The sequence below is a fragment of the Zea mays genome, chromosome 3 (assembly GCF_902167145.1).
Source record: "Zea mays cultivar B73 chromosome 3, Zm-B73-REFERENCE-NAM-5.0, whole genome shotgun sequence".
In the NCBI taxonomy this organism is placed as follows: domain Eukaryota; kingdom Viridiplantae; phylum Streptophyta; class Magnoliopsida; order Poales; family Poaceae; genus Zea; species Zea mays.
In genome coordinates this window covers 44,985,598-45,056,812 of record NC_050098.1, presented here as the reverse complement: position 1 = coordinate 45,056,812, position 71,215 = coordinate 44,985,598, and the positions used below count along the sequence as shown (strand labels likewise).

At 46.8% G+C, this 71,215-nt stretch overlaps 4 protein-coding genes across 4 annotated transcripts; 2 read left to right on the top strand and 2 right to left on the bottom strand.

The window, feature by feature from the left end:
• Positions 1 to 18,904: 18,904 nt before the first annotated feature.
• Positions 18,905 to 36,647, top strand: LOC100283498 (COP9 signalosome complex subunit 2). The gene is made up of 12 exons (NM_001156398.2): positions 18,905 to 19,026; positions 19,130 to 19,222; positions 20,919 to 20,997; positions 33,725 to 33,965; positions 34,043 to 34,117; positions 34,194 to 34,328; positions 35,004 to 35,191; positions 35,291 to 35,359; positions 35,436 to 35,526; positions 35,631 to 35,765; positions 36,131 to 36,243; positions 36,328 to 36,647. Exons 1-12 carry the CDS (start codon positions 19,017 to 19,019, stop codon positions 36,413 to 36,415), a joined length of 1,317 nt encoding a protein of 438 aa, NP_001149870.2. The 5' UTR covers positions 18,905 to 19,016; the 3' UTR covers positions 36,416 to 36,647.
• Positions 36,648 to 39,606: 2,959 nt separating this feature from the next.
• Positions 39,607 to 40,743, top strand: LOC100280416 (uncharacterized). Its single transcript, NM_001153339.2, has one exon. The coding sequence runs from the start codon at positions 39,727 to 39,729 to the stop codon at positions 40,474 to 40,476; it is 750 nt and encodes a 249-aa protein (NP_001146811.2). The 5' UTR covers positions 39,607 to 39,726; the 3' UTR covers positions 40,477 to 40,743.
• Positions 40,744 to 43,822: 3,079 nt separating this feature from the next.
• Positions 43,823 to 49,452, bottom strand: LOC100282119 (uncharacterized). Its single transcript, NM_001367058.1, has 3 exons — positions 48,895 to 49,452; positions 48,400 to 48,469; positions 43,823 to 44,197 (listed from the first exon to the last, which is right to left on the bottom strand). Exons 1-3 carry the CDS (start codon positions 49,326 to 49,328, stop codon positions 44,138 to 44,140), a joined length of 564 nt encoding a protein of 187 aa, NP_001353987.1. The 5' UTR covers positions 49,329 to 49,452; the 3' UTR covers positions 43,823 to 44,137.
• A 332-nt stretch (positions 49,453 to 49,784) lies between these two features.
• LOC100272826 (uncharacterized) lies at positions 49,785 to 52,538 on the bottom strand. Its single transcript, NM_001147279.1, has 2 exons — positions 50,858 to 52,538; positions 49,785 to 50,087 (listed from the first exon to the last, which is right to left on the bottom strand). Exons 1-2 carry the CDS (start codon positions 51,220 to 51,222, stop codon positions 49,898 to 49,900), a joined length of 555 nt encoding a protein of 184 aa, NP_001140751.1. The 5' UTR covers positions 51,223 to 52,538; the 3' UTR covers positions 49,785 to 49,897.
• Between the last annotated feature and the right edge of the window lie 18,677 nt (positions 52,539 to 71,215).

Sequence of the window (71,215 nt, the reverse complement as noted above, 5' to 3'; positions counted from 1 at the left end):
ATCCAGCACCAGAGCCTGCCCCAGAGGATCTACCTGCCTCAGCTTTGGAAGGCAAGCCCCAGTTTTATGCATAACCTATTTATTATACTATTTTACTACATCTAATGATTGTAGGATTGAATGTGCACTTAAGTGTAGGAGTTGTTTGAAACCCTAGTTGCATGATCTCAGGAATCCTTTTGAAATGGATACTAGTATGCTAGGTCGAGTAGCTGCTTACTAATTAGGGATCTCGGTAGAAGTCGAGTGATTTTTCCAGCACTCGCGCGAGGTCAGGAATTGGTTGTATCCCCGTTCATAGCCTAATGATGTTGACCTGTGGACAACAATCCATGGGGATTGATTGTCTACGAGGTGGAAATTGGAATAAGGATTAAGGTGTGGTACCGTGAGTCAAGTGTTTGAACGTACTAAACATATGTCGAGAAATATGGTAAATCGGTAAGCCTAGTACCTGAGTGAACCTGGCAGTCAACATATCCCCTCATGCGACCTAAGACGTAGTCTCCCATTCCGGTTATGGTGGGTACAAGTGCGGTCACTGCACGACGGCAGTCGGGGTCAGTGAGGCATTGTACGCCAAAGCGGTGAGCCCTGATCTGCTGACAGGGAATCGATGGGGACGGTTGATGTGTGTGGGGACGGAGTGCCTCGCCACGTCGTGTGTTTAGGTTTACCTTGCAAGGTTGAAACTCGATTCGAATCATCTGCTTCTCGCAGCTAATGAGACTGCTTGATCCATGCTGCTACATTGAGTAACAAGTGGAATTGTGATGACTTGGCAAAGGTTGTTGATTGCTAAATGTTTGATACCATGTATGACTAGATAGGTATACATTTAGTCTTAAGAGAGTCACACTAAAACTTGAAAAAGCTAAAACTTGATTTTTAGACTCAGCTAGTGCTTTTGGCAAACCAATCCCCTCAGCCAAACAGTTGCATGTCTAGAGGTAGAGGAGTAGACTCCTCACACCGGGTAAGTCTAGCTGAGTATTAGTATACTCAGCCTTGCTTGTGGCATAATTTTACAAGTTCCCTAGAGGACATGGTTGCTGGAGTGACTTGGCCGTCCATCTTGCCACCGGGTTGGACAGTCGAGTGGGACCCTACCTCAGCTGAGGAGGAGCACGAGGAGTGATGGGACAGGCTTCCCCATCTCTCTGTTTATTTATCGTTAGTTTTATTCCGCTGCATTCCGAATAATGATGACTACTTTTGCTAAAACTTCGATGATGATGTAATAAGTTTAATACTCCTTAATGTATGGTTTTATGTTTTATTGTATTTGCTCTGTGCCTCACCATCGAGTGAGTACGTGGTACTTGATCCTGTCAGTGGCCTCGTTGGACTAGATCCGAGGGATTGACGTGTTATTCCCATTTAAGTGTGGTCTAGCCTCTAAGGCGGGACTTAGGCACTTAAGTTGGAATAATTCGGGCAGTTCCGCCACAGCGGGTTCAATTAAAAAACATTCGAGGGCCACTTTGTAATTTGTACCCGATGAAGAGGTATGGTCGATTTGGGCCTGTTTGATAGAAATCGGACGGCCCATATCAGTCCCAATCCTTAAGTGAGCTGTTACGAGATCCCAGTCATCAGATCGCACTTCGATGATTCGGATTTAAAGCGCCGGGATTAAATCCCCACCACACATAGGAGGATTCACGGTTCTGATCACACGCGCAAAGGGGCACGTTAAAACCTAATCCCTACCGTCCATCAGGGATCGGATGGCCAAAACTCTATCTCCAAGCTCTGGCCGGACCCCGACGGCGGTGCAGGGCACCGCGGTGGCGCCACACACCGGTGCAACCCGACCAAACTACGCCCGAGCTCCAAACCCCGAACTAACTAGTGTAACTCGGTGCTACGAATGCAGCAGACACGCTTGAAGACTCACCTGCGATGGACACGACGCCCAGAGGGTTGCCCACGGCAAAGGGCGGTCTCGCTGCGAGTAGGGTCCTTCGGTGAGCAATTGGGTCAGAGACGGTGGTCGCCTCTGACCCACGACGCCGCAATGAGCATCAGATAGCACAAGCGACAGTCTCTGGTCGATTCTGATCGCCCCACGACAAGTATGGTGGTTTCCCTCTGCCCTTAATCCCGTGGTGCTGCACAGCTTGTGGGGATGGGCAATGGTGATGCGGTTTGGGTTACATAGCCCACCATGGGCAAGGTCCGAGCGAAAGAAGCGACGCAGGGTAGTTGGAAATCCATCCGCGCGATTTTGTTGCGAAACACAGCGGAGCGAGATGGTGAACGTGCGGGATCCACGGCGGAGGTATGCGACGGCTTCGGCCCGCGGTTGAAGCTGACGACGTGGGCCCATCCTGTCACTAGCACAGGGCACACAGACCGTGCGGCGGGGACCTGTCCCGTGGGGCCCACCAGGCAGCCACAGAGGGAGAGAAGCGCGAGAGTTATGTGGGCCGCGCGGTGGTGGAAGGGGGCAAGAGGTAGATGGGCCGCGAGGAAGGAAATCGGCCAAAGCGCATAATGGAGTCTTCCTCTTTTTATTTATTTATGTTTTCATTCTATTCCCTAAATTTCAAACTTCATTAAATTTTGGTTTTGAATTTGCGCTCAAATTTTAACAAACAAAAGAACTCAGTATGAATGCAAATCCATAATTTTATTTATTTTACCATATCTATGCAAAAGTATTGTAAATACACCAATTATGCACACACATTGTATATTAAGAAACTAATCTTTAATATTTATTATTTTGTTAATATATACCTTAGCTTAAATATTTTAGAGGATATTTATAAATGTTTTATTCAATAAATTAACTCATATAAGGATTATATATATTCTCCTATTTGAAAACATATTTATTCAAGTTATAGAATAAACATTCTTAGATCACCCAAAACACTACATAATTATATTTTTATATGTCATTTTATTATTATTATTATTACTATTATCCGGATGCAAATTTTTGGGCTTTACAATATTGCTTATAGAGTGTGGCCTCTCTCTAGTGGGTGGGAGATGCCGAAGGAAACTACTGCTGGGTCCAGCGAAGGTGGTTTGGTAGGTGGTTTGGTCTTGTTGGTCCTTACACTCGGATGTTATACATCAAGAACAAAGCAACACAATTGTTAATGATTAAAGACCTTCATCCTTCGACGCATTATCTCCTTTCGGATATAATGATCTTCAGACGAAGGTCGTGAAGGACATACCTTCATCATCTCAGTAAACAAATATAAACGAAAGTACATGAAATACAAAAGATATAAATAATGATGATATATCAGTAGATTATTTATATTCTCATTTCATAAACATGAATAAATATCCACAATATTTATATTACACTGATAACTTCGGCTTGCTAGAAGGTGAAAATGCGAGAGTGACGCAAGAGTGATTACAATCCAGCGTGAACAGTACGATGTTATTGTTCATCTATTTATAGGTACGAGACGCAGCCCGGACAGAATTACATGTCCCTGACATTTACTGTTAATCATGAGGCGAGCTATCAAGGACTAAGTAGTCTTTTCCCCTTTAGGTCGGTTTCATCTTCCACCTTCATCATTATACTAAGCTGAAGCTCCTTCAGCCACAGCTTCGGCGTCCGTCCATCCTGCCTTCGGGTTATATCTTCATATCACGCATATCTTCATCTCAAAGCCAAAGCCTACTGTAGCAGTCTATGTTACACTAAAAAACATATTAGTCACGTTTTTTAGGATCTTCGGAAGAGAAAGGCCCCCAACAGTAGCCCCTCACAGTATTAATTTGTTTATTTGTTAACAAATTCAGACTGCGACGTAAACGAAGACCTTTAGCCGAAGGTCCGAAAAACTCCTTCCCTTCGCTAGAATAGCGAAAGACACTCACATGTATATCCCACCAAGTTGTGATGCGCTGGGCATATAAATAAGGACTCGCATTGATAGCATTTGATGTGCCATTTCAACTGCTTGCGCTATTTTTGTCATTCTGAATTTTCTTACTCTGCCAAGTTTTGATTAACTTGTAAGCTTCGGCATTTGTACAACCGTTGACTAAATGGTTGAAGAGAAGAAGTTTGTCGACCCTGCATTGGCTGGGTTTTATGAAACTATGGAGAAGACAAACACAAAGAAAATCCCTAATGAAATGCTAGCTGGGTTATCTGAGGATTTTGGCGATAGTGAAAGTTTTGATTTAGAAAGTGGAAACGAAGATGCCGAAGATCGGCCCTGGCGGCCGAGTCATACCATCTTCGGAAAATCAACCATCAAGCAAAGTCAGATTGATGCTATGAAAGAAAGATACTTTCGTGATATTTCTATTGTGAGGGCTAGAGGAGATAACACTACCCCTGCGCCCGAAGTAGACGAAGTTGTTGTCTACAGGAGCTTCATGAATGCAGGGCTTTGGTTTCCCTTGAGTAAATTTTTAGTCGAAGTTTTGAAGACTTTTGAGATTTATCTTCATCAGATTACCCCTGAAGCTATCATCAGAATGGGGATTTTCATTTGGGCCATGAGGAGCCAGGGACTAGAGCCGAGTGCAAAATGCTTCTGTAACATGCATGAGTTGTCCTATGAGACGAAGGCTACTGGCAAAGAGCAATATCATAATAATTTTGGTTGTTACGGCTTTGTGCCTCGCTCTGATGTGAGCTATCCAGTCCCGACGTTTCGGAAGAGGTGGCTAGAAGCTTGGATGGAAGAGTGGTTTTATGTAAAGAACAACTTAGTTGAAAGAGAAGATATAAAGGGGATCATTCAACGCCCTATTTGGTCTCGCCTCGGCATCAGAAGGCTAGCGTCTGCTCTTGGAAATGAAATTGAAGCATGCCAGAAGGCTTTTAACAGTGTATGCACTTTTATTGGCACAAGAGACTTAGTCCAAGAGCACATTGCTTATAGAGTGTGGCCTCTTGTGAGTGACTGGGAGATGTCGAAGTTGCTGTCGGGTCCAGTCAAGGCGGCTTGGTTTATCTGAAATACACCTTCAGATATAGAGAACAACTTGATGAGCCGAACGATGACTGGCTGAATTGTGTTGAGGCAACTAGTGACGAATTGCTTGGGGACTACACAAGGGTCGAAGATGATGCCATGACATTAGCCTTCGGAGGATGAGGCAAGAGAAGATTGAACAGAGTTTTTGATGTAATTGGTTTTGTATACCCAGACTATTGCTATCCCTCGCGAAAGCAGAGAAAGAAAAGAAAAGTTGTTGCTTCGGCCATCTCTGCTACGCCGAAGGGTAAAAAGATTAAAGTTTTGACACACCGACCCAAGTACATTGAAACGGCCAAGGTGCCGAAGCTTGCTGAGGGGCCTTCTTCCGTTGTTGAACCAGAGTTTGCCGCTCCTGCTGAAGCCACAGCGGGATCAGCCGAAGAACTAATTTTGAAGACAACAGCGGAGCAGACAGTGGCCGAAACAGCCGATGTGCCGAAGTGTCCTGCCGAAGCTAAGGCAAAAACGGCCGAAGAGCCAAAATTGAGAAAATCGGCAGAGGTATCAAAAATTCCTGCAGTAACTCCAAAGAGGAGGAGAATGGCCAGCGTACTAGATGTTGTCATGGAGTCGACAAGGGTACCAGCTCCTGCCTCTACAAAAATGCCCAGCACGAGTGAGAAAAATATAAAGGAGACCGTCGAAGCTGTTACAACTCGTGGTTAAGCTGAAGTTGGGCCCTCAGTTCCCGCAGAAACAGGGCCTGTTGAAACTGTTGGAAAGGATACTGAACAAGGACCTTTGGATGTCGCTCTGATCTTGGAAAAAGAAGGCGCACCCAAGAAGGTTAAATCTCCTACCCCGAAGCGTCTACTGAAGAGCTTGATTTTATCATACGACATGCTTCGGGTAAACAGTTATCAGAAGAGCATATTACCGAAGCTAAGCACTATGCCAGGGATTTAAAGTACCCAAAAGGATCCTTGGTGTATAATGGCACTGATGAAGACGACTTTTTGTACTGCCTTCCGGACAACAAGGAGATATCTGTTTGCCGGGAGATGACAAGGAATATAGGGTTTCCAAAGCTCGAGCTTGGCCTATCTGCGATGTCGAAGGATGACCTTGCAGACAGCCTCGCTTATAACAGTCTGAAGGTAAAGATGTTTTGACTTATAAACAGATTATTTTTTGTATCTTTTATTATTATGCTGATCCCGCCCCTTTTTTGTAGGGCTTAATCTTGAGCAATGCTTTAAGGGCACAAAAGAATGTTGAAGACGAAAGCTGCCAAATAGCCCTTGGGAACCTTCGGTCAGAGGTTATCAAACTGAGGAATGAAGCCCTAGAAAAGGATAAAATTCTGCTTTCCTTGGTAGACAGAGTAAAAGTCAGCGAAGCCAAACTTACTGCACAGTGCGTAGCTCATACAGCCGAAGTCGAAGATCTTCGGAAAAAGCTTGCCGAAGCTAATGAAAACTTTGAACTTGCAAAGGCAAAGCAAGAGATAAGTGAATGGACAAGTGCGAGGTTGGAAAAGAATGTGAAAGAGCTTCATGGTTCCAAAGAAAGATGTTATGAGAAATCCTTGGATTGCGCCAAGAAACTAAAAGATAGCTTTGCCAAGGTGGGTGCTTACTCATCAGAGCAAAAGTTTATTCGAGGCGATCCTGAAGGAGTCATTGACTGGATCGGCGAAGAGGGTGAAGCTTTCGAAGAAATTATTAGCGACCGTGGGGATTTTTGCGCTTTGCCGGTGCCCGAGGGGTTGCAGCAATTTCAGAGAAAACTGGTTGTGAACATGTTAAAGCTGTAGCCCAGACGGAAACCGTCTTCTCTATAGACAACACGAAGGAGCCTTCGGCTGAAGCTACTTTAATGGGCGGGAAATTCTATTCCAATGTTTGGATGAAGGGCGGCCACGAGATAGCCGACGAAGCTATAAATAAAAATGAAAAAGAATCCCATGATGCCCGAGAAGAAGCCAAGCGAGCCGAAGAGGCTGCTGAGCGCGCAAGGCGTAAAGGTATTATTACTGAATCTTAGCTTTAGTATTTGTTTTTGGCTTCAGATATAACTTGCTATTTTACTAGAGCTGATCTTTCACCGCCACCTGAGCCATATGATCCCTAGGCCGATCTGGCCATGAAAGCAGCATTAGAAACAATAAGGATTGTCGAAGAAGCCGTCGATGAAGCTGTCGACAAACTCCTGAATGAAGCTGCCGAGAAGATACTAAAAGAAGACTGAATTCTTGTGTACTTAAGAAATGTAGTATTTGGGAAATGTAATATTTGTATATGAGTTAAACATTGAATATATGTGTGTATATTAATGTAATATATTTCTTTGCGATGCATGAAATTTGTGTACATACCATTTTTGAGCCTTCGGCGAAAAAAACACCTTCCCTTCTTTTCATGCTTCGTAAAGAAAGAGCCCTTCCATAGTACAACTGTTGTATAATATTGTTATCGATGAAGATTTTCTTGGCATGTAAAATATAATTGCCAAAGGTACACTTTGTGCTCCAGCACATTGTTCCATTCATTGCATATTTTGAAAGAAGCAATTTTCCTTCTCCACAATTTTGTTGCTGATGCGATATGATGTATGATGTAATGTTATGCGAAATGATGTGATGATATGATGCAGCATGATGTTTATGTCGAAGTCACATACCCACACGAAAACACACCCAGACTCTGCATACCCTTAGGAACGTCTTTTGAGTCTCTTCACCTTCTATTTCGGTGGCATTTAAGCTCTGCATCCCCTTAGGAACGACTTTTGAGCTTCTTCACCTTCTATTTCGGTGGCATTTAAGCTCTGCATTCCCTTAGGAACGACTTTTGAGCTTCTTCACCTTTTATTTCGGTGGCATATTGGCTCTGCATTCCCATAGGAATGGCTTTTGAGCTTTGGAACTTACTCTCGTTCCCCTAGGAACGACTTCTGTAGCTTCAGAACTTAATCTGCGCTCCCTCAGGAATGACTTTATAGCTTCGGAAGCATTGTTGAGGGGTTACATTCTACACTCGATGGTGTGGCCAGAATATTATTACATCGAATTGGAGGTTAAACCTTCGTGAACTATTTTCATGCAAGAAAATAAAATGATAGACAAATCGAAGATACACCAGGTTAGGATATTCTTTAGTAAATGTGCTTCGACTCGGGCACAGTGCTATTGACTGTGCGAGCTTTGGACTCCTCCCAAAAATCGCGCTGTTGCTGAGCGTGGTGATGCCCTTCTGGCTGCTAACTGCGAATCAGAGTAGGTGCTAGTGGTGGTGGTGGTGGCAACTAGGCCCAAGAAGCTTGAGAATGGCTTGCCGAAGCGACAGAGGTCGTAGGCTGTTGATTGCCTACATACTCTGGGATGTAGAGAGAGTAGCATGAAGCGGTATGTAGAACCTGCTTCAGCTGATTTTGTCGTGCTTCAGCTTCGGCAATCTCTTTCTGCTTTTGAATCGTAACCTGGCACGTTCTTGTGGTATGCCATTTATCTTCGCCGCAGAACAAACAAAACAATTTCCTGGGCTGATCTCCATATCTTCCTCCGAAGCTTCTGTCCCCTCTGCCTCTTGGAGCTGGTGGCCTGAAGGAACTTTGTTGTGCCCCTGATGATTGGGAGCTGTGCTGCTGCCTTTGGGTTTGGTTTCCCCTGTCGTCACTTGCGCTGGCATTATGGATTGTCCTGACATGCCTGGGGTGGAATATCCCTCTGAAGCCCCTGGCCATTTTAGAGTATTTGTAGGCTTCTTCCCTTCTTTGCCAAAAATCATTATCGGCTATGATGTACTCATCCATTTTCTGGGGAGCTTCTCCAAAGTTTGCGGTGGCTTCCTTGCAAAGTATTGCGCCGTAGGTCCTGGACGGAGCCCCTTGATCATGGCCTCAATGATGATCTCATTGGGCACTGTAGGTGCTTGAGCTCTCAGCCGCAAGAACCTTCGGACATACGCCTGCAAATATTCCTCCTTGTCTTGCGTGCACTGGAAGAGAGCCTAGGCAGTGACTAGCTTCGTTTGAAAACCCTGAAAGCTGGTCACTAACATATCCTTTAGCTTATGCCATGACGTAATTGTCCCTGGCCGAAAAGAGGAGTACCAAGTTTGAGCTACGCTTTTGACTGCCATGACGAAGGACTTCGCCATGACTGCAGTATTGCCTCCATATGAGGATATGGTTGCTTCGTAGCTCATCAGGAATTGCTTCGGGTCTGAGTGCCCGTCATACATGGGGAGATGAGGTGGCTTGTATGACGGTGGCCATGGGGTAGCCTGTAATTCTGCTGCCAAGGGAGAAGCATCGTCAAAAGCAAAATTGCCCTGATGAAAGCCACAGTACCATTCATCATCATCGAATAGGCCTTCTAGACGAAGCTCCCTGTGTTGGGGCCTTTGGTCTTGGTCATCCTGGGTGAGGTGACACATTTCTTCAGCGACTTCATCGATCTTCTTCTGAAGGTCGACGAGCCGAAGCATATTTTCCCTCTTCCTTTGCACCTGTTGGTGGATAGCCTCCAAATCCTTGATCTCTTGATCCAGCTCCTCCTCCTGAGGTGTTGGGCTAGTAGCCTTCCTCTTCTGGCTCCTAGCTTCTCGCAGCGTCTCCTGGTTAATGTCCAGTGGCTCCTCCTCCAGTGGCTGCAGAGCAGCCCCTGGCACCGTTGTCTTCTTCGGCGGCATTACAAAAGTCGATGCTTGTCGAAGGTGGTCGATTGAGTTCACCGGAGGTGGGCGCCAATGTTGGTCCTTGCTCTCGGATGCTATACATCAAGAACAAAGCAACACAATTGTTAACGATTAAAGACCTTCGTCCTTCGACGCATTATCTCCTTTCAGATATAATGATCTTCAGACGACGGTCATGAAGGACATACCTTCATCATCTCAGTAAACAAATATAAACGAAAGTACATGAAATACAAAAGAATATAAATAATGATGATATATTAGTAGATTATTTATATTCTCATTTCATAAACATGAATAAATATCCACAATATTTATATTACATTGATACCTTCGGCTTGCCAGAAGGTGAAAATGCGAGAGTGACGCAAGAGTGATTACAATCCAGCGTGAACAGTACGGTGTTACTGTTCATCTATTTATAGGTACGGGACACAGCACGTACATAATTACATTCATGTCCCTAACATTTACTGCTAATCATGAGGCGAGCTATCAAGGACTAAGTAGTCTTTTCCCCTTTAGGTCGGTTTCATCTTCCACCTTCATCATTATACTAGCCGAAGCTCCTTAAGCCACATCTTCGGCGTCCGTCCATCCTGCCTTTGGGTTGTATCTTCATATCACGCATATCTTCATCTCAAAGCCAAAGCCTCCTGTAGCAGTCTATGTTACACTAAAAACATATTAGTCATGGTTTTGAGGACCTTTGGAAGAGGAAGGCCCCCAACAGGTCTATCTGAAGTACACATTCAAGTACAGGAGCCAATTCGATGAACCGAATGATGACTGGCTGGATGCCATCGAAGCAACCAGGATGAGTTGCTTGGTGCCTACTCAAGGGCCGAAGATGATGCCATGACGGCTGCCTTCGGAGGGCGAGGCAAGAAAAGGTTAAACATGGTTTTTGATGTTATTGGTTTTGTTTACCCAGACTATTGCTATCCCTCGCGAAAGCAGGGAAAGAAGAGGAAGGTTGCTGCTTCAGCTATCTCTACTACGCCGATGTGAAAAAGGTTAAAGTTTTGACACATCGGCCCAGGTACATTGAAATGGCCAAAGTACCGAAGCTTGCTAAAGGGCCTTCTTCTGCCATTGAGCCAAGTCACCCCGCTGCTGTCGAAGCTAGGGTGGAATCGACCGAAGAACCAATCCTGAAGACAGTAACGGAGCAGCCAAAATCTGCCATGAGTTTATTGCAAGAAGCGGAACTGCTGAAGGTTCAAAAGAGTGCTTCAATAACTCCAAAGAGAAGGAGAATGGCCAGTGTACTAGATGTTGTTATGGAATCCACAAAGGTGTTGGCTCCTGCTTTTGCAAAAGCACCTAGCGTGGGAGACAAGAATACAAAGAAATCTGCCGAAATTGCCATGATGCAGGTTGAAACTGAAGCTGAGCCCTCAGCTCCCGCCGAAGCGAGACCTGCGGAGATTGTTGAGAAGAACACTAAACTGATACCTTCGGATGCCGCGAAAAGTATCGGTATCATTAGAAAAAGAGAAGGTTATCGAAGAACCTGAATTCTCTACTCCTGAAGCATCCACTGGGGAATTAGAATTTATAGTGTGTCACACTGCAGGGAAAAAACAAATAGATGAGCAAATTGTCGAAGCCATGCAATGTGCCAAGGATCTGAAGTATCCCGCAGGATCCTTGGTATACAGCGGTACTGACGAAGATGATTTTCTATATTGCCTACCGGACAACAAGGAGATATACGTTTGCCGAGAAATGGCAAAGAACATGGGATTCCCGAAGTTAGAGCTTGGTTTATCTGCGATGTCGAAGGATGAACTTGCAGACAACCTTGCTTATAATAGCTTGAAGGTACATACACTTTTACTCATAAAATAAGTTATGCTTGTTGATTTTCTTATAGTTTTTATGTTCTTACACATATATTTTTTGTTATTAGGGCTTAATTCTTAGTAAAGCTTTAAGGGCGCAGAAAGAAGCTAATGACGAAAGTTGTCAAATTGCACTTGGGAACCTTCGACCAGAGGTCATCACACTGAGGAATGAAGCCCTTGAAAAAGATAGGATTCTGCTCTCCTTAATGGATAGAGTGAAAATCAGTGAAGCCAAGCTTATTGCCAAAGCCGAAACTCACAAAGCCGAAGTTGAAGATCTAAAGAAAAAACTTGCGGACATCAATGAAAATTTTGAAGTTGCAAAAGCAAAGCAAGAAATAATTGAGTGGACAAGTTCAAGGCTAGAAAAGAATGTTGAAGAGCTTCGTGATTCCAGGGAAAGGTGTTATGAAAAATCATTGGATTGCGCGAAGAAGCTAAAAGATAGCTTTTGCGAAGGTGGGAGCGTATTCCTCAGAACAGAAATTTATTCGCGGTGACCCCAAAGGAGTTATCCAAAGGATAGGTGAAGAAGTCGAAGCTTTCGTTGAGATCCTTAGCGATCGCAGAGATTTTTGTGCTTTTTCCGGTGCCCGAGGGGTTGCGGCAATCTTAGAAAAAGCTGAGTTTGAGCATGTCAAAGTCGTGGCCCAACCATAATCTATTCTCTTAGTTGAAAACACTAAGGACCCTTCAGTTGAAGCTTCTACACTGGGCGACAAATTCTACTCCGATGTGTGGATGAAGGGTGGTCGTGAGATGGCTGACAAAGCCATTAAAAAGAATGAGAAAGAATATCACGACGCCCGTGAGGAGGCTAAGCAAGCTGAAGAAGCTGCTGAACGTGCCATGATTATAGGTATTTTTACTTGAAACTTTTTTGCCTTGTTGCTCGTTTTTCCTTCAAAATTTACCATTATATGTTTATTACAGTCGACCTCTTCCCCCACCAGAGCCATACAACCCCGAAGCTGATCCGGTTATGAAAGAGGCTTTAGATGTTATGCAAATCGCTAATGAAGTTGTTGACGAAATCGTCGACAAACTTTTACATGAAGCTGCTGAAAGAATTCTGAAGGAAGACTAGATTCTTGTTTTGCTAGGAAATGTAATTTTTGTGTATGAAACAAACATCAAGTACTTATATGTATATTAATGTAATATGTTTCTTTGTGATGCATAAAATTTGTGTACGTACCATTTTTGAGCCTTCGGCGAAAAAACACATTCCCTTCTTTTCATGCTTCGCAAATAAAAAATCACCCTTTCTATGCCACAGCTGTTGTATAATATCATTGTCGACAAAAATTTCCTTGGTGTGTAAAATTATATCTGCCGAAGGTATAGTTTGTGCTTCAGCACATTGTTTCATAATCCATCAAATATTTTGGGAGGAGCATCTTTCCCTCTCCACAGTTTCGTTGTTGATGCGATATGATGTATGATGTAATGCTATGCAAAATGATGTGATGATATGATGCAATATGATGTTTATGTCAAAAATAATCCCCCACATGAAAACACACCCAGACTCTGCATTCCCTTAGGAACGATTTTGGAGTCTCTTCACCTTTTACTTAGGTGGAATTTTAGCTCTACATTCCCTTAGGAACGACTTTGGAGCCAAGCTATGCATCCCCTTAGGAACGACTTTGGAGCTTCTTCACCTCTCATTTAGGTGGTATTTAAGCTCTGCATCCCCTTATAAACGACTTTGGAGCTTCTTCACCTTTAATTTAGGTGGCATTTTTGCTCTGCATCCCCTCGGGAATGACTTTTGAGCTTTGGAACTTACACTGCGCTCACTTAGGAACGACTTTGTAGCTTCGGAACTTACTCTGCGCTCCCTTAGGAATGGTTTTGTAGCTTCAAAACTTAATTCTGTCACACTCGATGGTGTAACGACAATTATATTAAGTTGAAAAATTCATCCCTGTTGTATTGTTTTTCTTTCAAGAAAAATATAAAAGGCAGAAAATATGAAGATACATCAGATTGTCATTCTCCTTGGCCAAGCCACTGTAGCTCTTTCAGTAAAATATGTTTTGACTCAGGCACAATGTTGTTGACTGTGCGGGCTTCGGATTCCTCGCGAAGGTCGCGCTGTTGCTGGGTATGATTGCGCCCTTCTGGCTGTTGGCTGTGGATCAGTGGTGGTGGTGGTGGCAACTAGGGCCATGAAGCTCGGGAATGGCTTGCCAAAGCAACAGAAGCCGTAGGTTGTTGATTGCCTACGTATTCTGGGATGTATGGAGAGTAACACGAAGCAGTGTGGAGAACTTGCTTCGGTTGACTCTATCGCGCCTCAGCTTCGGCGATTTCCTTCTGCTTCTGAATTGTGACTTGGCATGTCCTTGTTGTGTGGCCCTTGTCCTCGCCACAAAAAAGACAGTATAATTTCCTGGTTTAGTTGCCAAACCTTCCTCCACTGAAACTTCTTCCTCCTCTACCCCGTGGAGCCGGTGGTCTGAAAGAAGTCATGCTTGAGGACTGAGAATTGTGATGACTATGTTGAACATTGCTGGCCCTTTCATCATTAGCATTGGAGTTATGGATTGACCGGACATGCCTAGGATGAAGCCTCCCTCCGAAGCCCCTGGTCATCTCGAAAAACCTGTAGGCTTCCTCCCTTCTTTGGCGAAAATCATTGTCAGCTCGGATGTACTCATCCATCTTCTAAAGCAACTTCTCCAAGGTTTGTGTAGGCTTCCTAGCAAAATACTGAGTTGTAGGTCATGGCCTAAGTCCCTTGAGCATGGCCTCAATGACAATTTCATTGGGCACTGTGGGTGCTTGTGCCCTTAGTCGCAGGAACCTTCGAACATACGCCTGAAGGTATTTGTCCTGGTCTTGTGTGCATTGGAACAATGCCTGAGCAGTAACCGTCTTCGTATGGAAACCTTGAAAGCTAGTGACCAGCATGTCTTTAAGCTTCTGCCATGATGTAATTGTTCTTGGCCGAAGAGAGGAGTACCATGTCTGGGCCACACTTCGGACTGCCATGACGAAGGACTTTGCCATGACAGCGGCGTTGCCTCCATATGAGGATAATGTTGCCTCATAGCTCATCAAGAATTGCTTTGGGTCCGAGTGCCCATCGTACATGGGCAACTGGGGTGGCTTGTAGGATTGTGGCCATGGGATAGCCTGCAGTTCTGCTGCCAGGGGAGAAGCATCATCAAAAGTAAAGTTACCATGACAAAAGTCATCGTACCATTTGTCGGGGACCATAATTAGGGGTACCCTCAAGGCTCTTAATTCTCAGCTGGTAACCCCCATCAGCACAAAGCTGCAAAGGCCTGATGGGTGCGATTAAGTCAGGGATCGGTCCATTCGAGGGACTCGATCACGCCTCGCCCGAGCCTAGCCTCGGGCAAGGGCAGCCGACCACGGAGGATCTCCGTCTCGCCCGAGGCCCCCCTCCAGCGACGAACATACTTCCGGCTTGCCCGAGGCCCTATCTTCGCCAAGAAGCAACCCTGACCAAATCGCCGCGCCGACCGATTAAATCGCAGGAGCATTTAATGCAAAGGTGGCCTGACACCTTTATCCTGACGCGCGCCCTTCCGTCGATAGAGCCGAAGTGACCGCAGTCACTTCGCCGCTCCACTGACCGACCTGACAGAAGGACAGCGTCGCCTGCGCCGCACTGACTGCAGTGCCACTTGACAGAGTGAGGCTGACAGGCAGTCAGGCCCGACCTCAGGCGCCATAGGAAGCTCCGCTCCGACCGACCCAGGGCTCAGACTTGGGCTCAGCCCCTGAAGACGGCGAACTCCGCTCCGCCCGACCCAGGGCTCGGACTCGGGCTAAGCCCCGGAAGACGGCGAACTCCGCTCCGCCCGACCCAGGGCTCGGACTCGGGCTAAGCCCCGGAAGACGGCGAACTCCGCTCCGCCCGACCCAGGGCTCGGACTAGGGCTAAGCCCCGGAAGACGGCGAACTTCGCTCCGCCCGACCCAGGGCTCGGACTCGGGCTAAGCCCCGGAAGACGGCGAACTCCGCTCCGCCCGACCCAGGGCTCGGACTCGGGCTCAGCCCCAGAAGACGATGAACTCCGCTTCGCCCGACCCCAGGGCTCGGACTCAGCCCTGGCCTCAGCCGACGGTCTCCGCCTCGCCCGACCCAGGGGCTCGGACTCGACCACGGCCACGGAAGACAGACTCGACCTCGACCTCGGAGGAGCCTCCACATCGCCCAACCTAGGGCGCGGGCCGGCCACGTCAATAGGAGGCGCCATCATTACCCTACCCCAAGCTGACTCAGGCTACGGGGAATAAGACCGGCGTCCCATCTGGCTCGCTCCGCCAGATAGACAATGATGGCGCCCCGCACACTCCCTGACGACGGCAACTCTCCGCCCCCTTACGGAAGCAAGAGGACGTCAACAAGGACTCGACAGCCCCGACAGCTGTCCTTCCGCCAGGCTCCGGCGCTCCTCCGGCGGCCACGACATCACACGAACCAGGTGCCAAAACCTCTCCGGCTGCCACGACGGCATGTACTTAGGGCGCTAGCTCCCCTCCGCTAGACACGTAGCACTCTGCTACACCCCCCATTGTACACCTGGATCCTCTCCTTACGCCTATAAAAGGAAGGACCAGGGCCCTCTTATAGAGGGTTGGCCGCGCGGGGACGAGGAAGAGACAGGCGCTCGCGTGAGGCCGCTCGCTCCCTCTCCCGCGTGGACGCTTGTAACCCCCTACTGCAAGCGCACCCGACCTGGGCGCGGGACGAACACGAAGGCCGCGGGATTTCCACCTCTCTCACGCCCGTCTCCGGCCACCTTTCTCCCCCCTTCGCGCTCGGCCTCGCGCCGACCCATCTGCGCTGGGGCACGCAGCGACATTCACTCGTCGGCCCAGGGACCCCCCGGTCTCGAAACGCCGACACCATTCATCGTCGTTGAATGAGCTCTCTTGATGAAGCTCCCTGTGCTGGGGCCTTCAGTCCTGGTCATCTTGAGTAAGATGACACATTTCTTCAGCGGCTTCGTCAATCTTCTTCTGAAGATCGGCCAGCCCGGCCATCTTCTCCTTCTTCCTTTGTACTTGCTGATGGATGACCTCTAAGTCCCTGATTTCCTGATCTATTTTCTTCTCCTGTAGAGTTGGGCGGGTGGCCTTCCTCTTCTGGTTCCTAGCCTCTCGCAGAGAGAGGGCATCTTGATTTGTGTCCAGTGGTTCTAGAGCAGCCCCTGGCACTGTTGTCTTCTTCGGCGGCATGCCGAAGATAGATGATCTTCCGAAGGTTGTGGAAGTGAGTTCACCGGAGGTGGCCGCCAAATGTTGGTCACTTGTTCTCAGATGCTATAAATCAAGAACAATGCAACACATTTGTTAATGGTTAAAAGATCTTCGTCCTTCGAAGCATTATTTCCTTTTGGATATAATGATCTTCAGACGAAGGTCATGAATGGCATACCTTCATCATTTTAGCATAAGAATATGATTAATTAAGCAATAGAACATAAGGAAATAAAGATCATAATTATGAATCGATAATATATTCATATTTATTTATTTTGTGAATATGAATACATTGATACCTTCGGCTTGGCAGAAGGTAAGGATGCGAGAATCACGCGAGAGTGATTACAATCTGGCGTGAACAGTACGGTGCTACTGTTCATCTATTTATAGGCACGGGACACAACCTGGACAAAATTACATTTATGCCCTTTTTATTTACTCGTGATCATAGTACAAATTATCACGGACTAAGTGGTCTTTTCCCCCTTTTAAGTCGTTGTCGTCCTTGGTCTTTGTCACCATACCAAGCCGAAGCTTTCTGGTGATAGCTTCGGCGCTTACTCCTGTTACCTTCGGGTTGTTTCTTTACACCGCGTATTCTTTCGCCATTAGAGAAGGTCCTTCATCCGGGAGCCGAAGTCTCCTGTAATAATCTATATCGTACTGAAAACATATGATTAGTCACGTTTTTGAGGACCTTCGGAAGAGGAAGGCCCCCAACATGTGTCTACGCTCGACCCAACCCGCAAAATGATGGATTGGGGCTAGGTGTGACTTTTTACCCACGGGTGCCCAATGGGCTTCAAAAAGCTAACTTTAAATACTTGTTTCCACATAAATTTGGTCCAGCCCAATAAAACCCTATGTCATCTACTCATCTTGACTTTTTAAAAGGCGAATTGATATTGCTTTATGTATTGTGTGCTTCTAAATGATTATATGTGTTTCTCTTGCTATTTGTAGTACTTTTCTTCAATCATTTGTAATTATTGATAACCTAACGGGTGCATGTGCAGGTGTAAAATTCCACCCATTCGATATTATGGGTGTGGATGTGGCTGAATGCGCCTGTTGGTTACCTGCTTCGATTTCTAAAGTGGACCAAAACAGGGCAACACAACTAGAGATAACAGACTTTCATTCTCTCAATCTATCTAATAGATAAATTGAGGGAGGAAGATTATTATAATCAAATACCTTCGAATAATAAAATAAAAATGTCTTAGGGTAATCATTATATGCCTCTTTTATTATTATTTTCTGGTTACAAATAATTAGAAGTATACATTCGAGAGTCTGAATAGCGATATGAAGGTAAGAAAATCACAGCTCCGAACGGAGCAAACCGAATCCACCGAAAAAGGTGTTCGTCTATATGGCATTGTATCTCTATTTATAATGGCGATTAAGAGTACAACTTCATACAAAATTATAAACATGCCCTCGGTTCCTATGCATATAGACTACAAAATCCTTTGGGGCACCATCGTCTTTTCCTTCATATATGTGCTGATCAAGCCTTCAAGTTTTCTCCTCCTTCATCTTCGATAACTTGTTGTCGTGCGCCCAAACCACGGAGCCGAAGCTTCTTAGTTCTGCCTTTGCATGTGCGCCGTCCAAACAAAGGTTAACTTCATTATTGCTGTGAAAGACCCGAAATAGACTTAGAAACAATTGTCAACTTAATGTTATGAGAAGCTTCAGCAGAATAAGGCTCCCAACTACGCCACGTGTCAATATGAGTGGATGTTTGCTCCACCCGCACTACACCCACCTATTGTCATCCCTAAACTTGTTTAGCTTTTCTATCTAGATTTAGTTCTTCAATTCAAGTGACTAAGGGAATGTTTGATTTCAAGCAACTAAAGTTTAGTTCTTATCACATTAAATATTTAAATGACAATTATAAGTATTAACTGATTACACAGACAAGGACTAAAATACCAGACGAATTTATTAAACCTAATTAATTCTATATTTAATATATATAATTAATATTTAAACATTAGCTTTGACACGAACTATACTTACGAAACTAACTTGCTACGATTAGGTAAGTTGTGACATCTTGAGCAGAAAACCAAACACGTCTGAAATACTTTTTTTTTTCAATTTCAACCGTGAGGATGATAAATAGAGAGCCACCATTCGTTATAATGACAAAAAAGGTCCCCCTCTCCTCGCGTCTCGTTGTCCCATCTAGCCCATCTGCTATCAGCGAGGACGAAGGCACAAACCCCTCACCTCCCTCAAACCCTAGCCCTCGCTCTCCCGCTTGTTCCCGTCACCGCCATCATGGGCTCAGGTAATCGCGCCCCCTCCAATTCGTGCGCTTCGATTTTCCTATATTTCTGTTTACTTGTTCTATTGCAGATATTTTTCCTGATTGTGGATGTTATGGTGATTAGATGCGGACATGGAGGACTACGGGTTCGAGTACTCTGACGAAGAGCCGGAGGAGCAGGATGTCGACATTGAGAACCAGTATTACAACTCCAAAGGTTGGCTCTTCTTCTCTTTCGAGTTGCGAGTCCGGTGATTTCTGAAGAGGGAACGTATCTGGTGCTCAAAGGGGTACGGTGCTCATGTGCACATTTTAAATCTGGTGCATCCATTTCGCATCTAACAGCAGCACCAATTTTGTGAAGAACCCCTTCCACCTTCCTCCCCTGGTGAGAGGGGTTCTTCGTAAAATTGCTGGTGTCGTTGAATGCAAGATGGATGCACCAGATTTAAAATGTGCACATGAGCACCGTACCCCTTTGAGCACCAGATACGTTCCCTTCTGAAGAAACGAGCGCGACCGGACTATGCTAGCAACCTTTTTGCTGCGCGTCCGCTTTCTCCGATGGACGGATACCACTTTTTTTGCTCTTGCCAATTTCTTTGGTGAGGGGAGATTAAGATGAGTAGGTTGAAGACATGTTTATAGCCCTATAAGGCCACAATTGTCGTTGGTGATATAAATGCAAATTGATTAAGGGCAGATGCTGGGGGTATTGTATTCGCTTGTTTGTTGTTTGTTTGAGTTTTATTTGTATTGTGGCACAAAACTACGTCAAGGAGGCACCACCATTTTGTGCTAATAACTAGGCGAGCAAAATTTTACAATTACAACGGCGGCAGCTGCTCTCTCCTTATGTAGGTAACAATTAAACTTTGGTTCATGCAGAATTTTCTTTTATATATACAATTTTTAAAAAGCTACTGCACAGGAACACCAAATACATGACATCTGTTTTTGTTTATTACGAAAAGTCATTCTCTTCATGGGCATTTAGTTGGGTAGCTGGTCTAGCACCTGATTGGCCATAGGTGGGTCTAGGTGGCTGCCTATGTAGTAAAAACTGGCTATCCAGGCTTGGTGGTTGCCTAGGGGAACACTTCTAAATTCTAAGAGTCAGACCTTATTTTTAGACATTAGTAATAGCATGGCTTCATGCATATTTTGAAGCATGAAATGGATTAAGGAATTCATCAACATAAATTTTCAGTGCTTTAGATAGTTCAGTCCGAGTCATATTCTGTCACATGCGTCATGTCTTCATCTCATTGTTTTTGCATCTGATTTGAAACAGTGTGACCTACCATGTGTGCGGGGAAACTTCTCTTTTTACTGTTATAAGTTAATTCATCTATGATATTGAACATTCTAGAATAGAAATTATGAGTCTGATAGGTAAATAATTTATGCAATGATTCCTGGACCTTTGACCCTTTCTGCTTTAAGGATTAAAGTGTGACTGTGACACTGTGTCTAGCCTTCAATGTGAACGAAATGCCACTAATCTCACAAATTGCTTCTATGCAAGTTTTACTTCACAATTATATCTCTGTTGTTCCTTAGAGATATTTTTTCACGTAATATGTTACGTAGTTGTTCATGTGATATGTTTGTTAGCCATAACTTATATTATATGAAGATCATGGGAGTCAGCCCTAAATTCATATTTTCTGCAATTTGCAGTTTCTTGTAACTAATGAATTTGATCTACATCAGCATTTCCTCAAAACGTCTAACAGTCTTGTTTTCTTTATAGAAGTCAAATGTTAGTTGTTACAGCTAGTCCTTCCTCTTTTAGTTCATGGAATGGTAGCTATTCTTTGATATGTGATATTGTGATTAGACTGAAACATACATAAATTGCGAGGTTAAAGGAATACAAAATGGTGAATGCTATTACTATCTTTCTGCAGGTTTGGTCGAGACAGACCCAGAGGGTGCACTTGCTGGTTTTGATCAAGTGGTCAGTATGGAGCCTGAAAAGGCTGAATGGTAAGTATCCAAATTCAATCTATTCAACATATTATTCTGTCTCATTTGCTTTTGCTGTTCCTGGGACAGTATGAATGCTAAAGTGTATTGATCATCTTGGTGAACATTGAGTAAACCAAAACCCAATCTAATATACGAGGTAAACTATTCTTATCAATATAAGATTAAAAAACTCTAGAGTTCTCATACCAAGATGGTTTGGATACTTATGTCAATACCTAAGAACCTTGCCATACCAAGCACTTGGCCAAGTGAAAACACAAACTCACGTAACATAGAAGAACACGGTCTTGCTTGGTGCTGCAAAGCTTGAAAGCATTTTGAGAGTTCATTCCTTTGCTTAAATAGAAGGCTACGTAGAAAGTAAAGTGCAGTCCTATAATCAAACACATAAAGGCTAATTTACTGATATGAGTAACATACCAAACTAAGCAACAAACTCAACATCCGAGGTCAAACATGTAAAGGCTAATTTCTTAAAATGGGCAACATACCAAACTAAGCAACAAACTAAACTTAGCACCCAAGGTTTATTTTTAACACTCCTAAGCCTTTTTGTTCTGATGCTCAACCATGTCGTTTTGTTGATGGCTGTATGGTGCGATGAGTTGATGCTGCATCCCTATTGGAGCGCAGAGGGACCTCACCCTCGGTCACCCTCCGTTTGCTAATCAATTGTCGAAGTTTTTGATGCGGAGCAAGGAACTAGGAAAGAAGCGAAGGCTGTCGCGGGTGCTAAGCCCTCGCGTCGCCTCGAGAGGTTGAAGACTCTACTCCCCCTGCGGCGTTAGAGGATGAAGAGAGGTTGAAGACTCTACTCCCCCTGCGGCGTTAGAGGACGAAGACCGTTGCACAGCGAAGGGCTGGCCCACCCTCGCTCTGGATCGGGCAAGGGCTGCGAAGAGATCATCCAACGAAGGGTCCTCCAAGCGAAGACCCCACGGAGGTCTTCGTGCGGAGGACGCGTTGACCTCGCCCCCTTTTATTAGCAGGAGCGAGGACTCGGGAGCGACGTCTATGGACCGGACGAAATGGGCCCCACTCCCAGGCGTTCCGCAGTGGCCCTGTCTTTCAGCCTCCCGCAGGGTAGAAAATCTAGTGTAACTAGGGTAGAAGATGTGCAACCCTATAATTACTCCGTTGTACAGCATATTCAGGGAATATAGTAGGTAACCGGGGGCATGGACGTACATTAGGCCACCAACCCCTCGGTTTCCCTATAAATACCCCTATCCTGTAGCTGGATGGGACATGATTGACAAGACATTTGTGCTCCTAGCCGTCTATTTTGTCGTGCTACTCGCTTGTCACCTGTCACGTTGTTCCTGAGTGTTTGGGCCCACTGTTTTCTGTCCCAACATTTGGCGCCCACCATGCTTACTTCGAAAACCAACTCACAATGGCTTCCAAGCAAGTAACCACCAGGGCCAACTCCTCCCCAGATGAGGCCGCAAAGGCAGCCTTTGTCTCCAAGAAAGGCAACCCCCACAGTCGAGAACACCACCAATAGGTCTGAGACAGGAAACAACCAACTACCTCGGACCGAAGACCCATCCACCCAAGAAGGTAGTATTCACACCTGCAACTCCGAGAGCCCACCAGAAGACACCCAAACCCAAAAAGTCACTTCTACTAGGACAAAGTGTGGCCAGATTTGACAGGAAACATAATACCCTCGCCCCACCCGGGTTTGCACCTCTTGGGCACCACCAATAGCTCCAAGCAGCACATGAAGAAGACAACATCCTGCGGAACGGCGAAGACATTGGCATTAACATAGAGGACCAACTGTTGTTACGTAGCCTTCGCATGAAGAACAACCATTTCTAGAAGCAAAGGAAAATCCTCACAGCCAAGAGACAAAGAACTAGCATGCAGGCCAAAATCAGACAACTGGTTCAGGAAGAGGAGGAAAATCAAGGGCACTGCAGCAGGAAATTGCAGATTTGTAGCACGAAGACCATCAGAATGATGATCAGTCTTTCAGGACAGTCCAAATGCTAGGTGCTTTCCAAGGTCTCAACTTTCTTGATGAGTGAAGTCCCCTCTCTGCGCAACTCCAAGCCACGCCATGGCCACACAATTACAGGGCAAGCGCATATTCCAAGTTTAACGGAAGTATAGACCCATCACAATACATAATGAATTATCAGGTTGTCGTCGCATTCTCAGGGGGAGGGGACAATCACACCATTGCCAAGTCGTGGGCTAGAGGCTAACACAACAATCGCCCAAATCAAGATCCAGCTGTGCACAACATTGCCAACTAGCAGTAGGCAAATGAAGCCCCCCCTCGCGGTCAGTACAACCCCCCCGCAACATGGACGGGGTAGTGACGCAGGAAGAGGCCACGACCGAGGCAGAGGCCCCCAATAACATAGAAATTGTATTGCGTTCTCCATGGAGAAGACGGGCATTCCACAAAGGATTGTCCAGTAACCAAGGAGGCCAAGGCATGGCTAGGGTAGTCCCCGACAACAACCAAATGGCCATAGCCCATACCTACCAACCCCAGTATCCCCTTCGTTACGAAGACCTCCATCCACCCTTCCCCTAGTACCACTAAAATTTCAACCCACATCATGACAGGTTCCCCCTAACTCCCTCACCAGGAAAGACTGCCACTCCCCCCACCACAAATAAACCAACAAGCCCACCAACTACCCCCTCCACCAAACAAGAGGAAGACTTTGCTCAGCCACCCTTCCGGGGGTGATCCATATGATTACTGGAGGATCTAGCTCAGAATTTGAAAATAAAAAACAGAAAAAAGATCATTATTGAAGGGTAAATCACGTTGCCATCACCGACCCGGTGGTCCAGATAAAGTGGTCCCATGTCCCGATAGCCTTCGATGCAAGGGACGTGGACCTCCGTAGTGCTCCACACTCGGACCCAATGGTCATAAATTGCAATGTGGCAGGATGGAACTTGCACAAGGTGCTCGTCGATAATTGGAGTCAGGTTGACATCATCTTTCTTCTTGCCTTCGATCGCATGGGCATAAATCACAACCTGTTGCAGCCATCTGACAACCCCCTGTATGGTTTTGGAGAGAAGGGCACTTTTTCCTCTAGGTAAAATCGAGTTGCCCTTATCGTTTGGCACAACCCCCAATGCGAGGACAGAACAGATAACCTTCGACATAGTAGATATGGTCGGCTTCGATCAACAAGCTTGAGTCAGCTATTCACGGATTTTACCTCTGCATGAAAATCCCAGGTCCGCAAGGAGTAATAACAGTCTATGGAGATCAACAAACAACCAGGAACATAGAAAGGGACTTTGTCCCATGGCGACATAATGTACGCTGCCTCCTCGCGGAGGGCGAAGGCCCTAGTCGCCCTCGCCCAACAAAAACAGAAGCAATAAAGGCTCCGATCCAGAGCAACGAGGAGGCTAAAAAAGTCACCTTGGACCCGTCAGTACTGAATCAAACGGTACTAATTAGCGAGGACCTCAGTCAGGTAGAGGAAGATATGTTGTTGTCCTGTCTAAACCGGAATAAAGATGTCTTCGCATGGTCGACTTTAGACCTCGTAGGCGTTAGTTGTGCCATCATCGCGCACGGTTCTAGCACAGACCCTTCGATTCGATCGAAGAAGTAGAAACTCCGCAAAATGTCAGATGAAAAGACAGAGGCCACAAAGACTGAAGTCCATCGGTTCCTCGAGGCAAAATTCATCGAGCCAGTTGACTATCCGACTTGGTTTGCTAATGTTGTCATGGTAAAAAAAGAAGAATGGCAAGTGGAGGATGTGCATATCTATCAGAGCTCACCACACTAGTCAGCCCAGACCCACATCAACACTTTTGTTGTACGTCGCAACATCGCATGGAACAGTCAGTGCTGATGGAATAAGTCTTGAGCATCTAGAGGACAACAGTCGCTTTTGACTGTCCTCTGTAGTCCTTTAGCATCTAGAGGACAGCTTGACTGTCCTCTGTAGTCTCTTTAGCATCTAGAGGACAGCAATCGCTTTTTGACTGTCCTCTGTAGTCGCTTTAGCATCTAGAGGACAACAGTCGCTTTTGACTGTCCTCTGTAGTCTCTTTAGCATCTAGAGGACAATCCTGTTGTGTAGTGTGTGTGAGAAGGTGTGGTAGTGCAACCTCTAGGGCTATAAATATGGGTCTCCAACCCTTAGATGGGTATGGCATTGTGTAGTGTTTGAGGAAATAAACAGAAAATTGCCCCAACTCATAGTGTCATCCTCTGATGAGAGTTAGAGTCCCTCTACTTACAATTGGTATCGGAGCCAAACTATCCTATAGCCTAAACATCTCTTGCTCATCTCCTTCCCACGCCTCTCCCCACACTTAGTCGGCAGCAAGAGCTTCAACTGTTCCTTCCTCTCCTGCTCAGACGAACAACCTTTCGTCTGAGACAACCTCTTCCACACGCAGCGACCCCTCACTAGCCCACCATGTCCCTACGCTCGGCCACTTCGAGTGCGCGGCGCCAGCAGGAGGCCGAGGTCGCCGCGGCACAAGAACGCGAGCGAGCAGTAGCGGCGGCTGCAGCGACAGCGGCGAGGGCAGCACGATTGGCGGCGGCGGAACTGGCAGCGGCGAGAGCGGAAGTAGAAGCAGCGGAGGCGGCGGATGCTGCACGTGCGGCGACAACAGAGCTCGAGGTTCTGCGCGGCAGTAGAGCTGGCAGCTCTGCTTCTGTCGACGACAACACCGACGAAGAGCTCAGGCTGGCGAGGGAAGCAGCGCGAGAGCAGGCGGCACAGTGGGCAGCCGCGCATCCCCATGGGGGCGCGCGTGGCGGCAGCCCAGATAGGCGCCGACGCGCTGACGGCGCTCCAGGCGAGGGCGCACGCGGCGGTAGCCCAGACGGGCGTAGACGCGCCGGCGGTGCTCTCGGCGGCGGCGACCGAGTCGACGGAGATCGCGGCCTCTACAGGCGGCGCGGTTCTCCCTCCTCGGATTGGTACCATGGTCGCCGCATGGCCCAGGCCATTGTCAGGGACATCGGTCCCGGCGGTGGGTGGCCTACCCTCACCAAGACCAACTACGTCGAGTGGGCCGCGGTGATGAGGGTACGGCTCCAGGTTCGCCACATGTGGGAAGCAGTTCGGTACGACGACGTCGACTACCACGAGGATCGGCGGGCGCTGGATGCCCTCATTGCTGCAGTCCCGCCTGAGATGCAGTTTTCGCTTTCCCAGAAGCGGACTGCCAAGGAGGCCTGGGACGCCATCGCCGCGACCCGCATCGGCAGCGATCGTGCCCGCAAGACCACATTGCAGGCACTTCGCAAGGAGTGGGAGAACCTGGCCTTCAAGCCAGGTGAGGATGTTGATGACTTTGCTCTCCGCCTCAACACTCTGTTGCAGAAGATGGTGCAGTTCGGCGACGACACCTACGATGAGGAGAGAGCTGTTGAGAAGCTCTTCCGTTGCATCCCCGAGAAGTACAGGCAGATTGCTCGCTCGATCGAGTCTCTGCTAGACCTCTCCACGATGACGATCGAAGAGGCGATTGGTCGCCTCAAGGTGGTCGACGGCGACGAACCACAGGCTCTCTCTGGGCCTATCACTATCGGCGGGAAGCTACATCTCACTCGGGAGCAGTGGGAGGCCTGCCAGGGTGACAAGAAGAAGGGGGAGTCCTCCTCGACACGAGGCCGCAAACGCGGCAAGCCGCGCAAGGCACGTGGAGGTGCCCAGGCCGGGGCGCGAGGACATGCTGAGGGTGGTGCACGTGGAGGTGCCCAAGGTGGCGCCGTCGGCAACAAGAAGCCGGCACGAGACGACGGCTGCCACAACTGCGGCAAGCTTGGCCACTGGGCCAGGGATTGTCGGCAGCCACGACGTGGCCAGGCCAACGTCGCACAGGCGGAGGCGGAGGAGGAGGCCCTGCTCCTGGCACATGCAAGCATCGAGCCATCTCCAGCGGCACTCCTCCACCTTGATGAGTCGAAAGCACGCGCTTTCCTCGGCGACGGCTCCAACAAGGACATGATCGAAGGATGGTGCCTCGACACCGGCGCCACTCATCACATGACCGACCGACGGGAGTTCTTCACCGAACTTGACTCTAGCGTCCGAGGCTCCGTCAAGTTTGGGGACGCCTCCGGCGTAGAGATCAAGGGCGCCGGCTCAGTCGTCTTCACCGCCGCGTCTGGTGAGCACAGGCTGCTCACCGGAGTCTACTACATCCCCGCGTTGAGGAACTCTATCATCAGCTTGGGACAGCTGGATGAGAACGGTTCGCGCGTGGAGGTCGAGCACGGAGTCATGAGGATCTGGGATCCCTCTCGTCGCCTTCTTGCCAAGGTACGCAGGAGTCCAAATCGGCTATACATCCTCAATGTGAAGGTGGCACAACCTTGCTGTCTTGCTGCTCGTCGAGACGACGGGGCATGGCAGTGGCACGAGCGCTTTGGGCACCTTAACTTCGAGGCCCTGAAGCGGCTCAATGCCAAGGAGATGGTACGAGGCCTGCCGTGCCTTGACCATGTGGAGCAATTCTGCGATGTCTGCGTGTTGACAAAGCAGAGACGACTCCCCTTTCCCCAGCAGTCGAGCTTCCGAGCCAAGGAGAGGCTCGAGCTCGTGCATGGGGACTTGTGTGGCCCGGTGACACCAGCCACACCAGGAGGACGACGCTACTTCTTGCTGCTCGTCGACGATCTCTCCCGCTACATGTGGGTGATGATCCTTGGCAGCAAGGGAGAGGCTGCGAACGCCATCAGGCGTGTGCAGGTCGCTGCAGAGGCGGAGTGCGGCCGCAAGCTGCGTGTGCTGCGCACCGACAACGGCGGCTGAGTTCGCGTCGTACTGCGCGGATGAGGGCGTTCAGCGCCACTACTCCGCGCCGTACAGCCCGCAGCAGAACGGCGTCGTCGAGCGGCGCAACCAGACGGTTGTGGGGATGGCTCGGGCTCTCCTCAAGCAGAGAGGAATGCCAGCTGTCTTCTGGGGAGAGGCGGTGGTGACAACGGTTTACATCCTCAACCGCTCGCCCACCAAGGCTCTCAACGGGATGACACCGTACGAGGCTTGGCATGGGCGCAAGCCGGCGGTCTCTCACCTATGGGTCTTCGGCTGCCTCGCATTCACCAAGGAGCTTGGCAACATCAGCAAGCTCGACGATAGGAGCACTCCGGGGGTGTTCATTGGCTACGCGGAGGGCTTGAAGGCCTACCGCATCCTTGACCCAAGAACACAGCGTGTGCGCACGGCGCGCGACGTAGTGTTCGATGAAGGGCGAGGATGGGCGTGGGACAAGGTGGTGGACGACGGCACGACTCCGACGTACGACTTCACCATCGAGTACGTCCACTTTGAGGGAGATGGGGGAGTAGGCAACTCTTCTCCGAGCAGGTCTACCCCAGCCCCCAAGTCTCCACCGACTCCAGCGCCAAACTCTCCGGCTCCTGCTACAACGAGCTCTTCACCACCACGCACTCCAGCCACGACTCCGGCTACAGCGAGCTCTTCGCCACCACGCACTCCAGCACCGACGGTACCCTCTCCGGGAACGTCCTCTCCGACACCAGCTCGTGTCGAGCACGACCCAGTGGAGCTCGTGACCCCTCTGTCCCGCGACGAGGAGCGCGTCGACGCGTGCTACGACGGCGAGCCGTTGCGGTATCGAAGGGTGGAGGGCCTTCTCATCGACCCGTCGGTGCCGGGCCCTGCGTCTCGCATTCTGGCAGGAGAGTTGCATCTTGCATGCAACGATGGTGAGCCTCGGTCTTTCGCGGAGGCCGAGAAACATGCGGCTTGGCGTGCCGCGTTGCAGTCGGAGATGGACGCGGTTGAGACGAACCGCACTTGGGAGCTCGCTGATCTCCCTCATGGTCATCGCGCGATCACCCTTAAGTGGGTGTTCAAACTGAAGAGGGATGAAGCCGGCGCCATCGTCAAGCATAAGGCTCGCTTGGTGGCACGCGGTTTCTTGCAGCAGGAGGGGATCGACTTCGACGATGCCTTCGCCCCTGTAGCACGGATGGAATCCGTGCGACTCCTCCTCGCGCTGGCAGCCCTGAAGGGCTGGCATGTTCATCACATGGATGTCAAGTCGGCGTTTCTTAACGGCGACTTAAAGGAGGAGGTCTATGTACACCAGCCGCCAGGTTTTGCGATCCCTGGCAAGGAGGGCAAGGTGTTGCGCCTGCGCAAGGCTCTCTACGGCTTGCGACAGGCACCAAGGGCGTGGAATGCCAAGCTGGATTCCACGCTCAAGAGGATGGGCTTCATGCCAAGCCCGCACGAGGCGGCCATCTATCGGCGGGGCAATGGAGAAAATGCTCTGCTGGTGGGTGTCTACGTCGACGACTTGGTGATCACCGGCGCCAAGGATGCAGAGGTGGCAGCGTTCAAGGAAGAGATGAAGGCCACCTTCCAAATGAGTGACCTGGGGCATCTCTCCTTCTACCTGGGGATTGAGGTGCACCAGGGAGACTCCGGGATCACACTTCGCCAGACCGCCTATGCTAGGCGCATTGTTGAGCTGGCTGGGCTCACCGACTGCAACCCAGCTCTCACTCCGATGGAGGAGAGGCTGAAGCTGAGTCGCAATAGCACGACGGAGGAGGTGGATGCTACTCAGTACCGGCGTCTTGTGGGGAGCCTTCGCTACCTCGTCCACACACGGCCTGACTTGGCATACTCCGTCGGCTACGTTAGTCGGTTCTTGCAGCGACCGACGACGGAGCATGAGCAGGCTGTGAAGAGGATCATCCGCTATGTTGCGGGGACTCTCGAGGACTCTCGACCACGGTCTCTACTACCCGAGGTGCCCTGGGGAGGCACACCTTGTCGGGTACAGCGACAGCGACCACGCCGGCGACATCGACACTAGCAAGAGCACAAGCGGGATCCTCTTCTTCCTCGGCAAGTGCCTCATTAGCTGGCAGTCGGTCAAGCAGCAGGTGGTGGCCATGTCCAGCTGCGAGGCCGAGTACATAGCGGCGTCCACTGCTTCGACTCAGGCGCTCTGGCTGGCTCGACTGCTCGGTGATCTCCTCGGGAGAGACACTGGAGCGGTGGAACTCAGGGTGGACAGCCAGTCCGCTCTGGCATTGGCCAAGAACCCCGTGTTCCATGAACGGAGCAAGCACATCCGGCGGAGATACCACTTCATCCGAGACTGCTTGGCAGAAGGGAGCATCAAGGCGCGTTACATCAACACCAAGGATCAGCTTGCAGACCTGCTCACCAAGCCCCTTGGGAAGATCAAGTTTGTTGAGCTTTGCTCCAGGTCCGGGATGGCCCAACTTTCTCACAAGACGACGCCCAAGACTTAGGGGGAGAATGATGGAATAAGTCTTGAGCATCTAGAGGACAACAGTCGCTTTTGACTGTCCTCTGTAGTCCTTTAGCATCTAGAGGACAGCTTGACTGTCCTATGTAGTCTCTTTAGCATCTAGAGGACAACAGTCGCTTTTTGACTGTCCTCTGTAGTCGCTTTAGCATCTAGAGGACAACAGTCGCTTTTGACTGTCCTATGTAGTCTCTTTAGCATCTAGAGGACAATCCTGTTGTGTAGTGTGTGTGAGAAGGTGTGGTAGTGCAGCCTCTAGGGCTATAAATATGGGTCTCCAATCCTTAGATGGGTATGGCATTGTGTAGTGTTTGAGGAAATAAACAGAAAATTGCCCCAACTCATAGTGTCATCCTCTGATGAGAGTTAGAGTCCCTCTACTTACAAGTGCAACCCTCGTTCAGGAGAAAACCAAGCATGAGAAACTACAACAACTCCCAGTCTACTTCGCCTCTGAGGTCCTCACTAAATACAAGTCCAACATGACAAAATGGAGAAAATAGCATACACAGTCATTATGGGATCCCGCAAACTGTGTCACTACTTCGAAGCCCACAAAGTAAGAGTGCTAACTGATTGAAGTCTGGGAGACCTGTTCAACAACCCAAAAGCCTCTGCAAGGATAGGCAAGTGGTCGACAAAACTATCATAATATAATATCACCTTCGAATCCAGAAGCGCAATAAAGTCCCAAGTCCTCGCAGACTTCATCGTAGATTGGATAGGGCCCTCGACATCTTTGTAGCAACCAACAGAGTCGGTATGGACAATCCATTGCAATGGCGCATGGTGCCATGCGGGGGTCGGGGCCGCAACAATAATCACATCCCCGTCCGACGCTAAGTACAAGTATGCCGCTCGTCTGAGTTTTGCTCTAGAAACAAACAATGTACAAACAACATAGCAGAGTACGAAGCCGTCATTTTGGGCCTTCGCAAACTCAGAGCCCTCAGCGTCATGACATGCATAGTAAAGACCGACTCAAGAATCGTCGCTGGTCAAATAGAGAAAGACTGCGCAACATGAGAACCATTTCTTCTCCAATATTTATCATCAGTGCGCAGTCTAGAGAAGCAGTTTCGCGGCTTCATGCTCCAACACATTGACATGGGCAAAAATGAAGAAGTCGATGCATTAGCGAAGGCCTCAGCTAGAGGTGACCCTTTGCTATCTGATGTGTTTTATCAAATAATAGAAGCGCCCATGGTCAGGCAACCAGACGAAGGCCCAAGATTGATCAATCTCATCATGATCGAAGACTAAAAGGCCCCAATAACGTTGTACCTGCAAGGTCACTACCACTCGACAAACAGATCCGAAGCCGCAAGGTTAAAATATCGAAGTCATGGGTTCACGATATAGAGGGCAGGTATACAAGAAAGGAATCTGCCAGCCTCTCCTCAAGTGCGTAATATAACTTGAGGGCAGAGAACTCATCGAGGTCCATAGAGTGGTCCGCGGCTGCCATTTAGGACCTAGGGCCCTCGCAGCAAAAGTCATGCGACGCGGTTTCTACTGGCCAGCCATCGTTAGTCAATCGCGTAGTACGGTCATGCGAACCCTTCGTAGTTGACCAAGCTGATCGCCCACACGTGGCCTCTCCAGCGATGGGGTTTGGACATCGTCAGCTCACTCCCCCTGCACAAGGCAACCTCATGTACACCTTCATCGTTGTGGAATACTTCACAAAAATGGGTTGAGTTGAGGGCAGTCTCCACCATAACATCCAAGACATCGTAGAAATTCTTCTGGCAAAACATAGTATGCCATTTTGGGGTCCCTGCCGAGATCACTCTACATAATGGTAAAGCAATTTAATAATACAGGAGTTTAGAGATTTCTGCGCATCAATAGGCACCAAGGCCGTCTTTGCTTCTGTCTATCACCCACAACGTCTGCATTCATGTCGAGCTTGTTTGACATCCCACCCAATGTTACTCGCGGGGCCAATGGCTCATATTCCCGTAATACCAACATTCATCGTCGAACTTGTTTGACGGCCCACTCGACGAACTAGCGTGCCCACGGTTGTGCGCGTGCTAGCCTTAATTTTCTTGCGCATGCCACCACCGCTTCATTTGTCGCTAGAGTGGTTTTATACTTTACTCTTCTTTCATTGCGCATCCCACTCTTCCTCCGTGAGGTACAATCTTCCATCTTGATGCAGCGACATCGATGGTTTCTCGTTTGCATCCTTCGCCACCCTGAGCCGATCGATAAGGCCTTCGATGGTGAGTGTCGACACACCAAGGAGGGTCGTGATCGCTACCATGATCCGATTTAAATGAATGACCTTGTTGATCATCGCCTCCTCTAGCTTTTGGCCCAAGGTAGCCAGAGTTGTGACCCAAGGTTAGCAAACTAAACTATTATATGAGTAACATACCAAACTAAACAACAAACTAAACTTAGCACCCAAGGTTTATTTTAAACAACTTATGTACATAAACTATTTTCACTAGTCTTCACCATTTACTTGAAGACTTTTCCTGAAGTACATGATCCAAGATGAGCCTTACAAACGTACATGTTCTCAAATGCAGTTGACCAGGGCATTTGTGTTTCATGATTTGAGTGTGTGCATTTTTTTCATGATGTAAATCTCAAGGACATAAACTTCAATGATGTGAGCTGCTGTACTTCACTGTTCAAATGTTACTGTTAGAATATAAATTTTATTTAAACGGTGGTATTGGAATTGGGCTGGATTGGCTCCTGAACCAGATAACTGGTCAGGACTGATATAACAGGATTGTGTTAAGCCTGCTTTTAACTCATGTTTGAATTGGCTTGGAGCGGACTTGGTTCAGTTGGGAAAATATGGGGAAAAGGAAATGAAATCTGAAACATAGAAACCAACTTGAAGTTGCTTAGGTTCCACTGAAACCCTGAGGAAGTGAAGGATTTAGATTAGCTCGGTTGGCAAAATATCTGCTTAGCTGTTTATTGATTAACTTCCTGATTGTGGTTCACCTGTTTCAATATGTTCCATACTGGTTATGAACAAATCTTTGTTGAAACATGTTTCATGAACATTACTGCATGTTGCACTGTGTTCTAAGTTTCTGTTGAAGTTAAAAGATCCAATTCCTCTAACCTGGGTGCTTTATACTTGTATAATATGGCCCTGTTTGGCACAACTTATTTCACAACTTCTTCATAGATTTAAGCAGAAGTTGTACCAAATAGGGCGTTTCTGCAGCAGCTTATTAGTTCAGTTGTTTCTCATAATGAACTAAAAGCAGGCAATAAGTAGAAGCTGCTTTTTACCAGCTTCTCAGATAAACTACTTTTCCAACAAGCAGCAACTGTGCCAAACAGGGCCAATGATTAAACATTGTTTTTGAGTCACTTTTTCTGAAATCAAATGTATTATTTATTATTTGATCATCATTTTTTTACCTGTGCGCTTCTGATGCTTTACTCTCTAATTTTATCTTTATAGGGGATTTAAAGCTCTTAAACAAACTGTCAAGCTTTACTATAAGCTGGGGAAATACAAAGAAATGATGGATGCATATAGAGAGATGTTAACATACATAAAATCTGCGGTCACCCGGAACTACAGCGAGAAATGTATAAACAACATAATGGATTTTGTTTCTGGATCAGCTAGTCAGAATTTTACTCTTCTGCAAGAGTTCTACCAGACAACACTGAAAGCGCTTGAAGAAGCGAAAAATGAGGTCGGATTTGTTGCATTAGATGAGAAAAAAATTAAGTGTTGAACGGTTCTTTATACCTTTTTTTATTTGCTGTGCAGAGATTATGGTTCAAGACAAACTTGAAGCTTTGCAAAATTTGGTTTGATATAGGCGAGTACGGTCGCATGAGCAAGGTCCTTGGATCATTTCTTTCATAGTCTTTGATGCAATAAATTTGCTTGTATTATTAAATTACATTCTTACTGGCAGATATTGAAGGAACTGCATAAATCTTGCCAAAGGGAAGATGGTTCTGATGATCAAAAGAAAGGCACACAACTTTTGGAAGTCTATGCTATTGAAATACAAATGTACACTGAAACAAAGAATAATAAAAAGCTTAAGGTAAGACATCCTTGTTTGCCTATTCGCAAGTGACTCTTTGGTGGGTAATATCCCAAGTTAAATTATCATTGTGAATTATGATGCATTATTTCTTTTTTTTTCTGAAATATCATTATTCTACTATTATTATCCACTTTATTGTTTCTTTCGATTACTCCACCTGGTTTTTTCGTCCTGTGTATGTAGATGCAATTGCATACTAACTTCATATTTGTTATTTGATCCATAAATGTATCTCTTCACTCTTAGCTTAAAAAGGGTGTGATATATCTAGTACATTACTGTTGTAACTTGTAAGAACAATTGCCACATACTAATTGTATGCTTATGCTGCTGCCAGAATTGTTCTGGAATTCTAAGTTCTATATTGGATCTGGAAGAATATTTAGCTATCCTAGCTGAAACTGGATAGAGTACCGAGTTTTATCTCGATTTATGGGAGAACGTTTCACTTGTTTATGATAGTATAATATGTTCTGTACACCAGCATTCGTTGGAACTCTCTTTTATGCTTTTTTAATAGCCTTGGACCCTGAAGAGTGATAATTCTAGTTTCTAGCCTATTGCCTTTTTCTGCTCTAATATAAGTGTTGTGTATTCAGTACAAAATTCCTGCTTTACATTGTTGTTTGCTTGAAATGCTTAATTTGAATCTGAAGTGAAATGCTGCTGCAGGAATTGTATCAAAGGGCTCTTTCCATCAAATCAGCGATACCTCATCCAAGAATCATGGGTATAATTCGCGAGTGTGGTGGAAAGATGCATATGGCTGAGAGGCAGTGGGCTGAGGCTGCGACTGATTTCTTTGAAGCTTTCAAGAACTACGATGAAGCAGGCAATCCACGGAGAATCCAATGCCTAAAGTATACTCATCTATACTTCATTTCTTTCTGTACAGAAGTTTTAGAACACTCTAATACATATCGATAAATATATTTTTGGTTTTTTTTGCCGTGTATTAGATATCTTGTCCTTGCCAATATGTTGATGGAATCTGAAGTGAATCCTTTTGATGGACAAGAGGCCAAGCCGTAAGACAATTTATGATCCCCGCATAAATATGGTAGCTTGATTTCCCTCCCACCCTGAAAATTCTAATGTTTGCAGGTACAAGAATGATCCTGAAATCCTTGCAATGACAAACCTGATTGCAGCGTACCAGAAGAATGACATCATGGAATTTGAAAAGATCCTGAAGGTTGTCGTTTACGCTTATATGCTCTTTTTGTTATTTATTTAGTTTTTTTTTGCTTTTCATTTTCTATGTACTAATGCAAGTGTTATCAACTTTTTTTTTGGCAGAGTAATAGAAGAACAATAATGGACGATCCTTTTATCCGTAACTATATTGAGGACTTATTGAAGAACATCAGAACCCAAGTGCTGCTCAAGCTTATTAAACCATATACTCGAATCAGGATACCATTCATTTCACAGGTAGATATTTACTCTTGCATGTCCGCAATATTTAGAAAAATGACAAGTGAGAATATTTAGTTGGACAGTTCTTATTGACCCTCTCGTATAAACGTAAAAAAAAATCTGCTCTACCAGAAGTTGCATAGATGATTTAGTTCATGTGGGCTTGGTATAATATTCCTCCACTGCAGCTAAATTGAAAACATGTTTGCTTGCTTCACTCATTCGGCACTGATATTTTCGTCAGTCTTTTGCAAGGCGCTTCAGTCTTTACTGGGCATGTCTCTTAACGGTGGCAGGAATTATTCAGTCACCATGCGCAGTTAGGAACTAAGTTTACAGTGATTGATGGCACTAATTATCTGATCAATATCTGCATTCAGGAACTCAATTTTCCAGAAAAGGATGTCGAGCAGCTGTTGGTGTCACTCATTCTGGACAACCGTATCCAAGGCCACATAGATCAGGTTAACAAGCTGCTAGAACGTGGAGAAAGGTGCAGAGCGCCCAACTTTTCTTTAATACTGTACTGTACTTTGTGCGGTCAGATTGAGATGTTGATTTGTTTGGCTTGTTGCAGGTCCAAGGGGATGAGGAAGTACAATGCTATCGACAAGTGGAATACTCAGCTGAAGTCCATTTACCAAACATTGTCCAACAGAGTTTGATGAGAAGGATCGCTGCTGCTGCGTGCATTGCACACCTAGCATTGTTGATAGCCTGTTTTGCGGATTTGAGGGCAACTGCAAAGAACTGTCTGGTGACGCTTGCGATAGAATCCTGGATCTGGGTAAAGTTAATATTGACTACGAGGTCGTCTCTGAATTGAATCTGGTGTTTTGATAGTGCAAGACTACTTGACTGGTCAAAAGCCAAATATACGACGATGCCCTTCTGGTTGGTCTTTGATTGCAGTTGGAGCGATGACGGTCTTTAACCTCCCAAACTTGCCTGCACACGCTGAACGTTAAGTTTCAGGTTGAGAGTAGATGCGCTGGGTGAAGTGGCGCGGCTTAAATGTTGAAACGAGGTGAGCGCAGACACTACCAAAGAAGCTGGGCCTGTTTGGTTGCCTCCGAATCAGGGTCGCGGGATGCAGGTAGCTAGCTTGCGTTTGGCTTCCTGGTCCAGGCATTGAGCCAGGCTTGTGGCGTGCTACGTTCCTACAAATTTTATCTTGGAAAAATCATTGCATATGATCGTATAAAATATTGTTTCGTATTATAGATTGCACACAGATTAGAATTTAAAATATTTGAATATGGGATGGAAGATAGGATAGGTAAGCTACTGAGACAAGCCCGCAACCGGCCCTGTTGATAAGATCTAGATCATTAGATATGAATAGAAAAGCTTATAAAAATTATCCTACAAACCTCATAAATCGCTAAACCAAATTTTGATCAATACAAAAAACAATATTAAAACAACTATTTTACATTAGCATGAATTCAATATATGTAAATCTAAACAATTCTAGTAGCTCAATTTTTTAGTTTAGTTTGAACAAGGCAAGCTACACAACAAGGAGATGATTGCAGTTAAGTATGGTAAGCAAACCATATGGGACATAGGAGACTCAAGATACATTTGCTTCTTCGAATTCAAGTTAGGTGATTCACACACTAATTGGTATTATATGCTAAGCTCTCATTTAGAACATCGTAAAAACCACATTAGAGGGAGTCACTCCAATAATATTGATGATCATCAATCTTTGAACTTCACAGAAGGTATATACTAAGTCCACTTTTCTAGTTTGTTAAGTTTTCCCACTAGCAATGCGGGTAAGACTCTAGTATTATTATAGCTCACGAAATATTAATTAAATTAGATGGGCTAGCCCATTTAAATTCAACAAGCACTCCCTCTATTTGTTTAAAAAAACTTTATTTTAGATATATATTTGCCCCTAAAACAAAAGTCCTTTTAGAAGAAGGAAGGCTAGATGTAAAAAGGGAGAGCCAGGTCGGTTCATCTCGAAATTGACCCATCGTTTCGCAACCTCCGTCGATCCATTTTAACATGGGATGTGGCGTGGCTGGGACACCACCACATCAAGTGACCTAACCTAGCCCAATTGGATCCTAGGTCTAGGAGTGTAATCGAATCAGATATGGACTGATATTGCTTTTTCCATATTTGTTTTCGTATTTTCTCTTCGAATCAGATATGTATATTATCGACATCTTAAACATCCAACTTTGAGTATAAGAATACTAATATAAATTAGATACTGAATACTCGAAATCGAATACGGATCAAATCTCAACCATTTTAAATAGATCAAACTCGAATATTGATAAATAATATCAACATTCAGCACCAAACAATAGTTTTAACAAAATTTAACAATTTCATCAATCCAGTAGCATCAATCAATATATCATAGATGTAAATTGGAGATAGTGTATTGAATTCGAATGGCCCACATGTCAGATAACAGATATAAAGATATGATATATATATGCAAAATAATATCTATAGATATTTTATTATATCCATACTTGTACATATGGATAATAAATGTCAATATATCCATATCTAATATATAATTACTCACTATTATTTATTCATATCCTTACCCTGGAGTAGAGTTCTGTCTTGAAGCCTTGAAGATCCACCGGCGCGGAATCTCATCGATTGGCTAGACGCCTACGTGTGGCGTGGCCCACCCGACTCTGACAACGCGGCTTTGCATGGACCTCCCGACGACCATTTCAAAAGGGTTCAGAATTTGGCTGCTCATGCGTTCACACAACTCGCTTTTGATCGCGACAGAAGCGCCTTTCTTTTGCGGTTTAGGCCGTACCAGTACAACCGCATAAAATTGACCTGGCTGTGGACTATGGTCACTGCTCCGTACAAGGAGACTCCCTGCACGGGGACCCGTGCTGAGCTTGGGCAACAAGAGTGGCAGGGGGTGGACCCAACAAGTGTGCCCGCCGATCGAGGCAGCGGTGGACCGACCGACCGTGGTCGTCGACGACGCTGGCTTTCCATGCAATGCAAGCGCCCTCAGTGACGCACGGGAAAAGGCGCATGCGGCGGCGGGGATCCTTTGCGGACAGGAGATGACGATGAGCGAGCGGTGGACCCAGCCAGACGGGTACCTAGGTGGGGCCCGCACCTCAGCGGCCGCCGGCCGCAGCCCACCGGCACGGCACGGCGTCCGCATGTGATGGGAATGGGATGGGCGGATGGCCAGCCGGCAGCCACCGCAAGCGCGGCAGCGACGCGGTTTCCGTAGGGCCCCACTCCACCGTCCGGTCCTCTCCTTTCGCTTTCCTCTTCCGCACCCATCGCTACGCACACCCTGAACCCCTACTACTACGTAGAGGCCTCATCAGCTGCTTATGTTTTCTTTTTCGTGTTTCTTGTTTTTGAAAAAAATCATGTGCACCTACTCCTATACTCTGCTCCACTCGTCCTCATAAAACATAAAGGAAAGAACTATTCCAACATTCAAATTTGTCTTGAGTTATAAGAGATAAAGTGTAATCCTTTTTAAAACCGAGTTTAAAAAATGATTAGATCGGCATACATATATAACCAAAGTATCAAGTATGGTTATATCACGAATGTCTTCCTATGATCAAGAGGTAGTTAAATACATCATTTGTTTCGCGCCCTAGAATTTCTAAAGACACCTTGTGTTCCACAAACAACAAGGAGGCAAGACATTAGGGCCAATTTTAGCTCACCTGCGTCTCTCAAATGCTGCTATGCTAATGTTTCGAAAGATTCTACTGAAAATGATGGTGTAGACAGCCCGTGTGCTCCCACCATTTCGGCCTCGCAACGCTGGCTGCTCACAGTATAAATTCCCGCTGGCCGCCGTCGCCTCCCGCTACCCGCCTCACCTTTCCTCGCCTACGCCTACCCCCACCACCTGTCACCCCAATCCAATTCCAAGCTGCGAGCTGTCGAGCTGCTGCACCTCCCCTCTCTCGCTAGTCGCTTCCATTCCCTTCGTCACATGGCGGCAAACCGCTGCACCGGCCTCGACCCAATCTGGACCCACGCCGGCGCCAGCCACTGCTACTTCTCGTCGCCCCCCGGCTGCCTCACCTCCGCGGCCGCCTTCGAGAACTCGGCGCTCACCTCGGCGCTCCGCGCCTCCATTGCGCCTGCCCACGCCAGCTCCGCCGCGGCCCGGCCCTTCTCCCCGTCCACCCCGTCCTCCTCGACCTCGTCCGCCTCCGAGCTCCTGTCCAGCGGCCACGACGCAGCTCCCGCGCCGGTGTCCAGCAGGCCGGGCCAGCCGCCCGCCGCCCGGGCCGTGGCGGGAGGACCTAGAGGGGGCCGCGTCGCCAAGCGCAAGCCGCGCCCGTCGCGGCGCCCGCAGACCACATACATCACCGCCGACCCCGCCAACTTCCAGCGCATGGTGCAGGAGATCACCGGCCTCCCCGCCCCTGGGCCCTCCTCCTCCTCCTCCCCCGCTGCCGCCGTCGCCGCGCCCAGCTGGACGCCCGCCGCGCCCGCGTGCGTGCTCCCGACACTGGACACGTCCGCTTTCTTCCTGCTCGACCGCGCCGCCGCTGCGCCAGCGCCGGTGGACAGGAGCCCGGGCGCGCGCGCGTGGACCGCGACGCACACGCACGCCGCCGTGGCAGCTGGGGCCGACGGCTCGGACTCGGCGGCGCTGCTAGAGCTGGAGGCACTGGTGCGCGCCATTGAGGGCGAGTGTGGCTTCCCGGCCCTGGAGAGCTCGGGGCTCATCTGATGAGTTGGGATTGGAGCTTTTGTCCGTCCGAATGTCCGATGGCACATGATCGGACGGCGGATGTCGGTTGAGCCGATGCCTTTGAGATGTATACTAGCAAGAAGTATTAGGCTGCTGCCTGCTTTTAGTTGAGTACATCTCTTCTCCATGAGGATTACATGCATGGTTCCTTCTATTCTAGTCAGTTAAGGAGATGACAGTGTTAATTACTTATTCCGTAATGAAATCTGATGGCTTTCTTAACGTGAAGGCCTTTGCGTGTTCCCTATTTACCTTTTGAGACTTTCAGTTTTTTCAGCAATCAGGAGTTCATGACTCAGGAGTAGAGATGGCAATGGGTACCCGAAACCCGAAACCCGGTGGGTTTTTACCCTATTAGGGGACGGATACGGGCTAATATCCAAACCCACGGGTTTCTTAATGGGTGATAAGCTAAACCCAGCGGGTACGCGGGTACGGGTATGGGATCCTAGTACCCATACCCGCAAACCCATGGGTTTCTAAAACCCGGCATAATATTATTAAACAAACAAAAAGTTCATTTTATGGCCTAGTAAACATGGTTGGCAGCCCAGCCCATTAGCTATCTATGAAATCTAGAGCCTCAGTGCAGGAACGATTGGCTAGCATCCGAATGAGCCCAGCCTAGTAAACATGGTTGGCAGCCCAGCCCATTAGCTTTCTTGTCGGGCACGGGTAGCCCGCGGGTACCCGGTACCCGGGTGGGCACGGGTACGGGCAAAAACTTGTACCCGGCTGCGGGCATGGGTTTCTTAGCGGGTATATTTTAATTTCACGGGTACGGGTTTGGGAACATAGTACCCAGCGGGTACGCGCCCGTTGCCCTCTCTACTCAGGAGGGGATCAGGGGAGTTGCACGTAACAGCCCCATGGTTCTGGTTTCGTTAAACGGCAGCCAAAAATGGCAGCCATCAGGCCATGCAAATATGCATGTAGTGCTGGGAATCTGGGCTGGGCTTTTCGGGCCAGCACGAGCATGGCCCGAAGGCGGGCCTGGGCCGGACCTCAAATTCCGACCCGTCGGGCCCCGGCATGTCCCGCATAAATGGACTGGGCTTGGGCCGACACGGCCCAATTAAGCCCAACCTGTTTAATTTCTTTAATTTAGTAAGATATCGACGTTATATTGTTGTTATATTTCGAGTTTATGTGGTTAAATGTTGCTAGAATTATTTAATATCTTTAATTTAGTAAGCTATGAACTTTATATGGTTGTAATATTTTAATTTTATGTGATCAAATATACGGGCCGGGCTTGGGCCGACACGGCCCAACGAAGACACGACGTGGTTTAGGGCCGGACTGGGCCACTGTTTTTACACTTCGGGCTGACACGGCACGACCAAAAATTGTTTGGCCTTTCCTGGCCCGAATCCGTTTGGCATGAAGCACGATGGACTTGGGACGGGCTGGCCCGGCCCGGCCCAATTCCCAGCACTATATGCATGCACTGCACAACACACAGCACATCACTTAGGGATGGCAACGGGGAATTCCTCGTCGGGTTTTAGCTCCCCAAACCTGTCCCCGCGACGAAATTTTTTTCCCGCGGGGATCCCCACGAACGCTTGTGGGAGACATTTCTTCCCCATCTCTGTTCCCCGCGGGGATAAATCCCCGTCGAGGATCCCATCCTCGCTTAAATTATAATTAAATCGTACTTCATTTGTTATCAATGTAAAACATTGTCACTTATACACATTATTAGATGTAAAAATTATTATGTGCGTATTAAAATTAATGTATTTGTACAATGGGTGATCTCTTGATAAGATAATTATTATTTTTATCATTAACTATTATATGAAAACATTATCACATGTAAGTTTAACGGGTCCCCACGGGGAACGGGGATGGGGAATGCTTCTCCATCCCCGTCCCTGTTTATCCGTCGGGGAAGAATTTCCCCCGTTTACATCCCTGTGGGAGAAGAAACTTCTCATCCCCATCCCCTAACGGGCTATTTGGGAGCTATAAACCCGAAGAGGATTGGAGGGGCTAAATTCTCCTTCTTATTCAATTTTGAATAAGAAGTGAAATTTAGCCCCTCCAATCCCTTCTGTTTTATGGCTCCCAAACTAGCCCTAATAGTGGAATTCCCCACGGGGAATCAGAGAATCGGGGATCGGGTCCATTGCCATCTCTAACAGCACTACTCTTTCCTACTAGTTGTACAATACAACTACGTAGTACACTACTAAATTAACCTGCGTGTGAACGCAACGGTGGGGACCAGGGCACCAGCGGCAGGCAGATGCGTGGAGTGTGAACGCAGCGTCAGCAGCTCGCAAAACGCGAACCCACGCGTAAAAGTAAAATCACCGAACCGATGAGCGCAGCATTGCCGGCGTGCATCATCCACTCATTAACCGGCAGATAGGAACTCCTGGAACGAACTCACGAGAACGAAAGGAGAAAAGAATGTGCTGAACGTTTTCAGCTACAGACATCGATCTTTTTATCTGACTGGCTTGTTCGATTAAAGTGGATTGAGGATGATTGAATGAGATTAAATCCTCTCCCATACAAATTTATATAGAAAGAGATTTAATCTCCTCTAATTCTCCTCAATCAATCCCTAACCCAACAAGTCCTTAGGTTGTGTTTCCATTTTATTATTTTATTCCCTAAATTGTCAGATACGAAAACTAAATTTAAACTAAAATATAATAAAATATATGACTAAAAGTTAGCTAAATTTAAACTAAAATATAATAAAATATATGACTAAAAGTTAGTACCTAGAAATCAAACGGTCCCTTATAGCGCACATGTACAATTAAGTGGAAAATGGTTATCCTGACAGCACTACTATACTAATGATCCGTTCCGTAAAAAAAAGAAACGATGCAGTTTTTTTAGAACAATGATTAATCGAGCTATCATAAATACACAGGTAAAAAATATATTAATATTTAGTGTGCTAAATAAGTATTAGATTTGTTGCTGTACAATATATATTTTTTCGTAATATGACTGTTTTAAATGTCAATATCAATTTTCTATAAATCCAGTCAAATTTAAATTGGTTTGAGTCTAAGTCTAATCAAACCCAGAACTGTACTATCACTTGTAGAACAGATGTAGGACTTCTTTTAGGAACTGGTCCCTCCATCCCCAAGTCGTTCTAGACTTTTTTCTATAGCTTTTCAAATTATCTGTTGTTCCCATTTCTCAATATACCTTTACCTCTCCTCTCTTACTTGCTAATTCTCGCGTACAAAGCTAAAGCGACGAGCTATAGGCACCCGATCGATTGCTCAACCTAAACATATATAGTCGGAATCGATTGCTATTTCCCTCTTTATTATAAACAACAGCAATACTGCGACCATGTAGCTGGCCTCGAAGCGTACTTGAATTACAGCAATTTATTCAACAGTTACTTCGTTTCGTCAGCAAAAGAATCAGAGCATAACCTGAGCTTTCGCTGTCGAAGAACCTACATGGTTCAGTTTCTACGACGGCGACAGCAGGGGTTCTATGGATCAAGCACAAGCTCGTGAGTCGTGATAGAAAAAACTGTTCAGATCTATACATATTACAAAGTAACATCAGGAGGATGTGGACAACGATCGATATGCACATAGGTTTGTACATTAGTGTATATATATATACACTAATGTACCATGAAAAAGATTCAAGCTCTATCTACCTCCTGCGTCTTTCCGACCTTCTCCATCGCATCCTCAAATGATTTCTGCACATTTAAGAGCTTGCATCAGGCATACGGAGTAGCACTAGTGCGCAAGATCACACACTATCCCGCAACAGTTACAGGTACAGATTGTCATTCCATATAGATCTTGCTTTTCTAATCACTCAATTATTTGAAGGGCTTACCAATCTAACCGATTCCTCTGATCCTCTCCCACATGCCAGAACAGAAATATCAGCACTAAGTACATCTACAGGGACTTCTTGTTTTATTTTTCAGGATCTATGGCAGAATTTTTTTTCCCACCATGGACCAAGCAAATTTCACTACTCATCATATTCAACATTTGAATTTAGTGATAGGTAAATTCTAGCTTTACAATCATAAGCACACCAAAATTTGCAATATCTTGATGATTGCTACAAAATCTCCTCAAGCTAAGACCCTGACATAAGAAAACCATGCTGAAGTAATTTAGATAGTTAGGCATTGGTGAGAACTACACAGCACCTAAAGTCGACCACTCAGCATTCACAAAAAGAAAAAGAGGGCTATCAATTATAATAAAAATGTATCAGCAGAGTACAGTTACACAATTTTGAATCAGTTTACTGTCTACTAATGCAACACATCATGATCTGCGCCTCTGTCAGGCTCACTACTGGCAATGTATGAACATGTGAATAGGATAAAAAAAAGAATAATCCACATGTCATCAAATAATAATCTACGTAAAGCACAATACAAGAATCTTATGCTGACTTGTCTACTCATCTAGTTTCACATTTTGATTTAATGATAACCCAAGATTTTTCTTAAACAAATAGTGATCAACATTTGAAGAGATGGGCCTATTCCACAATTTTGAATAAAGTGTCAATAACCATGGGAGGTAATGGGATTATGGGAACACAAACCTAGGGTATTGCAATGTTTTATTTATAGAACTAACAATCCTGTTAGGAAAGAAAAAAAGAGAAAATATCCCTGTTGCATTTTAGATATGACCAAAAAACAGGGCGTACCCAGTGCTGAAAGCTCCCACAAGGTGCAAATCATATAATTTACTGTTTTAGTTTGCTTAGAGTCAGCTTCACTTTTGGGGCGCAATATGACAACAACAACAGCAGAAGTCGTGCAACACTCTAAAATCGTATCTTGGTGAGTTAAGAAAATTCCCTAAAGATTTAGAATTTCAAGCGTATTATAACAAAGTGACTTTCTTTTCTAAAATTTAATAAATAGTAAATATAAAATGTTGGCTATATAAAAACTATAATAAATAAGATAATGAGTTATTCTACATAAATTACTCCTATTGGGTTATATAACTATGGGAATTCCATACTTATTAAATTTCATGCATACAAATACTTATTTGAGCAAAGTAAATGAGGAGTAAATAAATATAAAATATTTGCATTCATGTTGGTGTTTTGGTTGTGCATATAAATATGATTTCAAAATTTAAAATCAGATTTGAATTGGGATAATTAAATCTAGAAATAAAAAATAGGAAAAAAAGAATAGCAAATAAAAGGCTTATCTATTCGGTCACTTAAGGAACACAACCCACGTGAGTTTTTCCTCCTATTTTTTTATTCCACTTGCCGGATCTTGCATCACTGTTACCTATTCTAGGTTCGAGTTTGTTAGAGTTCCTAATAGATATGATAAGATTGTAACAGATAAGTACCAGATTAGATCTATCATGTAACAGATTTAGGTTCGAGTTTGTTAGAGTTCCTAATATATAGGATATGATTGTAGCAGATAAGTACCAGATTAAATCTATCATGTAACCATCCACCTCCCAGCCTATATAAATACATGTCACCATAACACCTCAAGCCATCAATCAAAGACTCATCTCATCCATAGCCTCGCAACCGCCACCGCTGGCCGGTGGGCCTGCCACCGCGGGCAGGTTAACGCAACCCCGTTCCAGCGTGAACATGATCGTGCGGGGAGAAACAGTCCTGACCGTCGATCCGGTGATGAGCGTTGTGCTCTATATTAATCAACCCGCCGTCCAACTGTGCGGTAAGATGATTACCTAGCAGTCCCTGAGAGTTGCAAATAAGTCCCTAGTGCTCGATTTAATTATAAAAATGACCGAAAACTAAATTAATCCCTATATTGCTCGTTTTAACTCCGATTTAGTCCGTTCAAGTTGCGTTAGTCTCGTATTAAATTTGTCTACGCAATAACAACATTATTTACAACATATTGCTTACTTTTATATTATTTATCCTATGATTATTGATTTATCTTGCTAATCAAAGTTAATTGTCCATGATTATAACCTGACTAAAAATACAACCTATAATCAAGTTATATCTTGGATTAAGTTTAACTAATTCTCACATGATTTATATTAGTTAACATATAATTTATCTTTTATTGTTTAATCACATCTTTGGAAAGTCATATCCTCTTAATCGTAACTCTAAATTTAGTGGTTCTCGAACCTACAATCTCATAGCAACATGTAAAATATTCTTACGTGGTCTGTCCTCATGTTTGGTGTAATGTTATTTTTATGTACTCTTTGTCTGCTTGAATGTATTGCTACGAGTAGCAGCGAGGTTGCGAGTCACCGAAGACCAACTTGGTAAAGTACCTGGAAATTCGAGTTACAGGCAAGTTGTGCCCTTGATCACTCTTCTTTACCTAATAATGTTCCGGATAATCACTGTAACATGCTCAAGTTAATTTGATGGGACCTATTAGGTTTTTCTAGATTTGTTTATCTCACACCTTGTTTACCACTAAACTCTTGAGTAGTTTTGCTATTGATCTACCTGGTTTTGGGAAATTAATGTTATTATGATCATGTTCCAGTTATGCTGTTGTTTTAATTATTGTTCATGACAAGATCATTGTGTTAATTGGAACATAGAGCTTAACTTAAGATATACGTGCTACCACAAGGGTAGAATGGGACGCCCTTGGCTGACTAATTAGGAAAGCTAGTAGAGTACTACCTTACCCGAAAGGGGCAAGAGCGGTAGAGGAGTTGCGTATTCTCGGGTCGATCATGCTGCGGTGGCTTTTTGGACTAGGGATTCCTATAATGCCCTTCTCAGAAACCGTAGCGAGTTTTCTGAAGCTAATAGCAACTTTGTAAAGGCCTCGTAGTGGATCCCTAGCCATTCACCTTGAAAGTGTCTAAGGGCCTTGCAAACCCTGGCTAGACGAGATACACGACTTGTGGGTAAAAGGCGCAACCGCTGCAGAGTGTAAAACTGGTATATCAGTCGTGCTCACGGTCAAGAACGACTAAAGACTCTCGCATGATTAATTTATGGAACTAAACTTAATTTGTCATATGCATTGCATCGCAGGTGTTATTATAAATTGTGATCTCTTATTTAAGTGGGTTGGTATCTACTTATACTTAGTAACTGCTAATAAACTTTTGACCAACTTTAAAAGCAATGCTCAGCTTTAATCATCTCCTTTGGTAAGCCTTACACTTCACATGAGCTCCCACCTTTAGTAAGTTCATGCACATTATTCACCACAACTTGTTGAGCGATGAACGTATGTGAGCTCACTGCTCACCCTCGCTGTACTCACATCCCCTCAGGTCAAGAACAGGTACCACAGGATGAGGCGTATGAAGGATGCTGCGATGAGTTCGTGGGTGGTCTAGGTCGTCGTCTCTCAGTCAACTTTGGTTGCTGGATCGTTGTCATCGTATGATGTAACTATTTATCTATTTTGTACAGAACTCCGTTATATATTAAAAATATGACATTCATTTATGTACCATGAGTCATCATATGTGTGAGACTTGGTCTTAGCACACATGTGAATCGTGCCCGGGTTTAGACCCCTAAATCCAGGTGTGACAAGTCGGCATCGATCGAATGAGTCATTTCACCGATCCTGCGGTCCGTTTCTTTTCTACAACTTGCCAAAGCAAAATGGGTGAACTTCATAATTTTTCTTCTAGTCACCTCCATCCACATTGTTTTTACATGACGGAGCAGGACCCTTTTATGATTAACAAACCCATTAAGAGCTGATTGCATGGCTATCACCCATCAGCATACGGCATAACCTCACAAGGAGCACAAATTATGTACTCAATTTATAAGTTCATGTAACATCTTGTACCAACTAGCGGTTAATAAAATTCATACTGACAAATAGGCCCAGCTGATTATACCAAGGAATAAATCTGATTATCTAAACATTATGAAAATTAATGAAGGAACACAATTGAACACACTTACCCCGGTGTTATTCATCTTCCAAATTTCTAAAATAGTCCAATCAAGAAAAGTTGCCCCAGATAGCAATACACTGCAATACATAGATATCCATAAGTTGCTGGTTCTCAACAAGAGTGTCATATTTAAAATACTAAGATCACCATAACTATAATACTTCGTAGAAAGCAAAAACACTACACTGAACAACACTAGTTTGCAACATCCAGCATGTGTTAGCTAAAACTTGTAACAACCATAGTTTTCTTATGAGAAACTGGCCTGACGGAACATCAATGGACTGCAACCATGTAAGGCATATTTGCATATTTGACTCCATTTTGATATCCCTAGATCAGGAACTGATCAATCATCTTGTGTGCTTCGTAAACAAGCCGAGGTGGCACTCACCAAAACAACAACTATTGGACATTCCCGGAAGCCCACTTTTTGCACGGCGAAAATGATAGCGATTATGAACGATGAAAAACTTCCGATTCCGACGCCTGTTTGGCTTACCTGGCTAATCCCAGATTGATAAGGAACCCTCGCCGAGTGACCGCCTTCAGTAAGAATTCCCAATCAATTGACCCCACCGAGGCGCCGGCGCCGGCACCTGCACCCGGAGGAGTCCGTCGCCACGAACCGCCGCCATGGCCGTACCCGTAGGAAGCCGACGAGGAGGCCCAACCAGAGGAGGAGGTGCGCGCGTAGGAAGACGTGGAACCGCGAAGACGGAGGTCGTACTCGGCGCGGCGTCTGTCGTCGGAGAGGACGTAGTACGCGTCGGACGCCTGGCGAAACCGGCTGGCGGCGTCGGCACGGGCGGCCGCGTCGGTGGAGCCGGCGTGGCGGTCAGGGTGGTCGCGTAGCGCGCTGCGACGGAAGGCAGCCTTGACCTCAGCCTTGGTGGCGTCCTGCCGGACACCCAGCGTCTGGTAGTGGTTGCCCATCGAACGCCTGCGCCAAGGCGATCGGATTCGGTCGCTGGATTTCAGGAGGAAAGGCGAAGGAGCAGGGAGACCCGAGCGGTCGAAAGGGATCGGCGGCGACGGGCGGCGTCGTGGCCGCTCTGCCTGCCGCGCGTTTTCCCCAGGCCCGGCTCGGCTATTTGCAGTATACTGGGCCGAATTTGCGAAAAACCCCACTGAACCTAAGCTCTCATCTTCTGCCAACAGTTTTTTTTTTTCAAACACAATTTGCGGTCAATTGGGTTTTACTTTTACACCCAGCATAAACAGTTTTTTTCCTAAATAAAATGGATTGAAAGGAAAAAAGAACCAAGGAAAGGAAATTTCAGAAAACAATTTATTGCGTCCAAAAGTAGGAAGGTACCATTTCAGAGTGCCGAAAAAGAGGCCACTACCACCACAACGATACAAACTTCACGCAGTTTGCTCAAATATATTCACTTGATCAGATGATACGTATCTCCAGCAAAACCAGAGCGGCAGAGTAAGTCGATAATCAGGATTGTATACAAATAGGGAGCAACAGAGATGGAACTTCAGTATGTATGCATCTAGGGAGATACGAGTTTCTGGTGCACATGCTCATCACCATCGTGATGATGGAACACATATGTTAAGACTCCAACAAGGCACAGCACCGTGCCGACGAGGATCTTGTCGTAACGCTCCACCCAGTGGAACTTGATCTGGCTAGCACCGTAGAATGAAAGGGCCACCAAGGATGTCATCACTGTGATGGTGCTGCAGGAAGAAACGAAACTGATGAATCGAAAAGAAGAATAGCTGTAAGAAGCATCTTTTTCGAACTTGATACAACTATCACATTTAAAATAAAACACCTAGAAAAAAAATGAAGGACATGAATGGCAGCTAACAATACTTGCCCTTACGAACCATGGTTGAACAAAAGTGTGAATTAGTCGCAGATATTAAAAAAAATGAGCGCTGCTCTAATAAAGCTGCAGCTCATTTTAACGTGACTACATGACAATAACTAGTGATCCTGTCATACTCTAGAATCTAGGTTGGTTCCTTCAGTCATTTGACTCCTAATGTACATGTGTGCTATAACAAAATGATGACTGACAGGGCAAGAAAATGTCTCAAGAGGAAGATCTTGCAGACTGAAAGAAACAAGATTATGAGTTCATACTCAGCAAATGCATCGGTATAGTGTTCTGCTTGAGTTTGTTCCTTTTTGTCTCGATGTGCTCCAAGTATCATTTAAGGTAACACAAAGTGCTCATCGGTCCTAACAGAGGAAATCCTGAGGCTAAGAACCTTCTAAGAGGCAAGGAGGATATAGGTAATCCTGATGATCATGGGTCAGCAATGCTACTTTTTGCTTCATTAATTTAGATAGAGATAAAAACATCTTGCTATAATTAAATCCCTTTTTCAACTTTAGTGAGTTAACAAACCCAATAACAGAAAGGACGTGATAATGCAATTTGAATTGGTAGTACCAACAAATACAATAAAAAAACAGTGGAGTGAAAGAGGGTGAAGACCTGAAGAGGAGCACAATGATTGCAAGAATCATCATTGAGGAAGAGTTGCCAACAGCAAGAAAAACTGGAAGAGTTGTTGCACAAGGTGATAATGCAGGTACAAGTACAAGACCGGCGACTGCCATTTTTTCCATTGGATGATTATGGGCATGGCTATGACCACCTTTTCCTAAGGCAAACAAGAGGATATAACTTGCTCCAAGAAAAATCAGCAACAGCGAGGCAAGTTTATGCACTGTTTCTTCGCCAGCTATAGTATTTGCCATAGTAACTGCAGTTATCCCAAGAAGAGCCGTAGAAACAACATGAAGAACACCTCCAAATGCAGCTGCAGAAGTTAGTAATCTTTTCTCAGTAACAATCATATAGAGAGAAGGGCATCATTTGAAAATTTAAAAAATTGGAAAATATGAAATTGCAGGTTCTTGGAGTGTATACTGCCCAGGATGAAGCAAACAGGGTGCACCAAAACAGTGGAACCAGGATGAGATAAAAAATAGATGTAGTGCAAGAATCATAACTTTTTTGTTTAAGTCATCATTAATTCTTAAGAGATCATGACAAATATGATGCAATTATTTCATTGCCAGATTAGATCACAACCAACTTATAGGCATTTGCTGGCAACTGGTTTAACTAAACAAAGCTTTGATAACTTGTTTGCCCAAACTTGGCTCGTTGATAGAACACATTACATCACTTGCATTACTAAAAAACACTACAACAATAGCCATTTGTCACAGTCACCGCAGACGGATGTACACATGAAAGCAGCAGAAGTCGGAAGAAGACAAGGACACACTTCCCCTAGAAATTTGCGTTCCCTGAACCATGGAACAACATTCCACCGAGAAAGGAAGGTAACAGAAGCACAAATGCAGTCTTACGAATCCATCCCACACAGAAAATCAGATCATAGGAGCATGCGCATCTGAACATGATGCCCATGCAATCTCATTCAGATGTTCAGGCAATACTCAGCATATGCTACACGCAATAGGCAGCAGCCAGGCACCACCACACTACCATGACACAAAAACTGCCATCGTTTGTTAATGACACCATGCAAAACCGGATCCATCCAAGGGAACCAACCACCGAGAGCAGCCCAACCAGAGTAAAACCCTAATGGCACACTCTTGCACCATCAATTGGGAGCTAGCCTTCACCCAACCTCTTAGAATTAGGAGATAACCAGATCTGGAGGCGCCGAGGCGGTGAACAGTAACGAGCGGCAACCGCAGCAAATGGGGGGAACGAGGCACGCGGAAGGGAGGTGGGTACTGACTGACGAGAAGGGTGCGGGAGAGCGGCCAGCGCTGCGCGCGCGCGACGATGGAGAAGGGGAGCCAGTGCGTGGGGATGAAGGAGTGCAGCAGCGACACCGTGGCGATGCCTCCGATCGTCGACGCCTCTTCCGCGGTCCACCGCAGGCCGCCCAGCCCGCCGCCGCCGTCCATCCGCTGCTCGATCCGGTCAGCTGCGCGCCACCACTGCCGAGCCGCGATGAGCCGTAATACCACGGCCCCCGGGCGCCGAGACGTGACAGTTCTGTTGGGGAGTGGGAGATCTGTGAAGGCAAGGTAGCAAGGGGAGCCAAGGACCAAGGAGGGAGGACGGTGTGTGTGTGACTGTGTGTGTGAGAGAGAGATAGAGAGAGGTGGGAACGGGGAAGAAAGCGAGGCGAGTTGGCGTGCGAAAGCGGTCCGGCCCCAACTGCGCAAGCCGGCGTCCCGTTCCGCCGTATGCCGTATTCATCCCTATAGATTTGCGCAGATTTTTTAAATTTTAACATTTTTCAATATTTATAATTGATATTCAAATATTAATATGATACGAACTAGTCAGGGAACCAATTAACCAAACATTACACGGCTTAGAGCTATACATCATAATCCAGGGTATTACGTCACAAATGGTGTGCGTTGAAGTCAGCCTCAAGATCTTGACGTCAAACTCTAATTTAAACGACATCGGTTGTTTTCTGGCCAAGGCATATGCAGGGCCGGCCCTAGGCCATGCAAGTAAAATTGATACCAATTAACCAAACTTTTTTCAAAATAATTATCAGACATATTAAATTGAATATATATCAATATATTTGTTTATATTTTTACAAGTAAAATTAACACATATTATTTATATATTATAAAAAATTATACAATGTAGAAGATCTATCACAATAAGTTCGTATGGGGGTCTTCAAAATTATAGGACAAGGCTGGGCATATCCTATTTATTTTTTAATCTATCACTCTCCCCATCTCCTTTAACTTCTCCAATATGTTGATTCAACCTTTGAAGGTTGGATTTAATCTGTAGATATTCGAGAGTGAGGCATCCTTCGCCTCTTTAATTTATATGCATTAATTTGGTCTATGTAAGTGTATTTTGTAACTATAGTTTTCTAGATAGATATCGGTTGAATTAATTTAAATTTTGATGTATAAACAAAATGCTTAGATAGATCATAACATTTATAAAGGTGTGTTTAGTTTCTGTCCTTGGTTTATACGTGTACATATTAGTGCATGTCTTTTACGAGGTTATAATATTATTTGTCATATTTAAGTTTAATTATTCTTATTTATAGTGTTTATACTTTAGGTTTAGTTTAGTTTAGTTAGTTTGTTTATATTAATGTGAAATGATTAGATTATGGTATAAAGCAAAGAGACTTATTTTCTTACAACCCTCTATTTTGATAGATACATGGTACATGGCGAGAAAAGAAGTAGCGAAAATAAAGTTGATCCAGAGATTTATTCTCGGACACGTCTTGTAAGGACGTGTGTATCCCTCCTAAGCTATAGGTGGCTAACAATGATTATGGTAAGCAATCCGCGTGTTTTCATTCAGGCATGTAAACATAGTTGCTCGTTGCTACTATCCACATGGTTATTTTAATATAAGTAAGGGGTGTTTGGTTTATAGGGACTAATGTTTAGTCCCTTCATTTTATTCCATTTTAGTCTATAAGTTGTCAAATATAGAAACTAAAATAGAGTTCTAATTTCTAAATTTGGCAATTTTAGAATTAAAATGGAATAAAATGTAGGGACTAAAAATTAGTCCCTAGAAATCAAACACCCACTAATTATTTGTAAATATTATATTTCATTGTTGCTTGATATGTGTAATTTACTTACTGATAAGTTAGTGACATCAACTTATTTAGGACCATAGGGGTGCCTTTTCTTTCGGTGGGTTGATGATCCTGATAAGTTTACAGTGTGTTTGGTTAGAGGCATCGAATGGTCCGGAGTCATCCGAACCTACATCCGAGCCTAAAATAGTGTTTGGTTACCATCACAGATTCATCTCATCCGTCATCCCCTCATTCCGATCTAAAACTAAAATCTAGAAGCTACTCATTCCTCGCAAAACAGGCGGACCAACTCATTCCTCCCATCCGAACCTACAAGGAGTGAGTCCATGCTGGATCACTTGGTTCCGAACAGGGTTATTCCATTAACCAAACAGACTGTTAATTTGTTCGAGTTACCTTCTTTTCAACCACTAGTAGAAAGGAAGATGGTTACACTTACACGAGCATTTTCAGTGGTGGTTCCACTTTCCCCTAGCCCTCTATCAGTGACAGATGAGAAGATCAATGTCATCAACAAATGCCTTAAGAATCAATCTCTGTGTGGTTGTGATGAACCATCCACCAATAATAAACAAAGAGAAGGCCAAAGACACTGATGAACAACTTCATGGCACTCCTTACCTGAGTCTATCAAACTATCTTTAGTGGTGTCCTCCATATTCCTCCTCTATATTTGTTCTTTATAGACTTCTCTCAAAGATTATCTCGTCCATATCTTAGTCCTTTCCAACAATGTTTTCTATATCTTATCCTTCATACATAAAGACCTATATTAGGGACAATTTTTGCTCCAAATATTTATATGTGAACATGCAAGTGAATCAACCTCTTGAGGGTTTTGGTGATCGAATAACAAAACAAATAAAAGTTCTAAAAAAGTTTGCTTCAAGTGTGTACTCAATTTTACAATGTCACATGAAGTACGATGAGTTATGTCAATAAAAATTAAAGCATATGACTTAGTGGAATCACACAATACCTTAATGTGTTTAGATATATCCTTCATGATTACTAGCGATCAAGACTTCAAATTTTATATATTTGAGTTTTATAAATCGTCGTACTGTAAAGAGGGATCCACAAAAGGTAATGTTGTTTGCAAATAAGCTCAAATTTTCTATTTCAAACTTATATTTTATGTATGGTCAATTGTGAGTGAAGTTTGCAGTTCAACCTCTCCCAAGCCAACCTAAACCGAGATTGTTGGTCCTTGTTCTCAAATGCTATAGATCAAGAACAAGGCAACACAATTGTTAATGATTAAAGACCTTCATCCTTCGAAGCATTATTTTCTTCTGGATATAATGATCTTCAGGCGAAGGTCATGAAGGGCGTACCTTCATCATTTCAATATTTAAATATGAATATGAATGCAAGTATGAATAGGAGTGTGAAAAAATACTTCAAAATGAAAGTCAATGATCAGATCTTCATAATTTATTCATATTCATATCCACATATAAGAATTGACATTAACGATATTTAATACAATTGTACCTTCGGTTCGCTAGAAGGTGAGAATGCAAAGATGATGCGAGAGAGAGATTACAATCCAGCGTGAACTGTACGGAGTACTGTTCATCTATTTATAGGCATGGGATGCAACCCAGACAAAATTACATTCATGTCCCTGATAACTAATTGTAACCACAATGCGAACTATTAAGGACTACATAGTCTTTTCCTCCTTAAGTTGGTATCGTCGTTCGCCTTCATCATAATACTAAGCCAAAGCTCCTTCAGTCATAGCTTTGGCTTCTGTTCGCATCATCTTTGGGTTGTATCTTCATGTCGCGTACACCTTTGTAGCATTTTGCCGAAGGTGTTTTGGCCTTGAGGACCTTCGGCGGGAAAGAAGACCCCCAACAGAGATGTTCTCTGGAAAATTGTGGTTGAACTGGCCCTAGGAGTGGTTCAGTCGGCTTTGGCGAGAGAAGTCTTTGGTGATAAGCGGATGAACCAGCCCTAGGGCGGTTCAACCGGTCTTACACCGTTGAGCTGGAGGTTCGATCATGCCAGGTCGCTTGGTTCTGATCAGGAATGGCTATGGTGAATTACGGTTGAACCGACCAGATGGGCAGTTGAAAGTCGCCTAGAGGGGGGTGAATAGGCAAATCTGAAATTTATAAACTTTAAGCACAACTACAAGTCGGGGTTAGCGTTAGAAATAAAAGCGAGTCCGAAAGAGAGGGCAAAAACAAATCACAAGCAAATGAAGAGTTTGACACGATGATTTGTTTTACCGAGGTTCGATTCTTGCAAACCTACTCCCCGTTGAGGTGGTCACAAAGACCGGGTCTCTTTCAACCCTTTTCCTCTCTCAAACGGTCACCTAGACCGAGTGAGCTTCTCTTCTCAGTCAATTGGGACACTAAGTCCCCACAAGGACCACCACACAATTGGTGTCTCTTGTTTTGATTACAAATGACTTGTGAACAAGAAATGGGGAAAAAGAAAAGTGATCCAAGCGCAAGAGCTCAAAAGAACACGACAAAACTCTCTCTTCTAGTCACTATTGCTTTGAGTGGAATTGAGACTTGGAGAGATTTTGATTCACTCTATTTGTGTCTTGTATTGAATGCACTAGATCTTGTATTGAATGTGTTAGTTGAAAACTTGGATGCCTTGAAGTGTGGTGGTTGGGGGTATTTATAGCCCCAACCATCAAAGTGGCCGTTGGGGAAGGCTGCTGTCGAAGGGCGCGCCGGACAGTCCGGTGCGCCAGCCACGTCTCCCAACCGTTGGGGTTCGACCGTTGGAGCTCTGACAAGTGGGGCCACCAGACAGTCCGGTGGTGCACCGGACAGTCACTGTTCACTGTCTGGTGCGCCTTCTGGCGCCTGCTCTGACTCTGCACGCGCTGTCCGCGCACTGTTCACGCGCTGTTCACTATTGTAGACGACCGTTGGCGCTGTTAGCCGTTGCTTCGCATGGCACACCGGACAGTCCGGTGAATTATAGCGAAGGGCTATTTCCAGAAACCCAAAGCTAAGGAGTTCGGAGTGATTCTCCCTGGTGCACCGGACAGTCCGGTGCGCCAGACCAGGGCAGCCTTCGGTTGTCTTTTGCTCCTTTTTATTTGAACTCTTTCTTGGACTTTTTATTGGTTTGTGTTGAACATTTGGCACCTGTAGAACTTATAATCTAGAGCAAACTAGTTAGTCCAATTATTTGTGTTGGGCAACTCAACCACCAAAATCATTTAGGAAAAGGTTTAACCCTATTTCCCTTTCAATCTCCCCCTTTTTGGTGATTGATGCCAACACAAACCAAAGCAAATATATAAGTGCAAAATTGAACTAGTTCGCATAAGGTAAGTGCAAAGGTTACTTGGAATTAAACCAATTTACTTTTCATAAGATATGAATGGATTGCTTTCTTCATTTTAACATTTTGGACCACGCTTGCACCACTTGTTTTGTTTTTGCAAATGTTTTGGAAATTCTTTTTCAAAGTCTTTTTGCAAATAGTCAAAGGTATATGAGAAATATTTTGAGAAGCATTTTCAAGATTTGAAATTTTCTCCCCCTGTTTCAAATGCTTTTCTTTTGACTAAACAAAACTCCCTCTTAATGAAATTCTCCTCTTAGTGTTCAAGAGGGTTTTATAAATTGAAAGAAGATCAAATATTTTAGATACCAATTTTTGAAAACCTCTTCTTTTAAAATATGCCAATTGAGATAGAATTTCTTTGAGGAATACTAATTTGAAAAATATCAATTGAAAACAACTTTCCGAAAATTTTTGAAATTGGCGTGGTGGTGCGGTCCTTTTGCTTTGGGCTAATACTTTCTCCCCCTTTGGCATGAATCGCCAAAAACGGATACTTGTGAGTGAAATATAAGCCCTTTTACTTTCTCTTGCTTTGGTAAATAAAATAAGAGTGAAGATTATACCAAAATGGAGAGCGATGCGGAGTGTCGGCGAAGGATGAATAATTTGATGGAGTGGAGTGGAAGCCTTGTTTTCGCCGAAGACTCCATTTCCCTTTCAATCTATGACTTGGTATGAAATTTACTTGACAAACACATTAGTCATAGCACATGAAAGAGATATAATCAAAGGTATATAAATGAGCTATGTGTGCAAAATATCAATCAAAATTCCTAGAATCAAGAATGTTTAGCTCATGCCTAAGTTTGGTAAATGTTTTCTCATCTAGTGGCTTGGTAAAGATATCAGCTAATTGTTGTTTGGTGTTAATATAAGCAATCTTGATATCCCCCCATTGTTGGTGATCCCTCAAAAAGTTGTACCGAATGGCTATGTGCTTAGTGCGGCTGTGTTCAACGGGATTATCCGCCATGCGGATTGCACTCTCATTATCACATAGGAGAGGAACTTTGGTTAATTTGTAACCATAGTCTCTAAGGGTTTGCCTCATCCAAAGCAATTGCGCGCAACAATGGCCTGCGGCAATGTACTCGGCTTCGGCGGTAGAAAGAGCTACAGAATTTTGCTTCTTTGAAGCCCAAGACACCAGAGATCTTCCCAAGAACCGGCAAGTCCCTGATGTGCTGTTTCTATCAATTTTACACCCTGCCCAATCAGCATCTGAATATCCTATTAAATCAAATGTGGATCCCCTGGGGTACCAAAGGCCAAACTTAGGAGTATAAACTAAATATCTCAAGATTCGTTTCACGACCCTAAGGTGAACTTCCTTAGGATCGGCTTGGAATCTTGCACACATGCATACGGAAAGCATAATATCCGGTCGAGATGCACATAAATAGAGTAAAGATCCTATCTTCGACCGGTATAGCTTTTGATCTACGGATTTACCTCTCGTGTCGAGGTCGAGATGCCCATTAGTTCCCATGGGTGTCTTGATGGGCTTGGCATCCTTCATTCCAAACTTGGTGAGTATGTCTTGAATGTACTTTGTTTGGCTGATGAAGGTGCCCTCTTGGAGTTACTTCACTTGAAATCCTAAGAAATACTTCAACTCCCCCATCATAGACATCTCGAATTTTTGAATCATAATCCTACTAAACTCTTCACAAGTAGATTTGTTAGTAGACCCAAATATGATATCATCAACATAAATTTGGCATACAAACAAATCATTTGCAATTGTTTTAGTAAAGAGAGTAGGATCGGCTTTTCCGACTTTGAAGCCATTAGCGATAAGAAAATCTCTTAGGCATTCATACCATGCTCTTGGGGCTTGCTTGAGCCCATAAAGCGCCTTAGAGAGTTTATATACATGGTTAGGGTATTCACTATCTTCAAAGTCGGGAGGTTGCTCAACATAGACCTCCTCCTTGATTGGTCCATTAAGGAAGGCACTTTTCACGTCCATTTGATAAAGCTTAAAGCCATGGTAAGTAGCATAGGCAAGTAATATACGAATTGACTCAAGCCTAGCTACGGGTGCATAGGTTTCACCGAAATCCAAACCTTCGACTTGTGAATATCCCTTGGCCACAAGTCGGGCTTTGTTCCTTGTCACCACACCATGCTCATCTTGCTTGTTGCGGAAGACCCACTTGGTTCCTACAACATTTTGATTAGGACGTGGAACTAAATGCCATACCTCATTCCTCGTGAAGTTGTTGAGTTCCTCTTGCATTGCCAACACCCAATCCGAATCCCTTAATGCGTCTTCTACCCTGTATGGCTCAATAGAAGACACAAAGGAGTAATGTTCACAAAAATGAGCAACACGAGATCGAGTGGTTACCCCCTTATGAATATCGCCGAGGATGGAGTTCATGGGGTGATCTCGTTGTATTGCTTGGTGGACTCTTGGGTGTGGTGGTCTTGCACAGTTGTCATCTTCCTTGTCTTGATCATTGGCATCTCCCCCTTGATCATTGCACTCCTCTAGAGGTGGCTCATCTTCTTGATCTTCATTTTCATCCTCTTGAGCTTGATCCTCATCTTGAGTTGGTGGAGATGCTTGCATGGAGGAAGATGGTTGATCTTGTTCTTGTGGAGGCTCTTCGGATTCCTTAGGACACACATCCACAATGTACATGTTCCTTAGCGCGACGCACAGAGCCTCTTCATCATCTAGCTCATCAAGATCAACTTGCTCTACTTGAGAGTCGTTAGTCTCATCAAACACAATGTCACAAGAAACTTCAACTAGTCCAGTGGACTTGTTAAAGACTCTATATGCCCTTGTGTTTGAATCATAACCAAGTAAAAAGCCTTCTACTGCCTTAGGAGCAAATTTAGATTTTCTACCTCTTTTAACAAGAATAAAGCATTTGCTACCAAAGACTCTAAAATATGAAACATTGGGCTTTTTATCGGTTAGGAGTTCATAAGATGTCTTCTTAAGGATTCAGTGAAGATAGAGGCGGTTGATGGCGTAGCAAGCGGTGTTGATTGCATCCACCCAAAACCGGTCCGAAGTCTTGTACTCATCAAGCATGGTCCTCGCCATGTCAAGTAGAGTTCTATTCTTCCTCTCCACTACACCATTTTGTTGTGGCGTGTAGGGAGAAGAGAACTCATGCTTGATGCCCTCGTCCTCAAGAAAACCTTCTATTTGTAAGTTCTTGAACTCTGTCCCGTTGTCGCTTCTAATCTTTTTGATCCTTGAGCCGAACTCATTTTGAGCCCGTCTCAAGAATCCCTTTAAGGTCTCTTGGGTTTGAGATTTGTCCTGTAAAAAGAACACCCAAGTGAAGCGAGAATAATCATGCACAATAACTAGACAGTACTTACTCCCGCCGATGCTTATGTAAGCTATCGGGCCGAATAGGTCCATGTGGAGTAGCTCAAGCGGCCTGTCAGTCGTCATGATGTTCTTGTGTGGATGATGAACACCAACTTGCTTCCCTACTTGACATGCGCTACAGATCCTGTCTTTCTCAAAATGAACATTTGTTAGTCCCAAAATGTGCTCTCCCTTTAGAAGCTTATGAAGATTCTTCATCCCAACATGGGCTAGTCGGCGGTGCCAGAGCCAACCCATGTTAGTCTTAGCAATTAAGCACGTGTCGAGTTCAGCTCTATTAAAATCAACTAAGTATAGCTGACCCTCTAACACTCCCTTAAATGCTACTGAATCATCACTTCTTCTAAAGACAATAACACCTATATCCGTAAAAAGACAATTGTAGCCCATTTTACATAATTGAGAAACAGAAAGCAAGTTGTTATCTAAAGAATCTACAAGAAAAACATTGGAAATAGAGTGATCAGGGGATATAGCAATTTTACCAAGTCCTTTGGCCAAACCTTGATTTCCATCCCCGAATGTGATAGCTCTTTGGGGATCATGGTTTTTCTCGTAGGAGGAGAACATCCTTTTCTTCCCAGTAATGTGGTTTGTGCACCCGCTATCAATGATCCAACTTGAGCCTCCGGATGCATAAACCTACAAAACAAGTTTAGGCCTTGTTCTTAGGTACCCAAACGGTCTTGGGTCCTTTCACATTAGAAACAAGCACCTTGGGTACCCAAACACAAGTTTTTGACCCCTTGTGTTTGCCCCCAACATATTTGGCAACTACTTTGCCTGATTTGTTAGTGAGCACATATGAAGCATCAAAAGTCTTAAATGAAATATTAGGTTCATTTGATGCTATAGGAGATTTCTTTTTAGGCAATTTAACATGGGTTGATTGCCTAGAGCTAGATGCCTCACTCTTATACATAAAAGCATGATTAGAGCCAGAGTGAGACTTCCTAGAGTGAATTCTCCTAATTTTGTGCTCAGGATAACCGACAGGGTATAAAATATAACCCTCGTTATCCTGAGCCATGGGATCTTTGCCCTTAACAAAGTTGGACAATTTCTTAGGGGCATTGAGTTTGACATTGCCTCCTTGTTGGAAGCCAATGCCATCCTTAATGCCAGGGCGTCTCCCACTATAAAGCATACTACGAGCAAATTTAAATTTTTCATTCTCTAATTCATGCTCGGCAATTTTAGCATCTAATTTTGTTATATGATCATTTTGTTGTTTAATCATAGCAAAGTGATCATGAATAACATCAATATTAACATCTCTACATCTATTGCAAATAGTAACATGCTCAACGGTAGATGTAGAGGGTTTGCAAGTATTTAATTTGTCGGTGTTTTGGACCCGCGGGGACCCTCAACCGACTAGTGAATTTTATGCTGCGTGTCCCTGTCCGGATCGATTGATGCAAGATGAAACACATGAGGGAGGATGAGGCTTATATTATCTTGCATCGGGGTGCTTGTAGTAGGGGTTACAAGCTTCGCGAGAGAGGGAACGGATCCTAGGTCTCTCGAGAGGTCTAAAACTGTGGAGAGAGCGTTTTGCCTTGAAGTGAGCCATCCGAGTTAGCCTTTTTTGCGTGCCTTGGGAAGGCCCTAGGCATCTCCTTTTATAGATACAAGGAGGTGATCCAGCTGTACATATGGGGGTGTAACTATGTGCTAACGTGGTCGGTGGAGAAGTGCTTGAGCCCTGTAGAAGCGTAGCTGGCGGTGCGGCCCTAGGTCCTGCTGACGTTTCTTTGCCTTCATAAGGACCTGAGGGCGGTCGACGTCATGGGTGCATGCCGGGAATCATCATTACCTGCTATTGGAGTAATATGATGTGACACCGGTCTTGTTCCTTCGTAGCCTAAGGTGGCTAGTAGGGGGAAGGATAGTGTTGTTTTCCTGGTTCGCGTAGCCGGCTCGAGGTCGTCTCGGGTGAGGCAGTGATCTCTCCCAAAGCCGAGGTCTAGGTTGGGCGAGGCAAAGATCTCCTCCCGAGGCCGAGGCTGAGGCCGAGACCTAGGTCGGGTGAGGCGAAGACCTCCTCCCGAGGCCAAGGCTGAGGCTGAGGCCTGGGTCGGGTGCGGCGACGATTCCTTCCGAGGCCGAGGCTGGGGTCGGGTGAGGCGGAACTTCCGGTTGCGCCCGAGGCCGATCTCGGGAGAGGCGGTGACTTACTGTTGTCAGTCTTACCCCGGTGGTTGGCACAGTGGTCTAAACGGGGTGAATAATGTCGTCATCCTGTCAGAACGATCAGTAAGAAGGGTGAAGTGACTGCGGTCATTTCGACCTTGCCAACTGAGGCTCGTGTGTCAGGATAAGGTGTCAGACGATCCCTACATTAAATGCACACGTGATACGGTCGGTGGCAAGGCGATTTGGTCGAGGTTGCTATACGACAAAGTCCGCCCGAGCTTTTGCCTCGGGTGAGCCGGGGGTGCGCCCACTGCCTGAGGGGACCCTCGGGCGAGCCGTGAATCCATTCGGGACTACTGTTCTTGCCTGAGGCTGGGCTCGGGTGAGACGAGATCGCATCCCTTGGTAGATGAGGCCTTAACTTTGAACCGTGCCTATCAGTCTTTATGGTTTATTTTAAAGATGTTCTCCAGCCATGCTTAGGAGTACTGGGGGTACCCCTAATTATGGTACCCGACAGTATCCCCCGAGCCTCAAAGGGAGTGTAGGCACTCGCTTGGAGGTTCTATCAGATTTTTACAAGGTGGCTGGTCTTTTTAGTTGTATTTTGTTCTGATGGGTGCGCGCGAGCGCACCCGTCGGGTGTAGCCCCTGAGGCCTCGGAGGAGTGGTTTGACTCCTCAAAGGTCTTTAACGCTCTTTTTTGTTACTCCTCAATTGGCTTTGTTGTTTCTTTATGCGGCCTGGCCGTAGTCCGGGTGCATAGTCGGGCTTCGAGTTTTTTAGTTTTGTTGACGTGGTCAACAATTTAGCCGTAGCCTGGTGCGAGAGCAGCCTCCGAGCCTCTGCACAGGGCGAGAGGACGATCAAGGACCGTCTCGGCTTTTTATAGTACGCCCCTTCATCGCCTTTCCGCAAGGAGGAAGGGGGGAACGCGCCATGTTACCCTCGGAGGGCACCAAACATGGTGTTTCCAGTGAGTTGCTTACGGGTAATCCGAGTGGACGCCCGAGCCCCGTTCGATAAGGGTCGGCTAGTGGCCTGGAGGCGCGCTCCAGAAGTACCTGTAGGTGATTTGCTGGACCCGAACCCATTTTATAGGGTCCGAGGGCTCGGCGCCTCCCTTCGGTGGGATTCCATTACAAATCGTTCCCGCTGGTCTCGGAAATGTCTTGGGGTACCTCGGGAGTGTAGCCCGAGCCTTGGCCATGTAACGGACGTACCCAGGATCATCCCTGACTCTGCATGGTCTGGGGCGGCTATCGAATCCCTCCGAGGGGCCAGCCTTCGAACCCCTGATCAGTAAAGGGCTCGGAGCCCGAGTGCTCTGGGGCGGTTGCCGAACACCACAGGGCACAACCTTCGAACTCCTGATCAGTAGGAGGGCTCGGGGCCCGTTTCCTTTGCTGAGAAGGACTCCTTCAAAATGCCTCCTTTCCCAATCCCTGCGGAGAGAGAGAGAGAGGAAAGGAAGAAAGGAGATATTTCGAAGCAGTGTGGCGCACCTTTTTTGAGGCGGTCATCATGACAAAGGCGAAATGGCGCCCGCTCGACTGCCAGAGAGTTAATGCGACGGGACGGGCGACTCGTGGGGCACCTGTTGCGCGTGCGTGAGTCGTTCGAGGAACGGAAAAACCGTTTCGCCTGTGAATTTAAAATTTACAAGGGGTTCGGGCGAAGTTTTGGGTGGATTTCGCCCGGGCATTTATATTCCTGGAAGAGGGGCCGACAGTGGTTCTTTACCCTGCCATTTGCGCTTGCCCTCCGCTTCCACCGCTTCCCCTCCGCTTCCACCGCTTCCGCTCGGCGATGGCTGACAAGGCGACCGTCATTCTGCCGCGCGACCCGTGGCCCTTATCCACCGTCACTGTGGAGGATCTGCAGGCCCTCGTCGCTGAGGGTTTGCTCCGTCCTCTCTCCGGCGGGCTGCAGCCTGAGTGGTTGGCCCCTGGGAGCAAGGCCGACCCGACTCCGCCGCCGGGGTACGTGGTCAGCTTCACCCCCTTTCATGAGCGGGGGTTTGGGATGCCGGCGAGCCGCTTCATGCGGGCGCTCCCGCACTACTACGGGGTGGAGTTGCATAACTTCAACCCCAACTCCATCGCGCAGGCGGCCATTTTTGCGGCGGTTTGTGAGGGGTTTTTGGGGATTGACCCCCACTGGGACCTGTGGACTCATCTCTTCTCCACGGAGTTCTTCGCCGCGTCGACGGACGTGAAGAAGGTCTGCATGGCGGTGCGGGTTGGTGGCTGTACCCTCCAGCTGAGGTCAGGGCGCGCACAATAGTACCTCCCTACCTCCCTTGTGTCTTCAAACAAGGGGTGGCAGAACCAGTGGTTTTATCTCTGGAATGACGACGGGATGCTTCTGCCGTTTTCTCAACGAGTGGTGACCGCCGCCGGCGATAACTGGCGCTGGGGGGCCACACACGAGAACCAGGAGAAGCTCTAGCCCATTCTTCGTGCCCTGCAGAAGTTACAAGCCAAAGGCCTTACCACTGCGGGGGTCGTCGCCGCTATCCACCGCCGAAGGGTGCTCCCATTGGTAGAGCAGCGGTTGCGGCTTTTGGAGATGAAGCCGGGGGTTGATTTGGAGGGTTCACGGATGTCCTCGACCCCCCTCTCCACCGACGACCTCCTCAGACGGGTTGCGGGCACGGTAGGGAGGCTAGACGCTGGCGTCCTTAACCAGCCATCGATGCATCCCGACCATGGGTATGTGTCCAACCCTTCTTCTGTTTTGTGCCGTGTTTCTTACGTCTTTAGCCCTTACCATTGGGATTTTTGTTCATCCCTAGGGGCTGAGGAACTTTAAAACCTCCCGGCCACCGGTCCCGGAGGACGCGGCGGGCCGAACTGCGCGTAGGCTTGCCGCGGAGAAGGATAAGGAGAAGAAAAACGCGGAAAAGGCTCGAGCTCGCGAGAGGATGTGGGCTTAGGACACCTTGGAGAAGTGTCCTCGGAGGCAAGCAAGGGATGGGCTCCCGTTGGAGCCGTCGCTGGATACGCCCGACGACGACGACGATGATGATGATGATGACGAAGACGATGACATGGCGGCCCGACTCAGCCTCAGTCCAGATCCGAGGCTGGGCCAGGGGTCGTCAAGCCAGCCTCCTGGTGGGCTAGCGCCACCAGTGTCTAGGGCCAGGACACCAGGGTCCCGGTCCGAGGAGAGGAGGCGGGCCGAGGGGGTACTTGACCCCTTGGCCGAGATAATTAGGGTGACTCCAGGAGGTCAGGCCGAACCGCATGTCCCCCAAGAGCAAGTGCTCGTGCCAGCCGTACGAGAAGTTGGTCCCTCGGCTGTCGTGACGTCGCCTGGGCAGGCCGCCCCCTCGGCGCCTTGGGTGTCCGAGGCGGAAGCGGCGTCGAAGCCGGCTGCGGGACAACCCTCGGCAGCGTCTACGGAGGCTGGGGCCCGAGAGGTCTCCCCGCAGGCACGATTGGCCTTGCCCCGGAGCGGGTAAGTATCTGAGGGTACCCCTGTTTCAGTTATTTTGCTGCGTGTCTTGATTTTTCCTTTTCTTCCTTTTAGCTAGCGGAGGCAGGGCTCAGCTAGTCTGGCCCCCACGAAGGCCCTTAAGACGGGGCCGGCCTCTTCAGCCAGAGTTGCGGCGCGCCATGCTGGTTGGTTGGCCTCCGCGCAAGGCGCCCTCCGGCGGGGGCCCAGGCGGCACGGGTTGTCATGGGGCAAACCTCCCAGGTCGACCCCCCCTATTGGAGCGGCCATCATGCTGGGGGAGGCCGTTGATGCGGCCGCGGCCCCGAGCCCGCCTGCCTTGTTGCCGGCGCCGACATCGATTCCTGCCGGGGCCGTCGCTGATTCGCCCGCGAAGCCGCCCGTTGCCGCCGATGTTGAGAAGGCTGAGGTGCCTCCACCCCTGGCTTCTTCGGTCCTAGTCGTCCCTGATTTCCCCATTTTCGACCATGAGGAGGGGGCGCCGTTGTTGCCGAGGTCGGTGAGCGGAGGCTTATCACCTTGGCCGAGGAGAGGCCCGATGCGTCGACTGTAGAGGGACCCGATGCATTGACTGCAGAGGGACCCAACGCCTCAGTCACGGGGCACGCAGAACCATGGCCCGTCGTGGGGAGCAGCGGCCTTATCCCCACGCAGCTCAATCCCAATGAGTGGGGAGGGCAGCCGCTCGTGTTCTGGGGCCGCGATACCTCGGAGCCTCTCCTTGCCCTTAATGATGAGTTGGAGGAAAAGTTACAGGATAATTTCCGTGAATATAGCGAGGCGGCGATGAGGTCGCTTCGAATGACAATGGAAATCCTTTCTAAAGACGTTCCCAGGGTCTTCCAGGTAAGGATTTAGACGTACACCCCGTGTGATCAGGGCATTCTTCGCGACATTCTATTTTCCTTTTCAGGAGCTCGCAGACATGAGCACCGCTAAGTCGCTGTTCATCCGTCGCGAGAGTGGCGTTTAGGAATCGCTGCGGTCTCAGTGGGCTGCGCTTACCGAGGCCAATGAGCGCCTCGCCCAACAGAGCGCCGAGGCGGCGGACCTTCGGCTGCTCTGTGAGGAGCTAAAGTCGGAGGCAGCGGCGGCGCGGACAGAGGCGGCGTCGGCACGGACGGAGGCTTCGTCGGCTTGGGAGCAGGTGGCTTCTCAGGCCGAGGAGATGCAGCAGCGACAGCTGGAGCTTGGCTAGGTCACCAGCGAGCGGGACCAATTTCGGAGCCAAGCTGCCGAGGCCGTGAGCCGGGCTGAGGCCCTTAGGGGACAGCTGGCTGAGGTTACAAAGCGGCTAGCCGAGGCGACCGCTCGGGCCGGGACCCTTTCGGAGGGCCTGGCCATGGCTGTCAGGTCTGCCTAGTCCGCCCAAGCCATGGCTTCGCAGCAGCATGCCCGGGACAAAGGTATGTTTTGCCTGCTTTGTGATTTTGCTTTAGCTTAACTCTTCTCCTTGTGTCTAAAGAATATTGTCTGGCTGTCTTTAGGGCTTGAGATGGCTCTTAACGAGTCCGTCAAGAACTGCAAGGCGCTTGCCCAGGCGGTCGAGCAGAAGGAGGCTAACCGCACGGCCATGTCCGAGGCCATCTCGGCCTTCTGCCGGACCTTTGGCCTCGACGACGTCCCCTCGGGCAGCTCCCCCCAGAGCCGCCCGTGGGCCTTGGGCGGCCACGTGCGCAGCAGGCTCCACGGGGCGCTGCACCATGGCGTTAGGCGGGCCTTCGCCGTCCTCGCTTCCCACTACGACGTGGATTTGGAGCGGGTCAGCGAGGGCTACTGCTTACCCGATGAAGAGGAGGTCGCCCTGGCCAGGGCCCAAAGGCTTGATGCGGCTGCCGAAGGTCCAGGCGCGGCGCTGGCTTCCTTTTTTGAGGTGGAGATCCTTCCGCCTGTGTCGCCGTCCGAGGCCGACCACATTCTGCCGCAGGTGGAAACGACGCCGAGGGTGCTACTCCTCCCCCTGCCGACACCTGAGCCTGTGTGGAACAGTTATTTTAAGTATGTGTATGTTTTCTGCGGCCGCTGAGGCCTAAACATTTTGGGTGTCTAAGTATAAATCTGCGTTTCTTTCCTCTCGTTTCGAGCGTTAGGACTTGTTCGGTAGCAGAATCACTTATCCGAGCGCGAGTTACCTTTCGCGGAAGGTGATGAGTGAGGTATCCGTATCCCGGAGGCGTAGGAGTCCCTTGGCTCGGCCGGCCTTGCCGTTTGAGGTCTCTCTCGTTTGTTTTTAGGATTCCGTTATCGATATAGTCGAAAGGCACGAAAGTCATTTTGGCAGAAAACTTTTTTAAGGAAAATTTTGACGCAGAGGGGGTTCCCCCCTTCTAGCCCCCGAGGGAGGGTCGGTTTTTGCTGAGGCAAGGCCGATCCTCCCTTGACGGTTAGACTTTTTATTTATACATGTAAAGGGACCGAGATACATGAACGACTTGAAACATTTTAAGGGTAAAAGCGACGTAGCTGTTCGATGTTCCAAGCGTTGCTGTAGACCTCGCCTTGATCGTTGGCAAGCTTGTATGTCCCGGGCTTCAAAATTTTGGCGATGATGAACGGCCCTTCCCAGGGAGGAGTAAGCTTGTGGCGCCCTCGGGCGTCTTGTCGTAGCCGAAGCACCAAGTCTCCCACTTGGAAGCCTCGGGGCCGAATCCTTCGGGCGTGATAGCGTTGCAGAGACTGCTGATACCACGCTGAGTGTAGTAAGGCTATGTCCCGAGCCTCTTCCAGCTGGTCCAATGAATCCTCTCGGCTGGTCTGGTTGTTTTGGTCGTCGTATGCCTTTGTCCTCGGGGAACCGTATTCTAAGTCCGTGGGTAGGATGGCCTCGGCCCCGTAGACTAGGAAAAACAGCGAGAAACCCGTGGCTCGGCTCGGTGTCGTCCTCAGACTCCAAACCACCGAGGGTAGCTCTTTTATCCACCGCTTGCCAAACTTGTTGAGGTCGTTGTAGATCCTCGGTTTTAGTCCCTGCAAAATCATGCCATTGGCGTGGTCCACCTGCCCATTTGTCATTGGGTGAGCTACGGCAGCCTAGTCCACACGGATGTGGTGGCCCTCGCAGAAGTCTAGGAACTTTTTCCCTGTGAATTGCGTGCCATTGTCGGTGATGATGGAGTTTGGGATCCCAAAGCGGTGGATGATATTTGTAAAGAACGCCACCGTCTGCTCGGACCCGATGCTGGTTAAGGGTCGGACTTCGATCCACTTGGAGAATTTGTCGATGGCGACCAGCAGGTGCGTGAAGCCCCCGGGTGCTTTCTGTAAGGGACCGATGAGGTCCAGACCCCACACAACAAATGACCAAGTGATGGGTATTGTCTGTAGGGCCTGAGCAGGCAGGTGTGTCCGTCTCGCGTAGAATTGACACCCTCGGCAGGAGCGTACAATCCTAGTGGCGTCGGCCACCGTGGTCGGCCAGTAGAAACCTTGTCGGAAAGCGTTTCCTACGAGGGTTCGAGGTGCTGCATGGTGACCGCAAGCCTCCGAGTGTATTTCCTGTAACAGCTCTTGTCCTTGGGCGATGGATATGCATCGTTGGAGAACGCCTGAGGGGCTACGGTGGTACAACTCTTTTTCATCACCCAGTAAAACGAACGACTTGGCGCGCCGAGCTAGTCACCGAGCTTCGACCTTGTCAAGGGGCAGCTCTCCTCGGAGGTGATATTCCAAGTACGGGGTCTGCCAGTTTAGGTTTGGTGTGACCCCATTCCGCTCTATCTCAACGCGCAGGGCCCCACCCGCGGCGGCCAAGGGTACCTCGGGCTGGGCCGAGGTCCCTTCGGGTTCCGGTGCATCGTTGAGTTTGATGGATGGTTGATATATGTCCCTGGAGAAGACATTCGGGGGAATCATCGTCCGTCCCGAGGCTATTTTAGCCAGCTTATCTGCAGTCTCGTTGTATCGTCGAGCGACATGGTTGAGTTCCAACCCATAGAACTTATCTTCCAAGCACCGAACTTCGTCACAGTAGGCTTCCATTTTTTGATCGCGGCTGTGAGAGTTCTTCATGACTTGGTCAATAACGAGCTGTGAGTCACCACGAGCGTCGAGGCGCCAAACCCCTAGCTCGATGGCGATGCGCAACCCATTCACCAAGGCCTCGTATTCGGCCACGTTGTTTGACGCTGGAAAATGGAGGCGTATTACATAGCGCACATGTTTTCCGAGGGGTGAGATGAAGAGCAAGCCAGCGCCTGCTCCGGTTTTCATAAGCGACCCATCGAAGTACATGGTCCATAGTTCGGCCTGGATTGGAGCTGTTGGCAATTGGGTGTCGGTCCATTCAGCCAGGAAGTCTGCCAAGACTTGGGATTTTATGGCCTTCCGAGGGGCAAATGAAAGTGTTTCCCCCATGAGTTCCACTGCCCATTTTTCTATCCTACCCGAGGCCTCTCGGCACTGGATGATCTCCCCCAGGGGGAAGGATGACACCACAGTCACCGGATGAGACTCAAAGTAGTGTCGCAGCTTTCGCCGTGTTAGAATCACTGCGTACAGTAGCTTCTAGATTTGCGGGTAGCGGATTTTGGTCTCGGATTGCACCTCGCTGATGAAGTAGACTGGCCTCTGGATGAGCAATGCATGCCCTTCTTCTCGTCTCTCGGCTACGATCGCAGTGCTGACCACCTGAGTGGTTGCGGTACGTAAATCAAGAGGGCTTCTCCCGCAGCGGTGGGCACCAAGATGGGCGCATTAGTAAGGAGTGCTTTAAGATTTCCGAGGGCTTCTTCGGCCTCGGGAGTCCAAGTGAAGCGTTTGGTCTTCCTTAAGAGGCGGTACAAGGGTAACCCTTTCTCGCCGAGGCGCGAGATGAAGCGGCTTAGAGCCTCAAGGCATCCCATGACCCTTTGTACTCCCTTTAAATCTTTGATGGGCCCCATGTTGGTGATGGCTGTGATTTTCTCCGGGTTGGCCTCGATGCCTCGTTCGGAGACGATGAATCCTAGGAGCATGC

Coding starts and splice junctions, on each gene's coding strand:
- LOC100283498 (NM_001156398.2), top strand. Junction 20,998..33,724: donor GAGCCTGAAAAGGCTGAATG/GTAAGTATCCAA, acceptor TTATCTTTATAG/GGGATTTAAAGCTCTTAAAC. Junction 35,527..35,630: donor AATTTGAAAAGATCCTGAAG/GTTGTCGTTTAC, acceptor TTTTTTTGGCAG/AGTAATAGAAGAACAATAAT.
- LOC100282119 (NM_001367058.1), bottom strand. CDS start 49,328: ATGGGCAACCACTACCAGACGCTGGGTGTCCGGCAGGACGCCACCAAG. Junction 48,470..48,894: donor ATCAATCTGGGATTAGCCAG/GTAAGCCAAACA, acceptor TATGTATTGCAG/TGTATTGCTATCTGGGGCAA. Junction 44,198..48,399: donor GGAAGATGAATAACACCGGG/GTAAGTGTGTTC, acceptor TTAAATGTGCAG/AAATCATTTGAGGATGCGAT.
- LOC100280416 (NM_001153339.2), top strand. CDS start 39,727: ATGGCGGCAAACCGCTGCACCGGCCTCGACCCAATCTGGACCCACGCC.
- LOC100272826 (NM_001147279.1), bottom strand. CDS start 51,222: ATGATTGTTACTGAGAAAAGATTACTAACTTCTGCAGCTGCATTTGGA. Junction 50,088..50,857: donor ATCATTGTGCTCCTCTTCAG/GTCTTCACCCTC, acceptor TTCTTCCTGCAG/CACCATCACAGTGATGACAT.